General features: G+C 33.1%; 1 protein-coding gene and 1 pseudogene across 1 annotated transcript; one reads left to right on the forward strand and one right to left on the reverse strand.

Annotated features, from left to right (window-relative positions):
* Nucleotides 1–4,791, forward strand: part of LOC108776443 (lachesin-like) — a 27,729-nt pseudogene extending 22,938 nt beyond the window's left edge.
* A 13,956-nt stretch (nt 4,792–18,747) lies between these two features.
* On the reverse strand, nt 18,748–50,064 carry LOC108776388 (protein CEPU-1). Its single transcript, XM_018542987.1, has 8 exons — nt 49,755–50,064; nt 44,503–44,661; nt 37,049–37,177; nt 36,558–36,695; nt 28,668–28,817; nt 27,792–27,830; nt 19,373–19,441; nt 18,748–18,908 (listed from the first exon to the last, which is right to left on the reverse strand). The coding sequence occupies exons 1-8, from the start codon at nt 50,062–50,064 to the stop codon at nt 18,748–18,750; spliced, it is 1,155 nt and encodes a 384-aa protein (XP_018398489.1).
* Nucleotides 50,065–63,729: the final 13,665 nt, after the last annotated feature.

The following is a 63,729-nucleotide window of genomic DNA, read 5'->3' on the forward strand; positions in this document are numbered from 1 at the left end:
TATATATTATATATATATATTATATACATGTTATATGTATACATATGTTATTCTTATAATATTCTTTTTAAAGACGTATTTTTGAGATAATTTTATAATAAAAATATTTTAATATAAAAATGTCGAGGATATAATAGTTTTTAAATTAATCGCAATTAAATTTCGCTAATCACAGAGCTGACATTTCGCGCGCTCAGACATGACAAGTAGTGAATGTACCACGAGGGTCTTAACATGCAATATTTTTCAGAAAGTTTAAAAAAAATATTTATACATTTTTAATTTTTTTAATTATGTACATACACATGTGCATAATTAATATGCATAATTAATATCGGAATAGTATATCATAAAATATCAATTCAATAGCGAGATATTACGAATGTATCAGCTGTCAAAATAAATTCGTAACTATGTTCATTTGTCTCGTATGATAAACATTTGTATTTACATCGATATAAAATAAGATATGCTAGTGAATGGCATCTGACGTTTAAAACGTGAATCAGACAACATTTCTGAGGACGATAATGATGACGTATCTTGACGTCAAAATTTGACAGTTCAGATTTCGCATCGCAATATCTCCATTCGTAGGATATGTATATATAGGCCATAAAAAACAATTTTATTATATAATTTAATTTGAGTAAATTAAGAATACTGAGAAGTCGATTAATTCAGTTGTTTATTGTGAGATTCGATAATCTCGGGTGCTCGGAACTCACAGACTCGCGTAAATAATACGGTGCGATCTTGCTTTGCGTTCACTTGGCGCGAGACACTACCGTGTCTCTTGATATTATTTTATTTTATTTATTTAATAAATAAATAAATAAAATTCTATTTTGCTTTATTTTATGCCTTATATTTTATTGATTTTATGTAGGGGGTCCTTCCTGTTTTTTTAATAATACTTATTGTATCTTTTAATTATTATGAAATATATTTTAGTTTACAAATATAATAATCATACTACATACTAGACGAATTGCTTAAAATTAGTTTGGTATAAAATTTGTTAAACAATACCATTTCTAAACGCCATTTTAGTTATTAAGATAATCGTTTCAGTCTTACCTTTCTTTATTAGCCATTATGCAGATAACTAATAAGAAAAATATTACTTTCAGTGGAGAATATCCAGTGGTCGCGACAAAAGCCCATGCCCAGTTTAGAGCCGAGCTCTAATGAAATAACCGATGCATCTTTGTCGACCGTCGTGAGAAGCGAAGGTACGCTCGCTTTCCATTATTCGCTTAAGCTGTCTTTCTTTTGCTATTACTGGCGCAGATTTTCGCATTAAACAAGGTTGAAGCCACAGGAAAATATGATATACTTTAAATAGAAACGCATTATATCGACACAAAGTCATTTAATTTTGTTCTTAATTTCGTTTGAAGATTTCTGAGAAATAAAAGGAATATTTTACTTACTTTTAATATTATAGATACACGAAATTAAAATTGTAATACTATAAAGTTACTATAAAAACAAATATTTTATTTTTGCCACAAATGCAAAATAAAAATCTCCAAATTTTTATGACATGATTTATACAAGTTGAATTTTTCTACACTTTCAGTTAATTATTTCATGTATGTGTATATTCAACATTCAAATTAATTATATATACATGTATGTATAAATACAATAAAATTTAAGACATTCACAAGAATATTTTAATATTAAGACACAAGAATATTTTAATTTATCAATATATTTGTGTTATAGCGGGAATGAAAAGTTTGTTTGTCCTTTCGTCATTTTAATACAACGAATATTATAAGTGGCAATCCTGACTTTCTGCATTGCCGTCGTTACAATTACGCGCGCTGGCGACAGTTGCGATGTTGTCGAAACAAGTTTGAATATTCAAAGCTCCGACTGTGCAAACCTCGCGGAACTTTTAGAGGAAACAAAAATCAGATTATCTGACTACACGACGAAGGTGAGATTTGACAATTGCACTGGGAATTCAATGGAAACCAGATGCCTCGTGAGACCTGTACTTCATGATTGCAGATCTCCATTATTCGCTAACTGTGGTTAACATTACGCGTATTAATTTGATTATTCTGCTTTTAAATCATCTTGATTTGATATGCATTATGCGTCAAACAATAATAAATTTTGTTCAACATTTTGTTTCTTGCGAGTAAGTATGGATTATCAGTCGTATTCTTAAGTATATGCGATACTTTTTTGAGATCGTAAACTCTAGTTATTATCTAATTAAAATTTTATACTTATAAAATTATATTAATAATAATTGTTCATGAAAATTGTGTTTTATTAGCATTTTTATTTTATTAAATCTCTACATCTGATGAATAAAAAATTACATTCTGTCCTTCCACCTCCGACCATCACTTTTTTTTTTAGAATGTTCTATATATTGTGTACTCTTTTCTTTTAATTCAGATATGGTAACGTTTGTGATGCTTTTTACACTGAAAAAAGAGCTTTTCAAAAAATTTCATTACTATTTAATTTTAAAAAAATTTGCTTTGAATTTTTTATGCAATTTCACAAATTTGTGCATGCATATAATACATAAGGAAAATTTAAATATTGTTTTATATGAAAACAAATGTGGTGATATGAAGACTCATTTATTGTGTACAATATTAAATGATATATTAAAATATTAAAATTTAGCAATTTTTAATATAAAAAAATTATGTTGATTTATAAAGTTTTTGCTTTTCAATACCTGAAATTTAGGGCTTTTTTCAAAATAAAATCCTTGATTTTTTTAAATTTATAAATGATGGAATTTTGTTGACTTTATATTCTTTTTTTAACGATTAATAATACATAAAATCGTTTAGGTATTAAGAAACAGAAATCTTGTAAATCGATGAAATCAAAATACCAATAACATACTTTTTTTAAAGCGATGGAATTGTAGTGGGAAAAATATTTTATACTTTATTACCATAGAATACGTGTTTACAAAATTTAAATTTCTTTTCTCGCCTGCGAGATGAAATTTATGTGTATCGGATTTATGTGTCCCGTTCATGGTATACGTATGGCCAGAACATTCGTAATTCAAGCAATAAAATGTTGATCTATGCGATCAGTGAGGAGGAACGCTTGAAAACACGTCACCTTCCGCAAATACGTTGCCGCGACCCGAAATTCGCCGGGATACGTCGTCTTAAATCATCGCCCCCGACGTAATGCGAGAACTTACACGCCGCCGGGCAGTGGCGGAACTTTCCTACGGAAAGTTTCGCGGAAGGCGCGAAGTTTATTCCGCAAAACTTCCAGCAACGTGCCACGCCGCCTTCGGAGTCCTCCTCCCCATACCGAAAGCCTCTACCTCCTGTGCCGTCCTCCGCCACGACAAACGTGGAACTCTCGACGGGATTTTGATGAAATCCCATGCGGTTTATGAACTACCGCGCTCGGTCCAACTATGGCAAGTAATCTGCACCCAGCGTCGGTATCCAAACTTGTTTCGATTATCATGTAAACTGGTGGGTATGAGCGAAGTCGTAGCAATTCAGATAGCAGCGAGTTGGACGCGATCTGGTTTACGATCTCCGCGGCGAGCGGACAATGAGACTCGCGTTACCCAACGTAAAAGATAATACAAAAGTGCGCTAACGTCGACGTCTACCATAAGCAATGTTTCTAGAAAGAATACGTAATATACGGCAAGAATATTGGAAAGATTCACCGCATCTCCCGTTATCCGAAGAAGAAGAAACTATAAATTTTTCCGGAGTTTGCCCTTAGCTTTCGTTTTTGAATATTCCATCTATTCGTGGCACGAATGGGCGTCTTATATATGTAGTAGCGTTTAATGGTCACAAAATGTCGTATAATATACCCTTAACTAAAAATATTAGACACGTTATTAACCATTATTTAATGTTTTAGCTCAATTGATTTATAGTTGCTATGAATTATCCTTTGTTTCAAGAACCCTCTAAACTTACGTACCGTTTAAAAGGATCAGTAATTGCAAACTGTAAAATAAATAGATAAAAACACAGAAAAAAAATTGTTTTTACATTTTACGTTAAATATTTATTAACTCAAATAAATATCTTTTGTACATTTTTAAAAAGTAAAATGTAATATTCAAACTAAAAACTACGTTAATCGACATATTTATTTAATGATCATTAGCAACTTTTACTTTTTTTGGCAAACTGTAATTGCTTCTTCTATTTTTTTCTTTACACATTCGATAATTGTAGAATAGAGTACATTACTTGCTCACAATTTTCAACCTTGATTAAATATTTGTTTCTGTAGTATCTATTTTAAATTTTCATATTTTTTCGCGTAGAAACTAAATTAAAATATAGTACGTTAACATTTTTTAATTTGAATATAAAAAGGATCAATAGAATCTAATATAATAGATTAATGCATTTGGCAAACCATAGTTAACGATCTTTTTTGTAAAAGCAATGTTTATTAAAACTTTTGAGTGATACTGTATAATATTGGTAATCAATAGGATACAAAAGAGAATTCTAGATCAATAAAGTCTTTTAGCCAAGGCTGTATTATTGAGACTTTGATATATTATCAATGTATGATGATTTGTTTTCAGAAACGCGATTTCGTGGCAGGCCGAGCCACGAGGAGAATCACGAAGCCGAGAACGTCATTGACACTAACAGCCACAAAAGCGTCGACAATGATATCGGACAGCGAAGAATCGACAACACGGCACAATCGATGTCATCTAAAAGCAGCACATGGCATTGCGTGACGCGATCCAGCGCTGCGATTTGCATAATCGTGCTCTCTGCCCTGTCGTAGTCGTCGCGGAGTGAGGATGATTGAATCAATGTCCTTCCAGCTTGCAGCATAAATCCTGCAATCTTTCCTCAACCGCGCAAGGGATCAATTAACTAACGAATAGCACACTTATTGCAGGATCCACGATTATATTGACGACCGAAAGGAAGACGATTATCATAATGGGATTATAGGAATTTATCTTGCCTTTGATAAGGCGACACATTACTCGTTATAATAGATTGTTATAACAAATCGCGCCACTCTTTCTTTTTTGCTTTCAGCTCTTTCATATTATTGATCAAAGATGCAAGCAAAAACGAACTACGAGCAATATTGCAGACACAAAGTATAATTATTTTATGTCGTATCAATCTGAGAAAAAATGAATTCGTAATTATTTTTATAAAATTTATAATGTTTTTAAAATTCATAATTTTTTTATAAAATTCATTGATGCTATATTTTGGAACGAAGGCCTTTCTGTATTGTTATCGACATTTAATACCAGAATCACCGATAATGATATCTATTTATTCCTACTATTTTGATATATACTATGTATATAGGATGAATTAATTAAAATGTTTTATCTTTTTTTTGTAATGGATGGGATTTGTGCAAAATATGTTGAAACATATGTTAATTTTATTTTTAAAAAGATTATATAATTGTGATAAATGACCTAGTAGCACATTTTATATGAAAAAACTCTGTATATCTTTTTAAAAAAGGAATGAAATCGAATTAATTAATTTAATCATTTACATATTGCAACAAAAATTAATGGATTTCAGAAAATATATCATTTTAATATTAAAAATAATAATGGAGGGATGAGTGGGACCATATATCACAGCCCCTATATGTTTGAATCTAGTCAAAGAGTCACCTAACTGTAAAGAGTTCTTCTTCCCCGTTCAATCAATACGGATTATGAAATTATCCGTATATACAGAATGTAGAGTTTGAATTCGCGACCTGTTCATCGCTGTCATACGAAGTCACACGACATCTCTCCTACTATTTTAAATTCGATAAAAGAAATTCAACTTACTCATTTTAATTGTCTGGTAACTCTAGTGTTAAGTTTATTTTCTATGTTCAAGCATCATTTACTGATCGAAAATAATAGAGATATGTATGTAATTCAAGTGATTATATATTTAATACGTTGATCATCGAATAAAAGATAACTCGTAGTTGGCGATTTGTAAATGAACGTATCTATTCGCTGATCGATATTTTCAAAGAAAAAGTAAACATTTGTTTGTAAGTTTTAGATGAAGAAATAACAAAGAAATAGAGTCTATTAAAATAATATGCTAATATAAAAATAGCATTAAGTACAAAGCTATATCTAATTGTACAATGATAGTCAAGGTGTTAATATCTGTGTCACAATAATATAAATACTTTTTTTATTTATTTAAGTTGAATAATTTATTTATCTTTAACTTCTATTAGAACTCTCTTTGCCTTTCATAAAGCATCGATAATCATTCCAAATCTTTTTGACGTGTCAGCAGATTTGCGAAGCTATCGCTATCGGACATATCCTGGGAATGATGGAGTGACGACCTTTTTCCTTATCTAATTCTACCATCATCACTGAATCCTTTTCCCCAATCTTTCTTCTATGTGTAGAAAGGCTTTCAATCGCGTATATCATTAGCGAAATGAGATCTCCCAATTTCCCTCAAAAATTGATTTTTTCGTATATAAATATAGCTTATCGGAAAGATTTGATATCTCCATTCAAATCGCAATTATATGATTAAAAAAAGATTGATTACGACAGTATTTTAAAAAAAATCTTAACATATTTATGTGTTGCGTTTTTTTTGTTTGAAAATATTTGTCGCAGTTTGTCTCACGGATTAGCACAAAATCTCCTGTAATGATCACTACACAAAAATTACACCATATCCGAACCAGAGACGGAAATTTCTTTCGTAAAATATGTATTGAATATTACGCTAATTACTCACTTTCCATCGCTTATCTATATCATTTCTAGATCAAGTAAAAATTCGGCCTACTCGATTGATAAATAACATTCACCATTGACTTGTGTGAATGCGTAGAGATTTATATTAAGACGTTGATAATGTGATTAAATAATAAGTTAAAGTGTTAAAACATTATACAAAATATTGATAAATAATATTATTTATTATTATTTCTATGTATTTATTTTACACAGATTTTATTATCTGAATATTCATGAACACGTACATTAAACCCATTCCTTGAGAATTATTTTTATGTGTAACATGTAACTATCAATGTTTTATTTAATTTTTTTTTGATAGACAGAAAATAGTTAACCCTTTGCACTCCTGTATCTGCCAATTATGTAATCACACGTTAACAAACAAGAAGGGTTAAATTTTAATCGTACATGTACATAGCTATGTTAAAATACTCATCACAAATAAAATATTCCAGCACATATTGGCTGTTGATTAGGTAATGAATTATACGTGGCTAATAAATTGTTTTTCTATGTCAGTTCTCACTAAACACTAATCAACTATCAGTAATCTAGCATCAATGTTATAATTTCATAATGAACAATTATAATTTTACATACAACATACGTTATATTAACTGTATAGCACAGAACGTTGAAAGAATATTGCTGACATATTGCAATGTTGAATATTAAGGTGTTGTGAATTAAAGTGTGAATCTTGTTCAACGTTAAATATATGTTTTATTGCCTTTCTTTTACAAAAATTGTTAATGTTTTTGTAAAGTTAAAATAATATTCCCATACAGTATAGAACATTGAAAGAACATTGTTGAAATGGTGGCAATATTAAATATGAAGTGTGAATGTTCTTCCAATGTTGAATTTACATTTCACGATGTTGATGTAATATTTGCAATGTTGCAATTTAACTTTTTTGAGATGCTGATTCAACATTAGTTTGCTGTATGGATTACATTTATATTAATTGAATATGAATTTCTAACATTGATGTTATTATGTATTACTGTTAGTATTTTACCGGGTTTTTTATAACTAATTTATAACGCCGCAATTAATATGTTAATGTTTATCGCAATGCACTGGCAATTTTAAAATTAAACAACATTCTCTAGCCAATATTTTTTTTATCGTGTCACCTGTTCTAATTGTATCTCTGTTTGAATATAATAAATTATTAGTGCAGAGGGTTAATCGATTTAGCTTAAATTAAATGTATAAATTAGTATATAAGCATAGAAAGTGTTAGTGTGTTAATGTGACGTGTGCGAAACTTGAAGAGTGGCTCGAAAACGGTGCATAAAATGCAACGAAGCAACCGGGACTTGTAAATTTCCGATAATTAGTCACTTGCATATATTTGTAAATAATGTTACGATCATATGGACATGACATTATCGCTGTAATGATTGTATCGATAAGTTTTGTATATACTAACAGTCCCTTTGGGTGCGTATAAAATAAGCGTGTGAGTAGTTGTCGATGTTTTTTATATATGTGGATGTTTCTGCAAATGAAGTTATTGCATCCCCGACACGTATCAGGACGAAATTTCGGATAAGAGAAATACCTAGTTCTCTTCTTACGTTATTCTATAAATTAAGACTAAATTGTAGTGAACACTGTTTTACGTTTTATAATCGAAAATGTAACGTTCCTACGTATAGTTACATGCAATCAAGCACGACTGTTAAGCTACTCTTTAAATTCATAAAATAATTTACATATAAAAGAGATTTATATTAATAATCAGAAATTTGTGATTTGTATATCCTCGCCGAAAATATCTGAAATATTTTTGCGACATATTATTTACATCATCCTATCATACTGTTAACTGTTAATAAATGACAGTAATTCGATAGTAATTTGAAATTCGCAGTTGAAAGAAATAGAACGTCTAGTCCGTATGCCGCGCATGGTAAGTTTTAACAGAAAAATGGTGCATTGTTTGAAATGTCAAATAATCAGAACTTGCGTATCTATGTTTACATTGACGTGATAAAATTCAACGTCCGCTCAATCGAATTTTGGAAATTAATTTAAGTGTTACACAATTAAATCCCTTGATGTGAACGATATATGTCACAACTCTCAGGAGCTCCCAGAATCCAGATGTAAATATTAACAAGAGTACGCTACGATTACGTACTGTAAAGTGAATGGAATCATTGTAAATAATTGCAGCCAGCTTTGTATGTTGTTATAAGGTGGTACACGATTATATTGTAAAAGCATAGCTTCTTGTATATTATTTGCATAAAATATAAGTAAGTGCACATTCTTGTACTTTTCGAATATTATAATTAATTTAAAATTAAAAATTTTTTTAGGTTTTTCATATATTAATCCTCGAAAGCTGACGTCAATATTCGTAATACGATTGGCACTGGATTTGTACAGCCTATTTACTTTTTATTATTTAAAAGCCATTAATTATTTATATATATATATATATATATATATATAATATATATATATATAATTATATATTTCAAGGAATTAAAATGATATAACTAAAAGAAGAATAAATATTAAGTATATTTTAATAAGAATAATTCAAATTTGCAAATACAACATTAAAAATTGAATTTTTTAACAAAGGGACTTATAATTAAATGAGTCAAATAGACCCGTTGTCAGTTCCGAAGAGTTAAATTTTAAAATTGTAAATAACATTAAAAAATTTAAAGATTACAATTAGAGCAGCTAAGATTAATGTACAAGTCTAAAATTATGTCATTTTAAACGCTTATAATTGATTGAGTATTTAGCTAAATAAATTATTTGCATATTTAAATCTACAAAGGTATCGTGTACCACGTAAATCCAGATTTTTGTTAGCTGTAGCGTCTGTCGTTAAAAGAAATTTCAATTTCAGTGAGCTTATTGCCGCTTTATAGACATTGATATTTACCAAATGACTTAAAATAAAACTTTATAGATGAAAAATTTCAAAATGTATTGTAAAAAGATTATGTTTGTGTTTTCATTTCCGTAATAGTAGAAATGAATCGTGTTATAACTGAATGGACGAATGTAAACGGAATGAATAAATATCGAGTGTTTAATCTAACTTTGTATAAATCCTATTTTACGTTTTATTAATTTATGAATTTCTGTTCTTTGATAGAACCTTTTATAATAAAGATAATCAAATAATTAATAGTATAAAATTATTGTGTATTACTCAATATGATATTGATATAAAATTGTTTAATTTGCCTTCTTTTTTATTATTGTTTTTTTAAATATAGTTGCTCTGCATTATTGCATTTAATTGTATAACGATTGTTTGTGAAGATTGAAATCGAATAGTACCAACAGTTAACTTATTCTGCTCCTTTTTAGAATATAATCTTCGTACTGTAGATTGAAGAAAGATGTAATAAAGTTCAAGTTTTTTGGAATGCAGTTTCCATTTGCGGTATTTTTCTTACTTGATTATGTTCTTCTAATCTATTTAAAAAATTTTTTAATTTTATTTATCTATACAGTATTGTAAATTTAGAATCGCTTATTGATTTGTAAAGTTTAATTTTGTTTTTGCTTTTTAAATCATTTTGTAATTACGTATACTTGCCTGTTTTCCATATATCTTATAGGCACATTTTTGTGAAAAAGAAAAAATAACTTTTCTTTTCTTTACTGGATAAGGAATTACGATAAAATGTGTATTAAGCACAGAATATGAAACACTCAGTCTAATCTAAAGTAAACGTGTTATTATCAATAATTTAATTCTCAGTTTGCAAAATAGTTTTGTTTACAAATGATCTCATCAACAGGAAATATAATTATAAAGTAAAATGTGGACTCTACGCGCAAGAATTGAAGATGTTACTGAGGTTGTTTGGGAACTAAGATACATATACGATAAAAAGTAAGTAATAAATTTGTATTTCATGTATACACGGACATTTCTTCCTGATGCCGATAGTGCTTACAGGACTAGATCGCGTGCAAGAAGCACGGGCAGTGGCGCAACCAGATCGGATCCAGTTTCGCAGCATAATTGCCATACAGCTACGCAATTGAACATCATTGTTATTCTACGTTTTGTTTATTGTTCGACTAATTTAATTAGCTACTTACACACTGATTTATACCAGTATTATTGCGGAGACATTTATGACTTATAAAGTCGCATTTGAATTTTATTGTTAAAAATAAGAAATAAACGTGCCTCTTATATCACATCATCAATAAGTATAATACAATAATAATTTTGTTACGATGAAAACGTATCCTCATAGCAAAATTTTGTAAAATACAATGACGTCTAGAGAAAGAGAGAGAGAGAGAGAGAGAGAGAGAGAGAGAAAGTGAGAGAGAATGAGAAAGGAAAAGAGTGAGAGAGAGATACCTCTCCCGCCTTTTTATTACATATGCAGAGACATATACAGTTACGCCACCAATCAGCATAGATAATGCATTCTACCTGTACACACTATGACATTTTAATGTTTATTTCTTATATATGATTCTTATTTATGACACGGTACTCGTCATTTAATTGCTACCAACGTTTTACTTAGCTACGCTTCGTATTACGCTTTATTACTCTTTATTACAAATTTCGTACTTTTTCCTCCATGATTCCCTACGCGCGTTGTAGCATGTCTGGTGCGTTTGATGTGTTATCTACAATGCCAATGATACAAAAGTAGTTGCTCTGAATATCTTCGATATATATTGTTTAATTGTCGCACAGTCGTTTTACTTGTTAAATAATCCATAAATGCCTAAGCTCCGCACAGTTACAACGTGTAATCCTATTAATAAATACTATTCGATACGCAATATGCATAATAATCCAATTGAGGCGTTGAGCATCTTTAATTAGAGAATACGCGTATATATCTAGTGATATTTAAATTAAAATTTGACTTAAATTAAAAATTTTATTAATTAAAATTTAATTAAAATTCATTATTTTTGCCGTACTAACCATATTCCCTCATCTCCCTCAACAGCACAATTTTATATATTTTAAAATAGATATGTCTCATCCTTAATCACAGAACATGCATATTTCCAATGATATTTAAATTTAAATTAAACTAAAATTTTACATTTTATATATATATGAATTAATCGAAAGTTATCTTTACCGCACTATCCCGTATTTTTAAACAATATAAATTTATATGTTACAAAATAGGTACGTCTCACACTTAATTGCAAAACACTCATGTTATCAATGACTAAAATTTAACTTGCATTTTATGAATTAATTAAAAAACATTGTACAATCTTCGCTGCGTTGCTTGTATTTTTAAGGAGCATAAGTTTGTTTATTTTAAAATAAATACGTCAATATCTTTAATAAAATGTTTTAAGTGATAGCTTTTATAAAATCAATATTTTATTTGCTTCAAAGTAATATGTCTTATATTTAAATGATTCATTTATCTTTTATACTGAAGGAGTACAGATACTTGTGTGTGTTTGTGTGTGTGTGTGTATATGTGTGATATGTCTTCTTATATACAATATTCCGCAGAAATAATGTACAATATTCTGCAGTATTATCTTTCCAAACTGCATCCATCATAATTATTTCAGAGTATACTTAATCAACGTTAGATATTATCGATGCTCACACTATCAACGTTAGATACTATCGATGCTCACATTATTCAGTTTGGAGTATTTAAGCTTGCAAAGCCGTTCTATATACAAAGTTAATTGCAAGTAATTGTGTTTGCGAAAAGATGTCAATCTATTGGAAGGAAATTACATTATACCAAAATAGTTAAATTGTTATATCAAAGATAAAATCATTAAAGGAAGGCTGCTAACTTAATTATCTCTACGCTGAAAGAAAGAATTTATCAATCCCTTTCCATGGCAAATTATTCTCGTGGCATGCTTGCGTAGCTCAGTTATCATTTTTTATTCTATTTCTTTTAGTTTGTCAATGCTCGGGTATCCTTTTTCTAAGAACTCGATCTCTTCTTGCAGTTATGCTTTATTACTTCTTTTATTGCAGTCCGCTTAACCTATTTCAAAACTCTCCTTCATAGCTAATATTCAATAATAAGCTCTCTATTTGCATACGTATACATACATCAGTGAACGAAAACACAAAGCGCCATGTGCAAGCTCTGCATCGTGATATTGTACTGCGATTCAGACCATACAGGGTGTCCCAGTTTATAGAATGTGTTATCCGAAGCTCTGACAGCTTAAGTGAAGCCCTGCGAATATTTGCATCGATGCAAATATTGATACGTTGCGTAATGTTAATACTTAATGATTCGGAAATTGCAGTTATAACTATTGGTTGCGTATTCATAGAATAAATTGATGCAGTCTCTTAGTAAATGATAGATGTCTTAATAAATAATTCACATGCTGCCAAACGCATTAAATGAACGTTCGCAACTTTATCTGATATTGTCGAGGAAGTGCATGTATTTTATTTTACGAAAACTGATATTCTTCGCCAGACCTTCTATAACAATGTGACAATATAATAATATGAATGTTTTATCAGCCTATTCTAATATGTACAGTACGTTTAGATTTAGAGCATAATAAAGTGAGATCTATTCACACGCAGTACATCGACCACTCGGAATTTATTTAAGGATGCCAAGAGAGCTTCCTCAGTCTTGTACTTATTACGCATATTATATACAGATTATGATATACTCTCTCTGGTATTTCTTATTTTGATAAAAATAGGATTACTGAAATGTTATGCATTTTCTTCAAATATTTTATGTTTCGTAAAATGTGAATTGAAATTATGAAATCAATTACACTGAAATCTACTTTACACAGAGTCTTGGAATAAAATTTATAAATAATTTTTTTAATTTTGGAATGAAATTTATGAAGAAAAAAATTAATCAATAATTGTGATAAATAAATAATTGTGAGAAAAAGATAAATGAATAATTGATAAATAAATAATTGTTTTTATTTTTATAAGCAAGATATTTATGCAAAAATAGGATAATCTCACTCATCAATTTGATTTTGCTGGGAGAAAATTGAAGAAATACCGATGTGACAATGTTACATGTGTGTGTACATACTGCCTATTTATGAATACATATATACTAGAGTAATTATATATATACTAATATTCTATACATAGTACATATTAATGTATTATACATGTGGTACTATACAAAGAGTTGTTATAGAATAGGTTTCTGTAAACTCGAATGTTCGTCTCGGTAAAAATGCTGGTGAACAGTTTAGGATGCCTGCCGAGGTTTTTAGTGCAAATATTCAAGCGATGACTATTAATATAAGACGCCTTGGATATTCTATGAGATTAATATATTAGTTACTTCATGCACACAGCAATCGTCGTAAGTCGCAAAAGTTATAGAAAGTCATATAAATATATACAACGATGCCAATCGATGTCACTGCGTCGATACAACTCTTTAAAAGAGATAATTAATAATCTTAATAAGATGAGTTAAAGTTTCAGTGAGCTCTACAATAACCTAGAGCGAGCTTTCTCTATACTAAACTAAAAAAACTGCGAAGGAAAAAAGGAAGGCAAGCAATATAATAATTGATTTTTCTGACTTTCTTCTATTTATAGTAGAAAAACAGAATTAGCTAATTAGCAAATTTTTGACAAAAGAAACAGTACCAACTTTGCATGGTCCTTGTTTAGGAATTAAGACATCCCACTTTTCGACTCGTTTTTATGTTATAGAGCTCACTAATTAAATTGTGCTAATAGTACAAACTCGTATCGCTGTGAATTAAATAGTTTATATATTTCACTCTAAGAAATAGCGGTGTGAAATTTAACCACATTCATGTTGTTAAATAATTTGGTGTGAATTTTAACACCAAAATATAGTGAATCTTTCACACGACAAACGCGGTGTTAAACTTTGATGCGGTATTGTTTGTCTTCACACCGTGCAGAGTGTGATTGCACCACACGTGACTTCAAAGAACCAATCGCCATAGCGTTTGAGATTACGTTAGTCGTGTGTCTTGTGGGACGTTCGACATTTTTAACGAGAGAATACGGAAATCTCTTAGGAAAGAGGTTTTCGTTTTTCTTTATATTTTCGAATTAAAAAGTATTCTTGTATTACATTATAAGTATTCTTGTTGTGTGTGTTTATAGTGCATTATCGAAAGGATTTAACGTAACCTTAATAATGCTTATTAAAGTTAAATATTTCAACGTAAAAAAATTCGTCCGTTTAGATACGAATGATACAGCCGAAGAATTCATTGTTAGAGGTAATGTATATGTTTAAAATTGAAATATAAATATATATTAAGTAGTGAAACGTGTAGCGTGGTAATTAGACAAACATAGTAAACGAATTTTCTAATTACGAAACATCTTATAATTTCTTTTATCTCTTATCTACAACAGTTATTGGTATTAAAAAATTTATTATATTCGTTTGTTTGCATGTTTCACTGTTTAATAATCAATTCTTGCTTTTTGTATAGATAATAAATAATTTTAAATTAAGTTATTTTTTAATAGTGCGTAACAAATTTAAAGCAGAAATGAGAGATGAAGAAATAAAGTTTAAAGATTTTGATGAAACTGAAATAGATTCTGAAGAACTTATTGAATATATAAAGGAAAAGCAGTCAGATGATTTTATTCTGAATATTTTTTGCAAACAAGCTTTAAGTGCTACCGGTAAGCCCATTATGTAATTTAACAGTAATTTAATTTGTAAGTTTACATTCAGAAAATATATTTAAAAATGTTCGTATTATGCATTAGGATTATCATCTACAGAGCATTCAACATCAACAATTGATACATTGTCCGCCAGTGTGGAGAAGAACTGATGTTTTCAACAAAGTAGAATTTGGACCAACCAAATTACATAAAGCATCGGAATTGCTAATGATACAAGACTTATGCCCATTTCCACCAATGCAGATTAACTTTAATCTCGGTTCAATTTGCTCTTCGTCTTTTTCTAATTCTAAAAATTAGAAAAAGATTAACAGTAAGTTAAACCGAGATTAATAAGTTAATCTGCATTGGTGGAAACAGGCATTAAACGTTACTGCAGAAGAAATGCATTTCCTAAACTAGGTTGTATATTGCGGTATAATATACAGTCAACATTTTTTTGTATGTTTTGGATTTTTTAACGATTTACCAATTTTCTGGAAAATTAAATTTTTAATTTCGACAGGAGATGACATATTTCTCTTACTATCTGAATGGCAAACATTATCGTTCTCGGAACAGTTTCAAGCTTATGTTTGTGCTTTTGCAGAGGAACACAATATAACATGTAATGTAAAAGAATTAATTTGGCCTCAGTCTTATGAAATACATAGTCCACTTGGAGTGACTAATGAAATGTATATCGTTCCTCGGCATTATATTTTTTAAAAAGAAATATGCTGTTTTTATTTCTTAAATTAAATTTTGAAAAGTACTCATTTTTTCAATATTTCAACATTAACAATTTAACAAATATATTATATAACTATATAGCAAAAAGTCTCTTATTATAAGTCTCATTAATGTGATACTAAGGTCATTATTACTTTAAACAGATTAAATAAGGAAACTTTCAGTTTTTTATAATAAACAATTAAATAAATCATTTAAACAGGCATTTTTGTTAATGTAAATTATTATTTTCATATAACATAATATATGAATACATTATCAATGTTAAAATGCACGCTATTTCAATGCATATGTATACTATATATAATACGCAATGAGATACAAAGTATACAATACGTACTATATATTATATATGCTAGTGAGTTTACACCGTTACGTTTACTCCGCAATCCGTACGCTATATTATTTAACATTTTTACTTAAACATGAAGATTGCGAAATGTAAACAGTTCATTTTTCGTGTATATAGATCAAATTTAAATCAAATATTGTGTGTGTGTATTTATATTATATGATTTGATCTAAACACAAAAAATAAACTGTTTACACCGTCGCAACCTTCGTGTTTGGGTCAAATATATATAGCGTATGGGAGTAGAGTAAATATAACGGTGTAAACTTAATGTTGCAGTGTTTTTAACACCATATTATATATAATAATCACACCGCTAGTAGTGTTAAGATTCACACCTTTTTCTGTGTGGAAATTCACACCACAACAATGTGAATTATGCACACCGAACAAACGGTGTTAATTTCACACCAATATGGTGAGAATTATATAGACACCCATATGGGTGTCAATTCCACACCATTGGTGTTAAAATGACACCGCTATTTTTTAGAGAATTGAAAAAGAATTATAATAGAAGAATTACGATATTGCTTCACATAAGAAGAAAAATAAAATGTTTTTTAAAATAATATTAAATTAAAAAAAAACACTGCCATCCTTGTAGTATTAAAAAGTATTAAATAATATTAAATAAATAATATTGAATAAACATAATATTAAATAATATCGATCAATGAAATTAAACAATTGTGTGAAAAACGCCATATTTGGTCAAGGCAGTTCTTGATGCCTCATAATATTTCTTGTAAATTCATACAATTTCCAGTTCAAAGCACTCTGCGCCAATTATTTATCGATTCTGAAACACTGTCTTAAACCGAAACTGGAGTAGTAATATCACAAATTAAAAAGTATTCACTTTCATGTCATAAAGAAATAAAATCAGAAAATTACTAATACATATTAACTTAATTGCTTGTAAGAGAGAAAATTGTAATAAATAAAAAATAATCTTGTGCGAGTATATCAAATTTTAATGTGGTTTTTATTTTTATTCATTCTTTATCAGATAGTAACAAATTACCGGATATTTTCTGGACATCTAGTGCATCTCCAACAGTTTCCATTTTTCCAATTTTATTTGATTTCATTATTGATAATTTTCTTGCCTTACTTGCAATATGGTTTACATGCAAAGTATAAATAGCATTCTTTGAAATGTACTTAAAATATTTTTAAAAGTTTAAATATTAAAAAGAAAGATTAGCAGAGCGTGAACGAAGAACGAAACTGTCCGAGCAGAGATCCTTTATTTTGAATTGGGCAGTTCCGTTTTAGCATAGAATTCATCTAATAAGCGTTTAGGCAATAACTGCCTTTACCAGCAATTGGCGTAGCCGCATCATCGCGTTGTTGCATCGTTATTAATTATCGTTTCGTGATAATCGTTCGACACTGGAATATACCGTCGGGATATACACACTGTCTGGATAGCCAATTAAAAATGACGCGAAACAGTACAAACTGTCCATTTTTTGTCGTTTTTTCGCAAATGTCCATTTTGTCTCAATAAACATTTTTTGCTACTGCTCGTTATCAGAATCGATCGAGTTTTGCAAACTAAAAATACATGCTTCCAACCCGATAAAAGATACTGTTCACACATTATTTCATAAAGAATTTATTAGCTGTATGCAACGTTATCTCGATTACATAGAATATCGCCTAGCTATAATATAAAGAAATAAAATGATCCATTATGGACAGATACAAGCTTTCTTTTCAATTTAGAGTTAAGCTAGCTAGAGGATAAGAATTAAGAGGAAGAATAACTTAATTTGTATCTTTTTTAACAAAAATTAATACTTTGACAAAGTCATAGTAATGCTCGAAATTTATAGATGTTTTAGTTATCTTTGCAATGCCGTTAATGGAACCCTAAAATAAATCCGGCGTTTCCCAACATGATAACGTAATTTCGGTCGCATGGGGTAGATTTGCACGGCCGAACTCTGGTTCCGAAACTGTCCGTAATGACTGTCCCTTAAGTCGTAATCCTCCCTTAGCGAAACTCCGCCGGCGAACGGCACCAGCCGGGGTTCGTCGCATACTCTAACGCTATTTATATTATTATTCTATTGTTAAGTTTAAAGTGGTCAACGCAGTCCTCGACGATATTCATCCTCGACAGAAGTCCCTGAGCGATGGATTTACAAGTGGATGTACAAAGTCACGATGATGGCTTGATGATCGGATTACGCGTGCGATGGCGTGCAGGACCGTCTTGGGTGAATCTCAGGCCGGATGTAACGTTCGCATCTGCGGATGATGATGGAGGTACAGACACAGCGCGACAAGAATCACCAGCAGCAACGAGCTGTCGTTGCTAGTAGCACTGGATTCATCGTAGTCCGCTACGTCGCCGCCGTTCTCCTTTCGACCTCGTAGTTTCAAATCTAGATTGTGAAATATATATGATCAAAACGCGATTAAGAAGTTCGCTTTCCAAAACAGGAAAAGTTATTTTTGCGACAAAAACCACAAAAATGTTTTATACACATAAATAAACGAAGATGGATATGTTCAAAATGGAGCTTGAAACTTAATATTTTTTGATGAATCTTTCAAGAATCAGTTCAAGTAAACCGCACATCGACTATTGTCGATCTTTTTGGAAACATGTTAATATTTTTAACAAAATTTTAAATAGTTTCAACAAAATTTTTTTATTTTTTCCATATATCGCGGATTTTTATCAAACTTAAAATGTTTTATAAAATTTTTTCAAAACATATTTTCAACACACACACACACACACACACATTTGAAATTTAATAGAATCCTTGATATTAGAAAGAATTGAAAAATGAAGTAAAGATTAGCTTTGTTAAAATTAAATTCTGACATTTAACGTGTATACCTCGTTCCTTTAGCATGTCTTGATTTCCCTCTAGGATGTTATTGTTCCCTGAATTATGCCTTGCTTTACCTGCAAACAGAGCGAGATATTGAACGATATCGTTTCTCTCCGAAGCGAAGTTTATATTTTGATATTGCCAATATTGTCCGAATAAATATTTACGAAAACTTTTATTCATAAGCTACACCTAATTATGAATATTCCGTTTTATTCATCTGATGTACTCACAATCAGTATAATTAATTTTCTATCGATGTTAGCTTTATTAATCGACAATTGTTAATTAAATGCATACCTCAATTAGCAACATTTATTTAATAACTTTTACTCTGTTACGTAAACGTGGGAAATTCAGTGTCGGCCATCCGTATAAATTAACGGATGAAACATTATTCAATTGATTATTTTAGTTGTTTTCCCATTCCATCTTCCTTGATTAATTGGTGCCCGTTGAATGTCTTTAAAGTAATTTGTTTTGCGACGTGGTATTCGGTTTCGGATGGTACGTCACGAAACTACTAATGACAACGGTTGTTAAATCAATTGTCGGGAAGTAGCAATGACAATAGGCACGGAGATTTAAAACGGTTTCTGAGACAGATTTATGTGACAGAATAAATACAGATTTAAATAAATACAAAATGTATTTTTTTTACATACATCATTGTATTGAAAAAAATTAAGTAAAATTTAGTATTTTAAAATAGAAAAAACATTAATTGTTAAGTAATTATTAATATATTTTTGTGAAAAAACGTGGTTCATTTTAGCTTAGTTCGATAAGGAATGAGAAAATAAAGTTCAGTGTTCAAATTTAAAAAATTCAAAACTTATATAAATAATACATTACATGCACCTATATATTACATTGTGCTTTAACTGAAAGTATATATAACATAAAGTGGAATTATATAGAGAGTCTGCATATTTACTATCTAAATTAAACCGTTTTAATTAAAAATTTTTTAAATGTTCAAATGAAAAATTGTTAATTTTGAGATAAATCATTTTTCTACCAACGCAGTGATGTATCTACTAATAGCAAAGTAGTGATAATCCTGCTATCATTTATGAATAAAAAATGCCCCCGAGAGTTTATTTCTGTCTATAAAAAACACGATCAAATTTTTGTCTTTTGCGTAGAATTGCGGCGAGTATAAAGTTAAATAACAATATAAAAAAAAAAACGAGGTAAAGTGAACGGTGGATGCTCTTGTCGCTATTGGAAAAGCGATCTAACGTTTTGCTCACGACGGGAGATCACTAGTTCGTTTGTCTCCGTGAAAAATGCAGCTCGGACCGTGTGTTTTCTCAAGTAATGAGAAGAACGAATGGGAACGAGACCATTGGTACTTGATAGAGCAAGTCTGGCGCAGATTGTGAAAGGGCTTACGTTATGACCAACGTGTTTACTTTCACGTTGTTCAGTTCTCCTGCGCGAAGTTTCAAAGACATCGCGTCGTTACTTTTGTGTGCGCCGGAGAATTGACCCGTGGCTTTATCCACTAATATTTCCGCCAAGAAAACATGGTAGGTACATTAACTACTCCGACATGTGGGAGATAAAAGTGAGCAAAACAAATCCTATTAAAAGTTACTAACTGAACATGCCAAATCCGCTTTACCCTTAACGGAAACATCGATAATACTATTTCAATTTTCCATTATCAGAAGCAGTCGTATTTACACTGCTTCGCACATTTAACTATGTCCGCCCGTATCGAGGTACGTATATATATGTATTTAAGCGTATGTGGCGAGGTGAAAAGAGTTCAATAAAATTGACCCAGGGCGTTGGAACTCGGTATCTCTAATAAATCTTCCCTCGCGCGTGTAACGTAACGTCGCCTCCCAATCTGTTGGCATCAAAATATTTTGCATATATCGATTTCCGGCCGCCGGCGCCGGGCGAACGGGAAGTCGCGCTGAAGACGGGTCAATAATAAATCCCGGATTTTTCATTATGATGGCGCGGAAGATACTCTCGATGAAATATGAAAGCGAGCTGCCTTTTACGAAACAGGTCGTGCTGACATCACTTTCGTGTGCCGAATATTTATTACTGCCAGCAACACACGCCCTTCGTACTACTAATTATCGTGATTTCTATGTACGGTTACGTAATCGTACATGGGTCTAAAAATATTGCTTCAGCGTGAATGAACGAAAATATGTATGGAGCGTTTACACAAGAGAGTGAGGATATCTACATCTTTTCAAACCGTATGCAATGTTAAATTCGTAATGTCAAATTATACTCAAGATGAGTTATTTTTAATGATTTATAAACTTTTAAAAATATCGGTGTAGATTTAATATCATGCAGTGTCTATGCAATTCTCATGTTGGTGTTAATATTACACTAACGTATTATATTATATATATACATATATATGATGTTAATTTAACTACAAAAATTGAGTTAAACAATTCGACTTCAAAAAATGTATTAAATTTGATTAGTTGATTATATGTATGTATATATTAATATAGACATTGTTTACTGTGAAACTAATTACGGAAATAAATTGATTTATATTTTGACATACATGGAATTTAAAAATGACAAAACGTTATTTAACTTAAGAGATTGGATTACTAGTGTTCATTTGATATCTAATAATGTGGAGAGAAGATTATTTGTAACTAACTTTCTGTCTGTCATAAAGTTCAATCTCATTAAGATGCAATTTTTCATCTATTTATTTAAGCTTTTTAATTTAATTATTAATTTAAATTTTATACAGTTTTAACTTTATTGAATGTTTAACATTCAATTCTTTCACATTTTTAATGATTTCAATTTTTCAATAATTTGACTTTTAATATTGATCATATATGAATGAAGGAATTTAGTATTTTTATTTTTCTTATATAATTGTATAATAAATACTAAAGAGACGCCAAATTGAGATGAAGCGTCTATGATACGATTGTACTGATCTATTATATTGTTAATTATTGTAAATAAACACATTGATAATTAAGTTTGCTTTTTTCTAGTTTACAAGCTTTTTTCTAGTTTTTGAATTATAAAGGTAATCAAAGTTATAACGAACTGATTTATGAAGAGGCGTTAACCGCGTATATGCCGAATTAATTCGTGTTTATATTGCGTTTATATCCCGTTATCCTGCACGTCGCGTTGCGGCAACTGCATAAAGACTCGCGATGAAATCGTATTCCGCGACCAAGAGGAGTCCGTGCGGCCGTAAAAACATCGATTAGCCATAAAGCGAAGACGGGGCGAGATGTTTAAAGTTTTCCCGTTGCGAAATGAACCATTAAAGCAGCGAGCGAAGACTCTCAAGCGCCTTGGAACTATATCGCGACCGACGAGAGTGCCTTAAAGCACGTGCTTCAAAGGCTGAGTTTTATATCGGCGTTTTTCATCCTGATGTAGTATGCATACGCGACAGTTATATTACATTATAACAGTACGATCGAGAAGACGCGTACAACGTTTCAATGTCGAGTAAACATTTTTACATCCTTGCAGTAGTAATCACCGAAACTGATAACTGTTAACTGATAATGCAATGCAACAATTTTTTTATCAACTTTTTGTTTCTCAATAAGTATAATGGGTCTTCTTTTTTATAAATCTTTTTGTTTTTTAAAAACTCTATTTTGAGAATTTGTTATGCAATGACGTAAATTTGTAATATATGATATGTAATAGGTATATATTTTTTTATGATATGTATGAAAGTAAATGTGACGATATAAAACCCTTCTTGTTGTTTATGTTTCAAATAATATATGTAAAAAAGATAATAATATTGTATATATATATATATATATATTAAGATAATAAAATTTATATTGGTAACATTTAATACCAAAAAATTATATTGATTTACAAGGTTTCTGTTTTTCAATACCTGAATAATGAGATTCATATGTATTTTATTCTATAAAGTAAAAGAAGTGTTGTGACAAATTTAAATTTTTAGAATTTTTTTAAAAATAGAGTTCTTGACTTCTTAAGATTTATGAGTGATGGAATTTAATTTGTATTATTTTTCATTTGTTTTAACTTGTATTATTTTTTAGGATTTAAGAATCCTTATAATACAGTATAATCATTTGGTAGATTATTTGCAAATATATTCAAAATATTCGATTTATGAAAGCTTAAAACAGGATTGGAAGTTTACAAAAATATAGACCGGTATATTGTTCCTTTGTGCGATGTTTCGACGATGAATACATTTTGTAGCGGAAAGAGAAAAAGCCCAACGTAGATAACAAAATACTTTACGTGCGCTTAGTTAATACTCGGGCAGAGCACAACGAAATACAGTGAAGCACGGTACGGCACGGCGCACTGACATGTAATTTACCATCTCCTTTGAGGGGCCGATGTATTGTTCCACAAAGCTCTTCCTGTATTATTATCTCTTTGAATACATCAGCGTACTCGAAATACCGCGTTGAGAGAGAAGAGAGTCTTTCGCGAATTGGTACTCTAACGTCTAAACGTCTCTGCCCGCCATTTTATCCCCTTCAATACTCATTTACATACTAAAAATAAATTCAGTAATATTATATCCATTATCACTTAAACATACATTATTATATCAAATAAATGTATGATATTATTAGGAAATTTGAATGACGAGAGATTGAGTATTTTACCATCAATGTTTAAACATGCCCAATACAATATTTTTATCATGTTACAGTATTAGTGCAGTTGTATTATAGTTTTTAAGGGTCAGATGTATATAATCACTGCAAAAGTTAACTGGAATTGAAAAGGTATACTTTTCATATATGGTAAAAATATACATTTGAAACACACAGTTCAATAAGATCAATATTTTTTATTTAACAATAAAATTTTATAATTTAAATGAAAATTTCCCTATTTTATTTTAATTACTTTTTAAAAATGTCTACTGAATTGAAATAATATTTGATCCAGATTCTAAATCACCGCCTAACCTTTGTATCACTTTCAGATACAATATATATAGAGAAAATGTAATTTTTTCATAACCCTCGCATCTTGTTAAAAAGATATATGTGATACATTCTTAAAATCTTAGAAAATACATATTTTCCCATATAAAACGATGTATGTATAATGATATATACACACATATATGTATATACGATCTGCTAAAACCGCAACTTTGCAAAGTGCCCCTTTTTTTAAATCTTCCCCACGTTGAATATTCTTTTTCCAAGGAACTTCTATTTCTTTAACGGATATGCGCCAGGTTACTTAGGGAAAAGTATGTTACGCACAACCGTGAGACGTTAACGCGACGCGCAAGAGGAAAGCCGAAGAGGCGGTCCCTTTGCGGGGAGAACTTTGGTTTTGCCGTTTTTCTATCGCAATGAAAAGCAGGTTGGCGCGATAGGTGCAGGAGCCGAAACGTTATTCATCCGGGTCTCTTTAAAAAGTCGTTTCTCTGAACGTCTATCTCCGCTATCGTAGATATATGCGCGCGAACCACTGTACATTCTGCACCAAACTTGCATGAAGCCCGACGCCGACTTTTGTGCGCGTTTCGCTCGCGACCAGTGCTGTACTTGGGCTGTATAGCCCAGAGTAACAATTTTCGAAGGGCGACATTTTATAATAGAAAAATAATTTAAAATCAAGAGCTATAAATAAGATAATTCATAGTGAAACGCAATGTATAATGCACAAAGATAAAATTTACTTTCTATTCTTATTATGAGCAATGTACTTATCAAATTGTGTACTCCTGTTGTATATTTCTTTGTTATTTTTGTTCTTCTCAAATAAGTAAATTATTTTTAAAAAGATTTCGAAAAAATTAATTTTTAAATTAATCTAATTACTTAAAAAATTTTACCCAGGTGACGTTACATTTTAAAAGGGCGCTCAAAATATTTCATATGCGTAATAGACGCGAGATAAGTTAATGTGGCCCTGTTCGCAACAACAGCCTGTCGTGTAAACGGTCGGCCCACGAAACCCGACATGACGACGGCTCCTATTCATCCATGATTTCATGTTGAAATAGTGCCGACCCCTTAAAGCCGACGATGGAGAAGCTCGAAGTTGGTCGGATGGAAAACTTGAAATGCCTTAACAAGCGCGGGTGACACAGATTCGCACGAACGTGCCGCTTTTGAATTGCGTTCTCCGCGGTGGATCGTGTACACGTTTCCTGTTACGATATTGTTAATAGAAATTACATTCCGAGAATCGTAGCGATGTTTGAGAGCGTACCGGAAAATAATAAGCGTTTGCGTTGCATTCTAGGGTTATTAGACTACAGTTGAGGATACATCCTCAGAAAGACATTTTTGTCTGCTTAATGTTTATTCATATAAGATTTTTATTAACATGTTTTGCGCCAATTTAAGTGATCTGATTGTAAGTGACTATGTCGCATGGATACTATATTTGTCAAATAACATATTTTAATAGTTAAAAAAAATATTAAAACATGGCCTATTATATATTATGATACAAATAATGGTACATTATTTGTATCATATAATTATATGTTCATGTATAATATCAAGAATTACTTAAGTACGTTTCTTTTTGTAACTACAATATCAAACGGCGGAAAGTCCAGCGTACGTTATTGATGATTGACACGGCACGGAACGTGTTGAATATTACGAAATATAAGAAATACATATCTTTTTATACATATTCAATCTCAAAAGATAACTCAAGAGATAAAACACCTCTTAAAAAGTTTTATGGCTAAAATCTTTTCTCGGCAAAATTTCCGAAACTATTATATATATTTCATCGAAAAATGTTTCAGATAAAGTTGATTCAATTTTTCATAAAATATCATAAAATTAAATAGCGCAATAATAATATTTTATTTATCCCTTTTTTCGATAAAATTCCCCAGTTTTATTTTCGCAGAGCTTATTATTATTTAATTCTATATGATAAAAAGCAAAATAAACGTTAGCTGTTCATATTTTTTCGGTGCAATATAATTTCAAAGATATTGTTGAAAAAAGTTAAGTTGACCATAACATTTTTAAAAGATGTTTTATCCTTTAAGTTTGAAATTGGGCACGTACAAAAAAATATAAATATAAAAATTTCTTAGATTCGTATTTCTTCGGTTTAAAATTGAAAAATCTTTTAAACGATTATATTTAAAAAAAAAAAGCAAATCGGCGTAAAGCACTTGCATGGATAATAATCTTTGTAAGAGATTGTACACAAGCACAATGTTCAATTACACAATGTCGAAAAATTTGTTTCTTTGGTTCAACTCAAGCGTACGATGCGCGGATCCGATCGCACAAACTGGCTACTCGATCTAATTAATCAGCGACCCGTCCGTCCGCCACAAGTACACTGCGCTTCATCATTCAAAAGTACCTCTCAATACAAAGCGAGCAGTAAGGGCGATCGATTTATATTTCGTGCAACGAAATTGAAATGAAGCAGTTAATTAATTAATGGCTTAGTATCTCTACGAAGCCATTCCATTGAAATTCATAAAGCAATTTCGAAATTAAGTCGCGAGTCCCTTCATCTCTTTACATTCGAAAGGTTTCCCCTCATTAATGCATCTGATCTGGCAGACGAGTGTAATTTTTTTTGAAAAAGTAGCTTTACGATATATTACATTACATTATACACCATAAAAAATTTTATGTAAAATTACAAATTATAGCGAGTAATTTTGGATGTCGCTATTAAAGATGTATATTTACACACGTTAATAAAGTTGCAACTTACAAATATAATTATTCTTTTGTATAATTAAATACTTGAACAATTAAACAATTAAACAACTTGTAAAAATAAGTTTACAATTAAAATTAAGTTAATTATTAATCATTAATTAAAATTAAGTTTATTTATAATTAAAGAAGGATGTTCACATGGATGTCGTGAACATAAAATGCAGTTAATGCATGTCGATGTATACAAATGTAAACATGTAAATATTACTATTACGTTACATAATATTACAACAGTTCGTCCAATTACACAAAATATATTATTGTTATTATCATTTTCCATTTCTAATATACAAATACACCTATGCATTTAAACCAAAGGCACACGATGCGATTTTTCATTCTAGATCGCATGCGACATAAATTACTCAACTAGAAATTCTGCGTTCTGTGTGGTGCAATTCTAGTAATTTACTAAATCGCATGCAATCTAGCACGAAAAATCGCATTAATTAATGTGCCTCGGGTTTTAGAAATAAAAATAATAGTTTTTATAAAAATGTACAATTTTATATACTTCTCTCTTTCTCTCTCCACTATAAACTTTGTAATTTTTAAATATATTATTTATGTAATTTTACATATATACTTTTTATATTTATACTACAAAATATTGACACTAATTTCGTTGCACGAAGAGTTATTCTTCGTGCAAAAAGCAAAACTTCTCTTTCGGTCAACTGCATAAGTAGAAAATGCTACTTACCTTTGTACTTGGTGATGCTGGAATTGGAGCCCGATATTGCTGAAAAGTAAATAACGGCGTTCAATATTATTCAAACGACGCTGCATCGTGTACTTCAAAGTGACGTCAGATATCTAAAGCGTGAGCTGAAGGATCTCTCGAGTCGTGAGGATCTTCGGAAAGGGGATGGCTCGATAAGGCCCGGCGGCAGTAGCTAAGAAATAACGAGGCGAGCAATAACGCGCGATAGTCTTTTCAAGTCACACTTTCTAACTCGCGACTTTGTTTATACACTGCCCTAACTCGCGGAGGTTCTAACTCCTTGTTATCTTTCACTTTACGGGTGTAAACAATTTCCACGGCAGGTCGTCTATTTTCAGGATCCGGGCGATTCGCGCGCACTTTAGCGAATATTACTCGCGACTCCTTAAGTATAGCGCGAAATGTTGAAGTGCGTCCGACAAACTTTTCCCGTGATTCCGAATCGGGATCTTCGTCCTCTTGCGCACATGGCCGCCAGAGAATATTTTTGCGAAATATTGTTTTATTCATAAGCGCAGGCGCTTTTAAGAATATAAGGTCTTGGCCTTGCCTCGCGCCTCGGGATTTCAGTCGCTATCTCGGTAAAAATTCCAACTATTTTAACGCAGCTGCTGCTTAATAAGCTGCAGCCAACACGCTACACGAGTGAGGCACACGGCGCCGCTGTTTTGTCGAATCCGAAGTACGCTTCGCGAAGTATCTCGCATAACGGCGTAAAATTTTACTACAATTTATTCCGCGGAATTCCTCGGCGATATTAGTTCTACGAGACAACGGCTATTACGCGAAATCGTTAATACACGTTGCAGTGGGAAAAAAAATTTTCAGAGCCGCGATGCCCATAGTTATACTTACGATAGACCTTAATGCTGCCGTCAGTGTCGCCCAACGAGTTCCTGGACACACATTTATACGAGCCGTAATCCGTCGGGCTGACGGAGTTTATCGTCAGCCTCATGTGTATTTTGTACGCGTTATCTTTCAGTACTGGATCGTATTTTCCTCCTGCAAACAGATCGCAATCCCAGTCAGTAATATGCTGTGCAGTTTTATTTTGTGGCGTTTTTTTTCGTTTTTCATTATCGTTGGAATAAATGATGCCCGCGGTAGTCGCACGGATTACGTCGATCGAATTAGAGAGTGATATATATACTTGCTCTCTTTTCTCTCTCCCTCTCTCTCTAAAAAAAAAAGAAATGATATGTGTACGTAGACATTATATCTACGCTCTTTGTCCCAATTCCAGAAAAAAATCACGCTTAAATCAACCGGACGCGCCAGCGCGCATACCGAAATAAAAAAAAAAATTAAAACAAAAAATTAAAACAAAAAAAAACATCGCTTTCCCGTCATGTGCTGTCAGTCACCGTTTGCCCGGGGTTACCTGTCATTCCCTTGACGTGATTTACTCTTTCGGGTGGAGCTCGAAAATAGAAGTACGACAGGATCGCGGGTATTTTTATCGGAATATGCGGCGGTAATCGAAGGCTTTTAAATAACCGTCCGTCCTTCGCGCTCATCCATGGTATGTGGGTCAACTGGCGTGATGACAATACGTGAAAAATCTCATAGAAATAATTCGACTCGCGGTGCGCCTTCGGAATAATGGCGACGATGGAATGGGGAAAATCGGAATTCAACGAAGAGGCCTATTTCCTAATTATTTCCTGTCTCAAGAAGTCGATCGAGCGATTTAATGAGTGACAGACGCGATCTATTTGGACGACAACCGTGTCTCGTGAAACTTTTTCCCTCGTCTCGTGATTGATTTTACGAACGTGGGTTTTTCAATACAACCCGTCCCGGAAGTCTGTCATGAAAGTTTAAGCAGTGCAATGTAACAAAACGTGTGGACAAAACATACGTTTTCCGTTACATATAATTAAATTTCTTTATCGTTGTGAAAGATTGATGTGGAATTTTGTTCGAGTTTCGAAAATTATTGTCCACTTGTCACTCGTTCGGGAATAAACGTGACTATAAATTTTAAATTGACTTTGCCAACATGTGAGATCCAGGTAATGAAAACAGATCGAAAATCACTACATGTATATACAGCTTTTTTTATCGAAATGATGCACCGCAAAGCGATTATCCAATAATTTTGCAAATATCTATTCTCCTATGATCTCCATTGCATTCGCTATATGCAATTTGTCAATTTACGATTCTCATCAAATCCTGTAAACGTGGTCGTAATAACATGAAATTGTGAATATCAACATTCGCGATCACGGAAAGCGCATTATCCGTTCCGAATCCATTCGGAGACGAATCTAGAGTACGTTTCAGTTCAACGATTGTATCTCTTTTATTGTTCCGTTTTGCATTCCGTGCTGATGCTTTTCGTACGACATCACGCCCGGAAAACGCCGTTTGAGATCTTCTTCTGGACCGAGAACCGGAAGCACCGTTGAATGGCGCCGTTCGAAACCGAAATCACGTTAACTTAAGACCGTCGCGCGTCGAATATCGAAATAGTCGCGACGTCGGTACGTACCGGCGCTACCATCTTCCGGGCTGATTGAACTATTGTGACGTTACTTTCGACAGCCATGAGAATTCGTAGACTGTCGAATCTGAACGGCCGTTTCCGACCCGAAATCGAACGCCATTTATTACGAGCGTCGATCGGCAGCCGACCGATTTACCAGTCGTCTTAATAAAACGTAGGATGATCTTAGACGTTCGGATTGATTATGCGAGTTGTGTCACATGAGGCAAATGCGAGGCATAGAAATCGTCTTGACCATCATTGGCGACGGCTCGAAATTGTAGCTTCAGACTCAAAGACGATTTCCGGCGTTTTGAATGGTATATAGACGCGCGTGGTACTGAATAACTCGTTCGAGGTATTGAAAAGCGAAAAGTATAACAAAAATGTGAAAATGTCTATCACGAGGATATCTCGGAAAGGATTGACTTGCACAGTTAGAAAAATGTTAAACTTGACACATTTCACGTGCTATACAAATTTTTGTTAACATTTTTGTGTTAATTCAATCACATATCATAAATATAGTATTATTTTCTTTTCAGGAAACATAGTTAATTTGTTTCCTTTTAATATTCAATGATTAATAAAGACTGAATGGTAGTGTGTTGATTGTAACTCCTAAAAGAAAAACAGCTTACATTATAGGAATTAAACTTATAAAAAGTAAGTAAATAAATATAAATTTATGTAAAATATTATGTAAAAAATTAACATAAAGATATAATACTGAAATTTATACACAATTGAAAAATTTGTGTGTTAATTTAACACAAGATGAACATGTTAGAGAGTAACAAAAATTATGTAAAAAAAATTAATACAAAAAACGTAACACTGATACAATTTGTAAGCAATCATATTTCTTTATTAAAATTAACATTTATAATATGGTAAATTAATATGTTTCAATATATTTAACATTTATAACATGTTAACATATTTTATTCATCGTATGCATACTTCATTTCAGAACTTACATTTTAAAAAACATTATTTTTATATCAATTGATTATTTATTCGTAAAATTTACTCATCAGTATATCAGTATTATTTTAACACTGATATGTTAATACTTTCTCATGACTCTCGCATCAAATCCGGTATTACTGCATATAAATTCAATATAAAATGTTCAAATAACACAATCATATTATGTTATAAATTCATATTCAGATATATTAAAAATTCAACACAAAAATTTTAACAAGAACCAGTTTAATACAAATACAAAATTTTTTACTCTATATATTCGATCGAAATATATTGAATCACCATCAATCGCTGCTCAATAAAATGAAGAATTTCTGGATTATGCCAACAAACTCCTATATATCAAGGATTTACGCAAACTGTCTGAACTGTAATTTTATCATCTCGCAAGTTAATGTTTAATATTTAGCGAATATAACGAGCAAAGCGAAATAACGCTCTTTAATACTTTTGGAGTTAGCCGACTTTTCTACTCTTTAAGAATCTACCAAATCGCTACAAAGTCTTCCTGTACGAGTGCTTAAAAAGGAAAAGACAAGAAACTTTCTTTTCGTGCCGTTTCATAGGTAGAGAAAATTATTGAGATGACAAATGCTTTTGTAAAAATTGCTTGCCCCAATGCTAGAATTTGGTGATTTCTGTCAGTTTGGCGTTCCGTTTCTTTCCGAGGGAAAAATTCCGTTTCTATTGTACGTTACTATTGGCGTGAACGATTTAGAGGTGATTCGGTTTGTGTAGGACAAAACTTGAATTATACAGAGTGAGTCGCCAGAAAATGTAGGTTATTGAAACCGCCCTGATAGAAATAGCTCTATGAATATTGGAATACTTAATGAAAATGGTTGCATTTTTATAGGTTTTTATTTTTATACCGAAGATACCAAGAAGTTATCGCTCCATTTTTAATTTATTGATAACAAAAATGTAACAAAAATTGAGATTTGATATTATATATCTGTTATATCCAATTTATATTTCATTATACTCACACAAAAAAACGGTTTTGTTCAAATATTTAGTAACTCTTAGCTATAGATTTAAAAATAATTTTATTGAATAATCAAAATAATTAGCATTATAGAATGCTGAAATATTGATAAAATGCTGCAAAAAGTTCATGCTAATATTATAACAACTAGTTATTTGAACGTCCTACTAATTATAACGTCCTCCTAATAATTATATTTTATGATCCAAATAAAATTATTTTTAAATCTATATTTAGATAAGTATTTAAATATAGATACTTGTAATATTTAGGATAAATATTTAGATATTTCAGCAAAATCATTCTTTTCCATTTTTTCCCCTTATTTCCATTATACTATTTTATTTTAATACGCAAATTTTTTATGTATACATGTATAAGGCGCAATTTGATTGTAAGAAAGATATATAAAAAGCGAAATGATTCACTTCCTTATTTGATTGACCAATCGTTTCTCCCTCATGGAACACCACGGTATTTCTAGGTTTGACGTCACCACCAAGAACTATTTCCGATCTAAACGGCCGAGTTCGACACTATCTACCGTAACATCGATCACGGTACGTCTTGTTAAAACGCGTGAAATCGCCTCCAATCATTTTTCCAGTCACGCCATTCGTACATGCATTCCGTGTGCCCTTCCGGCTCGCGATTTATTTCTCACCCCCTGGCGCATAATCGCCAGGGCGAATATATTACCTCCGTTGTTTGCGGCGTCTCCCATCGATGTAATCTCATGAAGAATAACTTAACGGTCCAACGACAGAAACAAACGTCAGCCCGTATTAGCTTTGATCACGTTCGCGGCCAAATAGTCGAGTGCAAAAAAGGAGAAATGCGGGACGTGCAATCTCGTGGATTCTGACATGAGCTCGGTCAAAAGCGAGCGAGATGAAATTTTCACAATCACAGTTCGTTCCGTCGGTTCTGTTTATTTGAATGCTTTCAATTAGACGCAAATGGAAATTGGCCGAAGAAATGAAAGAAAATACTGGATGCACGGACGTACAATTCACATGGAACGTTTTCGCCGCCCCGAGGCCAACCCCGGCCCTTCATGCCATAGTGCACTATACAGTAACGAATATGTAACATAAAAAAAGACAAACAAAATAGCCCTTTGGCTTTCACAAAAATGCATTGACAGTGATCTTCCAGGATGATTTAATCTACAGATCCTGAAGTTTCCTGGTTTTCCGTCGCGACTGTAGATTAATAAAAGCATCTATGTTTCGATGGTGTCTGTAGATTAAAATTTTTATTTGATCTTTATTTAATCTTTGACTTTCACTTGACTAAATTATTTTACTTTAACGACAAATTATTTTAGCAATTGATGTATTAATAAACACTCACAATAAAAATATTATAATTCATTCTTCATTATAATATTTTTATTGTGAGTGTTTTTATGTTAATAACAATAAAATTTCAATTATTGTAATCTTGTGTTTTCTGATTTGCATTAGTTTTCACTCAGTTAATCTAGCAATTAAAAATAACATAACATCAATATTATAATTTTACACTCAACAACGTAATTATTATATACAACTTATAAATGTATTGCACTTGTATAGTAATATTTATATTGTTGAATATGAATATTATATCAATATTATGCTACTTTTAGTTGATGTTTACTAGGTAGTGGCATTTCTGTATATTATGATGAAAGTTTTTGAAGGTATTTTATCTAATATCAAAACACATAAATACAAAAAAACTGTAAATATTATTGAAGATGGCTTGAATGAAGTTAAAATGTCCAATTCTTTGATACAACCATGGAGTAAATAAGATAAAGCAGAGTAATTTGGAGAACTTAACAAAATCTCTCTCTCTCTCTCTCTCTCTCTCTATCTCCCCCCCCCCCTCATCGCACCAATAAAATATATTTCAAATATTTAATAGAATACACTATGCAATCTCAATCTTTTTAAAAATTTCTGCTAACCCCCCTATAAAAAAAATTACTTCTCTATCTTATACTTTTCTCTGAAAATCTTTACGCACTGATTACCACGTGGTTATACTCTCATTCGCCTTTTATTTTGTCTTTAATATTTCATACTATTTGCTTGAAAAAAAATCTTCCACTTTTCGTACCGCATAATTTATCGAGCGGGCAAGTGAATTTTATATGCAACGGTGTTTACGCGATCAAAATTTAACTTTTATCTCCCTCGTTTCGCTTTACTGCTATTAATCCCATTACTATTGATCAGCGCACGCTCAGCAATGCATAAAGAACGATATCTTTAAATTCTCCTATGAATAAAATCCTTTAATGCCATTTTATCCATGAATCTAATCTAGAAGTTAATTCCTTAAATGAGTTTCTACCGGAGAAACACGGCGCTGCTTTTAATTTACACGGCGGTTCGGCCCTGTATATCTTCGAAATAGATACAGGAGAAAAAGAGAGGGGTGGAATATGGCGATTATACAAGAGGCAATCTAGTTTTTAATACCGTTAGATTTATTTATTTAAGTAGTATCAGCCGCGCGCGCGAACATCTCGCGCGGCTCCTTCTTTCGGGTCGTTTATTCGACCGGAATTAGCCTCTGAATAATGCATGCGAATCCCGGTAGCACGTTAAAGGTATAACACGATTTTATCTGGTATTTATGAGGAAGGCTAAGGACGCGACGAGTATGTGTATAAACGCCAAACATGGCCGAGATCGCCCTTTTCTGTGCCGACCGTTATTACATCACCTCTGTGGTTAACATTTGCATCTGTATCGAACGCAATAATGTTGCACACAATGTGACTTTTGACCCTCTACCCCGTCCGCCGATCGTGTTAACACGTAAATCCCGCGTCCGAAGATTTCTGTCAACTATGTTTAAATAGAAGCTGGAAAGCCATAAGCATATTTCGTATACACCTACAATAACATAGGATAATTATGTTATCCGCAGAGTTTACAATGTGATTTCCCGCACATACAAGTTAAAAAATATTTTGTATTTAGATTAAAATTCATCTCTATTAAAATTTTTATGTTGAATTTTTAATCGAGTGATTATATATGATCGTGTTATTTGAACATTTTATGTTAAATTGGTATTCAATATTCTTTAAAATAATAAAACTTATAGTTCTCAAAAAACGAGTAACATAAGAATAGTGTATGTTAAAATGTCATCCTAAGCTAAATAGATCAATGAATAAATTTTACAATAAATGTGTTAAATATGGGTGGACTGTTGGGAAATGTGTCAAATTTCACACAAATTTAACATATATGTATGTACATATTAATCTTGCATTTAATTTCATACAAATTTTCCAACTGTGTACCAAACACGCGGTAACGGAAAATAAAGTTACAAAAAGCATGTAGAGGCAGCAGAGGATATAAGAATTATAATAGTACGGTCAATTTTTTTTTATTATTACGCGCCTTGCTTTTTGAACAAGCAGCGATTATTGCGTGATTAATTCTTCTGCCACAAAAGTGCAGCGTAACTGTGTACAGCTTCCTGCAACGACTGAATGAGCTCGACATGGAAGTTTGTATATGTACGTCATAATACGCTTCTGAAAGAGATACGGATCCGAAAGAGATCGATGCGAAGTACTGAAGCTGCCTTTTACAGACGGCGCATAAAGCACAGCGAAAACGCTCATACTCGCGCTTCGCCGGTGTGCGTGTTTATGCGTTCGGTATGAAGCTTTTATTATTCAGAGGGTTTGTTACAACCAGTTATTTTTCTTCCTCGCGAATGCACACTAGGCGAAGGAATACGCGTTGGGGGTGTAATTATCTCTCTCTCTCACTCTCACACACACTCTCTCTCTCTCTCTCTCTCTCTCTCTCTCTCTCTCTCTCTCTCTCTCTCTCGTGAAATTACATGAATCATCAAAAAGTACGATAGGTGCGTGTCGTGAGTGATGCATATTACAAAATTGTAAAGTCATCCCACTTTCCACCGGGTCATGACTCTTTCATGAGATGAAAGAGTCTCTCCCGCGACGAACGACCGCAAATTCTCATTACGCTCAAATCTAACATCATATAGTAAAATATCTCGCGGTGAATTCTCATTATTAATTTACCGTTGACAGATCATGTCGTATCTAGTTTACATTTTGTCCAAGTAAATTCCCAGACAACACAAAGTTTAAAATATCTTAAAAACGCCTGAAAGATATCTTAAAGACATTTTTGTGAGAATCATCTGAAGGACGTCTTAAAGACGTTCCCTTTTAAACTTTGTGTGTTGTTTGAGCTAATATTTATTGAAAGTAAACGCTTACCTTGGGGCACAATCTTATCTTGATCTCTAGTCCAATAATTAATAGACTTTGGGAATGCTTCTGAATAGCATTCTAGAGTCAATTTTTGCCCTTCTTGAGCGCCGACTAATTGATTCTGAACCCAAATCATCGGTGGAACTGAAACAATGACGATGTACGCAAACTTTTAAAATTTAAAATACACGATATTTCTCTTTCACAAACGCTTGATTATAATTTGCATATAACTCTTTTTTAATAGCTACTCCTTATTGTACAGCTTTGTGAATACAAAATGTCATTTCTCATGTTTATTTCATATTCGCTCTTTTTTTCATATTTCTAACAGTTAAATAAATTATCAACACTTGCTATCTTAATGTTACAATTAATTATTCATATTTTATGTTAATAATATGCTTCTTCCAAAAATCAATGTTTTGTACAATGTACTCTAAAATAAATATGACCAAATTAAAAAAATAAAACATACAAAGAATGAACATACGTACAATGCACAGTGAGCATTATTCTTTTGCTGACGGAAGGAGGTACGCCATTGGATGCGATGCATAAATAGGAACCCATATGTAGCCGGTTCACTTTTGTGATATTGAAGCTCGAACCATCCACGCTCGCAACTGGAATTAGAAAAATTAATTATAATGAAAGCACTGTAAAATATTAAAGAAAAAAAACCATTTCTTTTTACACTTAATTCTTTAAGTTAAATAAAATTTTGTATATTTTAACTGCCAAATGTGTCAAAATGTATTATTTTAATACAAAACGCATGTGATTAAAAAGACAATATCTAATCAACCTATTTTTGTAATTAAATTTGCAAACTTTTCAAAGTAAGTGTTCACATTAACGTATGCATTTAGTAAATGATAAAGTACCTACATAAATTTGAGTCAATTTTATTACATATTTTTAGTTAAATTGACGACATGTTATGTACAGGAATTTATGTACAGGACTTATGGGAATAATTAAAAATAAATCAATTTGGGTATAATTTTTCTTTCTAACATTAGAAATTTAATATAAAAAAAAAAAATATTTATATGTAAGAACGTGTGTGAAATATAGACATTTAATTATATTATCTAAACGCGATAAGATTTACATATAATAAAATAAAAACGTTTATTAAATATATTACTATCAAATATATATATGTTAATCCTAATAATATTAAATATTTTATATATGTGTAATATGAGGATCATCCTATAGACGATAAATAACAAAACGGGATAGAGAATGAAAGGGATTACAACTGCAGGCTAGAAAGGTATCAATAAGTTTGCAACGAGAATTTCCGTGCGAAATATGATCGATGTTATCGATGATAAATCGAGGTAGATGTAACTTTTACGCTGTGACATCGAATGCTTTTGGTGTCAATCGATTTTTTCCATGAAACATGGAACGTTGGACCTCAGTGGAATTCGGCAAATTTTTGTTTTTTATTCTCGTGGATGTTACGGTTTCCGGGAATTTCGATAAAGTTATAGCTATAGACAGTTTGGCGCTCGGGAAAAGTGCGTGACGCCCCGATCGACCGAAGCCGCTTTGACGTCGATATTTTTATTAGCACTGGCAGTCCAGAACTGCAGAATTTCTGAAAATCTTCAGGATTACATTCTGTTAAAAAATATCGTTTCATACCCGTAACATATCGTTTTATTGGTTAGTTTTTAATTTTCAATGATGTCATAGAAATATGGAAATAAAGGATTAAATTACCTTTGCAAATAAAAAAGAGAGAAAGAGAAAGAGAAAGAGAGAGGGAGAAACGATGGCAACAGTTAAGTTATTCCGACACAATTCTATTTAATTCGATCAGTGGCACGAATAACGCCGAGATAACGTTTTTCCGCATTTTGCATTGGAAATTTTACCGAGTCATATTTTTAAACGTGTTCGTCCACCTCAGTGAAGTTCACGAAGTACATTCGTGCAACTTTTTTTTGACTGCAGTACCGTCGCACGCGACGCGACGGAAATTGGTTGCCAAAGTTCCATCACTTATACGTTTCAATTTGAAAGCGGATTGAACGCGTTTAGGCTTTGTGCATGCAGGTGCGAATTCTCAAATGCATATTCTCCGTAAAATTATTATGATTATTGCGCTTGAAAAATAATCATACGCGAGAAAAACGTCCGACACTGATTCGCATTGCGCAACTGTGCTGCGAACTTTTACCATTTTATCAATGTAACTATTATTGCCGGGGCGAAGAAGGACCACTTTCGCGCGCTAAAATGCACCGGGAAATGTGCAAACTGTTTTGACGAACGGTCACATAATGCAGCAGCTGTGAACTCGATTGTGAACTGTTGTCGTGAGCATGTGTGCGATCTCTATAAAGCATTTTAAATTATACTAGTACACGGACACAATGCATGATAATAAATAAAACATACTGCCGAGTACTGTTAAATTTTCTGGAATTGTTGGACGGAGTATCTCATAAATTTTCGTTATTCATAAAACGCATTCAATAACGCTGTAGCCGATAATGAAAAAAAATAAATATGATGTATTATAAAATTCTCTGAATATTTAATACATATACGTGTAATTATATTCAATTCATTTAATATTCAAAAATAAAAACTTGGAAAGGGTGAAACTGATTCATATCCTTCCTATTCACATACACGTGTTCGAAATTCAAATAGCAATTTACGGAAAGCCCGTCAACTCAGGCGATACACTGCAGTTCAGAGACTATGCGCATTACATGGTGCAAATTCAGTTTACTTATGTGAAAGTTGGAGGCTACCTATATCTCTCCACTTGACCACAATTCAATTCAACAGGATTGTCCGTGATCTCGTATCGATAACAAATTATAAGTTTCACGACAAAAAAAACTAAGTATGTCAAGATGCAAAAGGCGCAGGAAAAAGCACGCGAACACTGAAAATAAGAATTGCGCGGAACGTGAATCGCGATATTTCCATGTGACGCGATATCAGAAACTAATGACGCTAACTTTCTCTAAGTTAGCGACCCGTCGAGACAAGATTACAACGTATTACACCAAAGTTCTAAATAATCCAATAACGCTTTATAGTATAACAATGTCTTGATCGTAATATCATTAAGGTGCAAGATTATTACAAAAAGTCGAGATTTTTTTTAATGTCGCCAAACACCCGCCGCGCGTACGCAGTAGGGTTACTCTTTAGATATTTTAAAGATTTATGTTCAAGTTCCAAATCTGATCATTATTTTTTTTCATGAGCAATGTAGAGAAATTATTATGTGTAAAATTACAACAATTAATAAGTTATTTTAATATCTACTGTTGTAGTAAATATACTATTGTTGTATTAATTTTTTGATTAATATTAAGATATATTATACAATTAAAGGTAAAGTATTAATTTTTGTAAAACGCACAATTATAATATTTCGACTATAAAATATGTAATTTTTACACATATTATTTATAATTTTATATACTTTTTTACAGTGTGAGTTGCATCAAAATGTAAAATATCTTACATCAATAAAAAAAAAGCAAAAATAAATTTGTCTGTGTTCCTAAATAACAATTTTATATTAGGGTTATATAACGGACCGAACTAATTTGTACTCCCAATATAAAAAAAATCCTTTTAAAAATGGGTATTGCATGGAATGGCGAAAGTGGAATTACGTACCTATTAAACTAAATTTTGACATAAATTATACTAAACTTTGTAATTTTATAGAAACTTGAAAATATAGAGCTAAATATTATTAGACATACAATTTTTTAAAAAGGCTAATATATCTACATAAATAAAGAATAATATCAATTTATATTTTTATTTTGTGATTATGATATATATATATATATGTGTGTGTGTGTATGTGTGTGTGTGTGTGTGTGTGTGTGTGTGTGTGTGTGTGTGTGTGTGTGTGTGACGGTTATAGGTTGCAGAAGCTATTAACAGTATGAAGTTTCGCCACTATTTTCAAACGCCTGACGAATGGCAACAATTGAAGCAGCATTGAATTCGCCATTCAACACGAGATGGCGACCAAACTCGTAAGTTAAATACGACTCGGACTATTACAAAAACTCTCACAAGCTGAAGCAGATCAGTCAGCCGCCTTCGTTTCTAATTCGAAGAAAAACAGCTACAGCTTAATTCAGAACAGCAATCTAATTATTTTACGTGGGCATTTTTCAGAAGACCGCTTTATCAGCTCAACCACTTACGGGACAGAGGAAGGACGAGGCACGATCCCGATTCATCTCATCTAACAGGAATTTTCGTTGTTTACAATTCCCGATGAGACTGTCTGCGGAGCTCGACAATATGAGTACGTCATGTGAAAGCCCGCTACCTGCCGTGGGATCTTCAAGGGACGATTACGACTTCGAGTTTTTCCCGATCGACGACGACGCTTCGAATTCTTTCTCGCCGGCGTCACCACCACCTCATGAAAGAGGCACGCTACCAAATGAAGGGATTTATCCGATTCACCGAAACATTTTTGTAACACCGCTAACAACCGATCAGTCCGTACAGACGGAGCCAATCATACAGGTCCACCGAGCCATCCAAGTAGGATCGCGAACAACCAATAATCGGTCCATACAGATGCAGGAAGATTGCTTTTCTGTTACCATAACCCCAAGAAATAGTTCAAAACTGCGGAGCCGTCGGCGCCAACTACGACGCTTGAAGCGTCGACAGAGTCGACAACGTCGACGACAGCACAGGCGTCGTTCTGGCTCTGAGAACGAAATCACTGGGGACGACGAAGAGGCGAACAAGCGGATGTAATACAACACTTACAATTAGCGACTGATCACCAGTCGCTATCGAATCTAGAGGGAGGATCAAGTTCGGCCCAATTAATCTGACAGGATCATCCCTCATTTGCATACACAACCATCCTTTTCAGGATGACCATGATGTTGATATTAGTGAACAAACACCATATATACATGTTTACACACACACGCGCGCGCGCATATATGTATACAAAATGAGATGTATTAAAAAAAACTTTTTGAGAATGTTCTGAATAAAATAAAAAAGCAAATGTTTCTATAAAAATTATATTTCGTAAATATCTTATTGAAATGATAGACACAAATACAATAGGCCTGTTCTTTTTCTCTGCATTGTGGGCACAGTGTAAAGAAAAAAAAAACAGGCATAATAGCATCAAATAATGATTTTTTTTATTTAAAAGTTTTAAGTGGATACTTTTTTTTGTTTATATCAGATTCCCAAAATGTCCTGTATCATTTTCCATTGTGCTCGAGCACAATGTATACACGTGCCTGGCATATTCGCTCGTAAACATCAGCGTTACATATTCTTCCTTTCTGTCCGCAAGAACATGCTCACGAAATTTTAAAACATATGACACACTTCGTAAATTACGATTTTATTGAATCATTAAAATTGTTATGGATAACGATAAACTCGTGTCATCTATTGACTAAGTCTGATAAGAGTTTCGCCTTTAATTCTATTCGTAGTTGACGAAGTCAACTTTAGTCCTGTGATTGATTCAATAATAGTTAGCTAATCACACAAAGTGTAGCACTAAAAGGATATCTTTATGTTCTTATATAGTTTTTTTTAGGAGTTCTCCTCACTTAAGCCCTGTGTCCACGATGCTATAGAACTCGGTTCGAATTCTTGGATTCAGGAATGTGTAGCCAATTAACATGTAGATTTTACGGAAAAACGGCAAGATGATTGGTATTTCTTGATTCGAGAATTCGGACTAACAAATTCTAGCATCGTGGACACAAGACTTTACTTACTTGCAATTCTCTATCTATGCTTATTTTCTCTCTGTTCAACTTATGTATAACGATCTTTTTAATTTTTGTACGATCTGTATGATTTGAAAATAAAAAGTGTATAATTTCATAAAAAATGATTATGTAAGACAGTGCTCAAGTTACTTGTTAGAATGTCAAGTTAGAATGTCAAAACTTTTATAGTTGAAGTATTCTACATAATTATTTTGATAGTCCAACAAAACTATTTTCAAATCTGTATTTAGCTAAAATAAAATTTGTGTAAAGAATACTATTTACATATTTTTTGTTTGGTAATTGCCAGAATTTTATTTATTAGTCTGGTCACCTTTAATTATTTTTGGTTTTATGATATTGTTGAATTTTGTGTGTTTCGACAATTTTTATACTAAACACTTGATACATATTAAAATCATATTATCTTATTTCTTTTCTTTACCTCTGGGATCTGGGTTGCCAAAACAATTGTATAGGTGGCAATCCTAGTCTATAGTGACTGCAGTGACCTCTTGGAGAAACTATCACGTGGGAATATTCTTTCGAGAGATCCGCCGGTGTGCGGTGTCCCGTCCCGAACGAATAAGCCGGCTACCCATCACGGCCGGAAACGTCGCGGTTTTCCTTCCCCGGTCCCCACACTTTATCCGATTAATGGCGTAATAGCGAAACTATGGATAGCGTAATCGTGGTTTAAGGTTGGTCCGGTTGTTTATCGGCCCTCTCGCGCCATACGTACGGCCACGGGGCCGCGCATGCACGCCTGTGCACCAAAGTCACCGTATCGCGCGCTTGCCGTGTGTTTGCCAATTTCAATGCAAATATAGAAGATCTTCCTCGGTCTTTGCAAACGTATCACCTAGCTCTATTGGCCTAGCCACGCGGTGTGTTTGCGCTCTTCGAGCGACCGCCGCGGTGCGGTGCGGTGCCGAGCGGCCCCCGGGCTTGATACGGCTCGAATGCACTCGCGCAGTTTAGCCCGAATGTATCTCCTCCGCCAGAGCGTAAATCTTTTTTCAGGCGATGCCTTTACAGCCATGCGCGCGTAGCGGAGCGTGCTTTTGGCGCGTTGCCGCCGCGTTTAGGGACGTTAGAGGGATATTTACTCGATTCGACCTACTCGGGTTTGCGAGTCGAACCCGTACGATTCCCCCCCCCCTCAATGATATCTTTCGAAAGCCAGGCGCGCTCATTTATCTTTCAGGGACCAGAAATAATCTGGACGATGTTAAATTTGTAAATATTTAAAGCCCGTCCGCCCTTTTTCAAGCATTTATCAGGCGAATTGAATTATAGTATTTTAAAAAGCGTCGTATATAATGTTTTTTGCAAGTCGACTATGGAAGTTACAAACTTCATAAGCAAAGTTCTACCTTCGTGTGCTTATGTATTACGTGAATTCGCAGCACCAAAGGTAAAAAAAAATACAGGTGAAATCAACGTTTTCATAACAGAAATATCAGTAAAAGTCGACATTTTTTGTCGAGAAAGAATATAATGTATGTAAAAAGTTTAATAATAGAACAATAAGGGCAAGTAAGTGTGCAGCAAAAGAATTGTACATTGTAAGAATTAAAATTGATCAGTAAAATAATATAATAATATTGTTCATAAAAAAAAATAAATAATTAATATCAAAAAAGATCAACAGATAGTTAGAATTTAAAGGAAGTAAAGTTAAATAAGCAATAAGATGTTGTCACAAGACAGAGAACTCTTAAAGTCAAATAGAGTAGAAAAGTTTACAAAGGACCGAAGGGAAAAATTAAACCCTATAGTTTTCCATGGCAAAGGCGGAGCGGAGAAATTTCGTGATTGTCCGGCGCGAAGCTAATGACACATAAAATACTTGGTACATTCCAGGGCGAGAGCGTTTAAGAGGAGAGAAAGAAGTGAAGGAAGGGGGGGGGGGAGTTAAAAGCGCAATCCGGAAAAGGACCGCATCGCCGAGTGCACTCCGCCAAGTATCAAACGTCGCGTCTTTCGCTCGTCGTATTCGATTAGCTCTCGTCGTAAACGGAGCGTCCGTTGCAACGAAAAGGGATGGAGGAGCGCGGGACAGAGAAAGCGAGTTAAGCGAGTCATCTTAATTCAGCGAAATTTTCCCGATTTTATCACTCAGGCCTGACTGCGAATTACCGCTCGTTCGCGGGCGACTCGTTAAAACTCACCTTCCTCTCCGTTTCCGAGCTGAATTTGCTGACCGTCCTCGCGTCGCCAGGTGATGTTGGGCGCCGGGGAACCGGTCGCAGCGCAACGCAGAGTCACGTTTCGTCCCTCCATCACCACCATGTCCGTGCTGGTGTCATAGTCCAGAATATCGGGCGGCACTGTTGGCAAAAAAGTACGAGCGTGAAAATATCATATATATAAGCTGAGTGTGAGCTGGGTTACGCAGAACGTACATATATGCGTTTAGAAAAAAAAAAAGATAATCTGAAGAAGAAATTCCGCGCTAACGGAAATGTGAATCACGCCTCTATGCTCATATATGTTGTTCCAATTATCTCAATCATTTAGGCAATCGAGCGAGATTGTTTTCGCGAAAGTCGTAATTATGGTTATGTTTACAAATTCGTTTTTCGCAAAAATTTATTTTATAAATGTGGTAGATATTAATGATACACTTATTGTTAGAAAAAATATTTGATATTTGTGATTATAATTATATGGTGAAATAATTATGACTGAAAGTTTCATATTTACATTTATCATTGCTATATAATGTTACACAGAAAGAACTGTTTCATTAAAGTATCTAAAAATTTAACTAAATATAGATTTGAAAAATAATTTGTTCGGAGAATAAATATTATATATAGAACTATAGGTTGTTAGAATTTTGCAGCATTGTCATTAACGCTTGAGTATTCTACATAATTATTTTAATGACTCGGCAAAATTATTTTCAATGTATTTGTACTTAATTAAATTCTTAAATACTTCAGTCAAACTCTTTCCGTGTAATAATAATAATAGTTACATTTGTATTTAAAAAATATAAGTTTTGGGATCAAATTATTAATATATGTATATTTCTGGTAATAAAACTATAAATATTGTTACTTATAACATTATAAATAACATCAGCAGTGATAACCGTGTAAAAATAGAGCCCTTAAAACATATAATTATTTTACTATGCAATACGTATATAGCTATAAACACCAAACATTTTTTCTTAATGTATTAGAAATTCAATAGAATCATGTTAGATAGAAAAGTATATTAAATGAAGGAAAACTGCGAGATTGGATAACCGTACTATATTTGTCTTTAATCCGGCTAATGGACGTGATCCTATAATCATACGATATCTAATAAAAGAGCTTACATTCAGGTATCTGGTTACCAGAAATTAGAAGATATCCCGAGTAGAAGCGAGTACGGAGTAGTAAATTTGATCTTTCTGACGGCACCAATGAGACACGAGAGAGCGCAAGCTTTCGCAACACTTAGTGCAACAATAATGCTCGTAAGTTACTTCTTGCGAAGGCAGTAAAGGGGTGGACAAGTATATCTGTTCGTCCATAAATCAGCCGGCGTGGATTAGCTCTCTGTATGCGCGAAGGGTGGAAACTACGAGTAGCAACCACGTCGTTCACGTACAACGTACGGCGGGACGACACGTGCGCATACACGACGCATACAGGCTGCACGTAATAAAGTAGACAACGATAACGGCGGGAACGAACGCATCCGCGTCATCTCCGGCGGAAGCGACAACTTCACCCCGCGCTCCACTCATCCTACCTGTAATGTCGGACCTCTTGTACTCGATCGTTAAAGAGAACAAGCTGAAGGAAACGAGTTTCTCATTTCAGACATTACACGCTCCGACAGAAAAAGTGCCTGGTATTTGTGATTATAATTGGTAAAATAATTATGGTTGGTAATCATTATTTTATCATACAATTATAACAGCCACAAATATTACTTGTCTCTCAATGCAAAATTCTCGAGAGCCGAGAATTTTGCGGAGTTTAGGATAGTTTGGAATTTATCTCAAGTTGTATACATATGTATATGTACACGTAACACACACACACACACACACACACACACACACACACACAATTGCCACATTTTGTTCGCTGTCATAAAAAAAATTCTTGACTTCATCGATACGACCGACGAGATACGAAATTGTCTCACCCGCGACTTTCTATTGGGAACCAATTTTTCCAAGAACGCGCGCGTATTAAAATCCCGTGTATACAAATGCAGATTGTTGAAGCTCACCGACCGCACTACTCTTGCCCCGGTTTCCGTATAAAACGGTGGACTTTACGATCGCGATCCGGAAAGAATATCAACGCGCGACACGCGCGTTCTTTGCGGAAATCATAATCCCGAGCGTGGCCCGGTTATTCCGCGGCCAGGCTTTTCCATTTTGCTACACCCATTAAAGTCTATCCAACCTCTTTTCTTTTACTATCTTCTCTTTCTTCGCCTTCCGCTCGTGCTCTCTCTCTCTTCCTCCCACCTTTTCTCGGGACAAACGCGTCCCTCGCGAGTAATGTCTTACTATAAGGTTCGCCTACATGCGAATCGAAGGTTGCATCGGTTACCGAAGGGAGGAGCCGGAAAGTCGAGGTTGACGGGGTCGATTTTATTCCGCCCTACGGCCGGAACTCGATTTGCGGTTGAGTGCCCGTATGGGTGATGCTGAATTGGCGGGTCAAAGCCACCTAGAATCTCCGCCGGCCACCGAGAAACCCCACTTCTCTTCCTACTCTCCGCACAATCGAGCTTCGAACATTTGTTCGCGTTCGTTCGCTCGCTCGTTGGTTCGTTCGTTCGATCGTACGCATGAGATCTTTTCGGAGACCACGCGAATTATGGTATCAATGCTGCTTATGGCGTTATTTTATCAACGATATCCGATAAATATATAATAGAGTGAACATATTGTATATTTGCATAATAATATATTTCAATCATAATAATATCAAATTTATCTGGATAGGTTCTCATCGGTTTAGATTAGGCTAAGTTTTTTTCGTAATGAAATTAGACAATACGAATGATTAGAAAATATAAAAGAAGGTCGTCTAAGGATACATATGTGTCTGATCCATGGTACCTCCCAGGCATGGGGTACTATAGGTTATTTCTAAAAATTTCTTTTTCGATTTTTATTTAAAAAACAAATCAATATTTGTGATAAAAAATGCTCGATGAATCTTAAGATATACATTATCCTTTAATTATATAAAAAAATTGAGATAAAAAATCTTACATTTTAATGTATTTTTTACTGTTTGAATTTTTGTGACTCACAGGGTGCCCCGGTCTCCCCTAGATCATATATTCTCCTGATTATCATATTATATATGTATATACAAATAATAAACACATGATCGGCATTAGAGTATAAGTTATGAGAGATTATTCAAATTTTCGACATAATTAATTCAAGGTTTTCCAGACACTGAATTACAATCTAGTGATTAATGGTTGATCTCTAACCGATTACTCAGGCCGATGTATTCAGTGAAAACTTTGCAACAAATTGGGCATTACTGCGGTTGCAATCCGCTTTTACTCCTCCATTCCGTCTACTATTCCACATGTTTTGTAACCTGGCAAACTGCGAAACAAAACTCAGCGCAATCGCTCATGCGGCTGCTACCGTTTACCACCACATCAATCTGGACCCGAATCTTAACTCGTTGTGCTCGACTGTACATAAAGCATTATTTCAATACCAGTATCTACCTAAATTCATCTTCCTCTTCAGTTTATATATCAACATTTTCTACATGCAGCAGAATCATGTACGAATGGTTAATGAATTTTAGAAAGCTTTGCCGAATGTCACAGAAAAGGATTCCCGCTGGAGTTACACGATTACATGGAGCGATAACGCAATTGAAGTATCGGATATTTTACGAAATACGGAAATGTATGTTCGATCAAGATTAGATTACAAATCATTTAATATAGTAATGGGTGGCCCAGTTTCTGTTATTTCGCACGTTCGTTTTATAGTTTCCATCTCGTGCATTACGCATCACATTACAATAAGCCGCCGTCCCGTCCTATCCAGGATCCATCAATTCTGGTATCAATCTGGATTCAATGCTTCGTTGCTGTGAGAACGTGGATTATAAAACAATTTTAATGCTTAACTCGTGAACCTTTCGTTATCGAGACGACGGTTATCTAGCTGACATCAATTCATTGCGTGATGTTATGTCTTGATAATGCGTTTTATTCACCATTCCATATATTTATTATTATTGTTGTACAACAAAAATTTTAATTACGCCGTTGAAAAAGTCTGATATTAGTTATTAAATGTATTTTGTTTTGCGTATTGGTGCAATATTTAGTAAACGTTAATAAATATTATTATAAGTAATAACCAACTGTTTAGTAATAAATCTTTTGTAACTAACGTTAAGTAGCAGCAAAAAATCCATGATTATCGAAAGAAATAAATATACATTTGTAGATAAAAGTATACATATATTATAGTTATTATTACCAATAAAGTTAAAATTACAACAGTAATAATCATAATTATAGTAACATGTAATTATAGTTACAAATATCAAAAATTTTTCTCCTAACGTATAACTATAATCATCTACATTTGATTATTAATAATCAAACTTTTTTTTCATGATATTCCGTGATTCCATACACATAGCGATGAGTCCTATGTAACTATATGTAAATGTATCTTGGTCGTTACAGCGTCGCTGAACACCGCTCTTGAAATTGATATACGTTTGCGATACACTCTCTCACCGCAGTTTATTCGCATTGTTCTGCATGTTGTATCTGGTTATGATACCCGGCCACACGCCGGTTGTGTGTAGAATTCTATATATTAAAGCAAAACCCCGGTATCGCGTATCAACCTCAATCCGCCTCGCCCATCCCGTTTACCGGTAACAATCCCCAGTTGCGTTTGGAGTCCTAGAAACTCACCACTCCTCAACGTGACTATGCACTTCGTTTCATCTAACGTTGTTTCTGCAACACTAAAGTGTTACCAAGCCAGTAGGATGATCTGGGTACTAATTTTGAGATAACAACGTTTTCTTGTCTTACAAAAATCTAATTTAATATACTAAGCAATTTAATATTAAAAAATACAGTAATCAATTATTTATATATTTTAAATATTATTATAGAAGAGCAATTATTGTTCAATGCTTAATAAATAATTGGTCAAAATCATTCAGTGTTATGTCTACAAGGTTAAATTTTAAATCTCTTACAATTTCCGAGCGTTTCGCGACGTTTAGATCGTAGAATTTGACATTCTGTCAAATTATGTTTCAAGTTTTATAGTAAAAAAAAAGGGCAGACAAAAATTTGTAACACGTCACGCATATCGGGATTTTTCCACCAACACATATTTCCCGTTTATGCCACATATTTTATCGACCGATCGATATTCGTTTACCTGACGCTATAAAGGAAGATACTCGTGAATTTTTCGCTAAATGACAGCAATCACATGTCCCGTCGTATTCCGCACTTTTTGCGACGCAGGGAATTCTTCCCTTCTTCGTGCGGCGCTCTGGCACAAAAATCTTCAAGCGGGATGGACTTGTATCAGGTATCAATCTGGCTCTACCTCGTCCATCCCACTCCTGCACTTCGTTCGTTACAACCTCTACAGCATCTAGATTCTTTTGGACTCGGGCTTGACCAATGGCGCGCTCATTTTGCGAAACGTCGTTTCTACCGATGCAACTGACGTTGAGTAGCATCGGGTAGGGGTTTAAAAAAGTGCAGTGCATTGGACGAGCGCCGCAAGCCAAGCGTGGCTTAATTTCGATGCGTAAATCGAACGGACCAGCGTGGGAGAGAAAGGAATGGGAATGGACAGCGGGAGAGGGACGAGGGGGTAAACGTTTGCCTCACGTCGAAACACGACATGCCACGTAGCGAAGTTGGGAATTCGTTCCGGGGCTCGGAAACGACGTTGTAACGAGTGCCGCCTGCAGGGCGCTATTGGGGGCGGGTCTTAGTAAATCAGCTGGGGAATAGACCAACGGGGAGAAAAGTTTGGCGGATTTATCTGCGGATCTCCAGCTAACCCCGAAGAGTACGCCAACGATCTAGTCTGCTCCGCAGACGTTTCGTCATGTATGACAGGTCTGATCATTGAAAAATGAATCAATTTCAGCTCAGTATCGCGATCTATGAAATACCGTTAACTCAGTTCTCTCAATGCATTGTGTGCACCGTTCTTTTCTTTTCTCTCATATAGTTTTAGCCATAAGTATAAAGTGTACTTTCAATTTATTCCCTTAGAAAAGATTTTTTGTAACGAAATTACAGCAACATGAATTTCGAAGTTTGTAGTGCTACGAACTTTTGTTTCAATTCAATATAAATGTTAATTTTTACTGAACAAAACATACTTCCACAATTTACAAGTGTTATGATTTTGTGTTAATTTTTTTACATAATATTTGTGATACTTCCTAACGTATTCATCTTACGTTAAATTAAAAGTTTGAAAGTAGAACATTTGGAAGAGGTAAAATGTGTTAAATTTAACACAAATCTTCCAACTCTGTATGGTCAAGTTTCCAACTGTACCTTCTTTTTCCTTTGTATCATTTTTCTCTTAGGAGATCTAAGTTTAATTTATACATTTCTCTTTTCTAGTAGACGGTAGCGTGATACATTAGTAACGCACAAAAGAGATGGCGTTGTACATTTTTATCGGATCGCTGCTTCCGTGGGATGCGCATAGATTCAGCGAAAGGAAGTAGTAAGTTCTTAACGGAACTAAGCTGCGCGAGAGAGCCGAGCGGGAGTATCGGCGGTGCACTTTATCACAGATAAAATATGCAGCTTACAACTTTGCTGCCTCCAACGAATCGAAGCGCCCACAGGGAGATATGTAGCGCGATTGCCAGAAGAGATTGGTTCGCAGAATTCGCTAACAGTAACCCAATATTGGGCTTCGGCAAACAGCTAGCTTCCTGCTGAACTCGAATAACGTATTTAAACAAAAGGGATATCATCGGGCGAGTTATCGATTGTTGGATAACATTGATGATATTTTCGTCGTCTCAAAACTATTAGAAAAAATGCACGAAGATCATGAGAGTCATTAATCCCCTTTGTATTTCTCGTGCGCGTCCTACATGTTATTCCAAAAATGCATGCATATACAAAAAGAAACAAAATTTTTGCTGAAATATTTAAAAATTGAACTAGCTACATACCTGAAAATAACTTTATTGGAAGATCAAAATAATTCTATAAAACATTGAAGCGTTGTGTGTGATGACAATGCTAAAAAAAAAAACTTTAACGTTTTAGCAACTATTATTGTTTAAGCGTTCTATATAGAAAGAAAACTTTTCTCAAGAATCTGGAAATTTAAACTAGAGATTTTTAAAATAACTTTGCTGGATTAAAAAATTATATTGGACAAAACTATTCTATAGAACGCACAAGTATAATGAGCAATGCTGTCAAAAGTTTCAACAGTCTCACAACTATAGATTCTTATTTTTTATACAGTATAAGGACATTCTTATACATAAAATTATTTTGATAGTCTAAAACAACATTTTCAAATCTGTACGAAACTTTTTAAATACTTTCGCAAAACCATTCTTTTTGTATATGTACGCAATGTAAAATGATATTCAGTAATTTTAAAATTGTCCGAAAAGAGTTAATTACATCGAAATTGCCCGCTCTTTACGAGCTATTTGCAAATTCCAGCTCTCTACGAACAATATAAATTTGCATCGCACCACGTGGCGGTTTTTCGTAAACGCGCTAAACGTTACCGTTCAATGAACGCCTGGCATACTTTATGAAGCACACGTGCTCGTGGAGTATCCAATCAGGACGTACACGCTGCGCCGTTCGTTCAAAAAATATTGAAACTACGATCGCACGGTGCGCGAGAGAGGCGAGGAAGAGGATGACAGTCGTATTTCGCGTGTCGAGTATGGAGCTAATTGGATTTATAACTAAATTGTCTAAATTTATTTTCGCCACGCAACAGAAAGCGACATATTCTGCTTTTGCAAATAGATAGTTAAAATGTAACTATCGCGAGCCAGATGAATGCGTTCATGCATCAATCGTGACCTCGCCAGCATGGCGCGGCGCCGCGTTGCGCGCCGAGAAGCGCATGACGCCTGCCGTGTCGGGACGTGGTGCGATTAACACGTATCGCATGGGGCCGAGCGTGCTGCAGGAACAAAGAGGGTTTTACCGGATCCGGGGATTTCATCCACCGGGGTTGTGCACGGTCCAAAGATATGCGCGCGCGAACGGTGGACGCGCGCGATCAAAATAACACGGGCATTGTACGAAATGCCATGAGAAGACACGCACACGCTTGATTGTGATGAGTATTAACGGCGGGCTTTATTAAACGGGAATTAGGGAGTTGCAAATAAGTACCTATGGCACATTAATCACGTCGCAATTGTTAATTCTTAAATAAACAGAATTGTGATTGGCTTATCTGTATACACCCGGCGCGCGGCGTGGTAAAATAGCCACGCTTCTTCGTACGAAAATCATTCAAAAGCATATATACACAAAAGCAAACTTATATAAATTAAGTATAATTGACGTAAATTTATTTTCGGGCGATTATGCAGATATCTAGAATATTGTGCTCCATTTTGCATTCATAATAATACGATAAACCTAATTTCGGAGTAAATATAACATAAATAAAGAGCGGAATTACCAGCACTTTCTTTTTGTTTGCAGTTTTAGAAAAGTTTCGATACCTAGTAACAAGATCCAATTCCATTGTCCCGAGTAGGAAAGAAGACAATGACTTAATCAAGTTGGACGCGGACGCGAAGTTAGTGTAAAAGACTAAACAATAATAAGCAAAAAAAATAAACCAATAAACGAATAGATATCATAAATACGTTTCTCAGTTCTATACATTGCACGTCGCGTCGATTCAGTTTGTCGAACTTGAAACTCAATCATAAACTGATGCTAGAAATAATATTACAAATCACAGTGGTCATCAATCTAATCAAGATTCTGATAAACCTCGTAAAACAGTATAAAAATGTGAAAATATTGTGAAAGACTTCAATTCTGTGTTGCATTTTGTGTTAGTTTTATATTCTAATAAGTTTAGGATATGAATCTGACATCGATATCAGTCTGCTTTCCGTCTCCGTTTCTCGTACACAGTAATCGTTAGAATAACTACTGTTCTTGGTTTTCGCAATAAAGCACAGACGACGTCAATACAAATCTGCCGTGATAATCGGGCACTCACTGTGCGCTCATGCAGCTAAGTACGCGCATATCGCTCAGTTAAATCACATATTCGTGCGATACACCGACAAAGAGTGTTATGGCTGACGTAGCTTCGACTGCAATTTTGCGAGCTAGCGACGCGTGGAGAATAACTGACAACTCTCGGATAGAATATTGTACGAATGATTGAGCCATGAAATTTTTGATGCCGGATTAGCGCGTTGATCGCGTAGAAAAGTTCATTCGCTGATGCAGACAGACAACTGAAACGATATTGACGAATCGTCGACGAAAATAATATAAATGCATACACTGCTGCTGGCGATAATTATTTCGAGGAAAGCAATATACTCTTGCAACATTTATGCAATATACAGATTACATACAGCGTTTTTAAATAAAGATATGGAATTATTTAATTAACTGTAATTTTTAGATAATAATTGATTATTTTTCGCAATAAGTTCTTCGCAGAGTTTTAAGATGGTTATTAATATATTATTAAATTGACAATCAATTTAATTTGTGATATTATTTCAGCTTTAGTTTATGATTATGTTTCAGTTAAGAGCAACAGTATTCTGTGCGAAATTCATATAATTGGAAAATGTATTTTAAAATTTACACATATAAATATTACTTATCAAAATTTGTAGCTTTGACCTTTATATCTGGCTCTTTTCATAATACTTATTTAATTTATTATTTGAAATGCACGAAATATTATTTAAGAGCACCTTATTTGCTTCATTTTGCATGATATTCAATTGTGCATTTGTGAAAACTCAAAGCAACGATATTGTAAAAGCCATGCGATATAATACGACGATTACAAAAATAATGTGTGATAAAGCCATTTGTGCTACTAGCCAACAATAAATATTTTTACAAAATAGTAATAACAGAAAATAAGTATTGAAACGAGCTTGATTTAAAACGTATTGTACGTCCTCGTTAAAAACATTTTGTTTGTTACATGTTATAGTTGCCAAAAAACGGATGCAAACGGAGAGATTTCATACCCACAGTTTATCTTTTATACAAAGCTATGTAATCGTCGATATTACTCTGACAATGGATATTTTAATAAATAATTCGCATATATATAGAAAACATTGCATGTATACAGAAAGAACGATTTTGCGGACGTATTTAAAAATTTAGCTACATACAAATTTGAAAATAATTTTATTTTGGGCTATTAAAATAATTATGTAGGGCTTAAGCTGATTGTTAGAGTGTCAACACTTTTTGTAGAGTTGTTCAATATATTTGAGTTTCGCGTGTACAATTACTTTTATATTATACTTTAACGAAATTAGTTTCAGATTTATATCTGTCTCAATTTTTATGTAATTCAATAAAATCGTTATCTTCGTGTAATATATATACCTTGTTCTGTATCAGCAAATTATTTATTAAAATTATTGCTTAATTGATGATATTGATTACGCGTAGCTTTATATACTTATACAAAAGATAAGCTGTGGGTGTAAAGATTCCGATTTCATGGAAATACACTGCGGCGTATTGCGAAAGTAGCTACTCTTCCCGGTTAGCGTGCTTATTTTATAGCGGCGTTTCACGCACCCTATAAATCGTTAAAAAATGCGTAATCAATATTTAAACAGTTTTGCACAATTAAAGAGGGAGAGGCGAAAGCGGCCATAAGGGAATCGCAAACTGGCTATCGATCATGCCGCGGTTCTTTCACTCACATTTTTTTCCCGATATAACACTATCTGTAACACGACACAGACCACCATCAGCTGATCACGAGTTAATGCGTAGCTATTCTCACTCGTTAGCACGTGCGGACATGCAACGATTACTCGCGTGCCGGCCGGGCGCCTCGCAGTCTGAGCCGTATAGAGGATTTTCTACTGCAAGTGAAAACCACGGGCAAAGTAGCAACGCTCCGTTTCTCGCGTAGTATGGTACAGTTTTCATTCGTATGAATGTTAGGACACAATTGGGTCGAATGGAAATAAGAAAAATTACGTGTAGCGAAGGGAAATTTAATTGAAGGAACTCAGAGGGAGGGAGAATAAAAATGTATAATCCTGAAGATCGCCCGCGGAACAGAATGTAAACCGTAAGCTCATTATAACGTTAAACCGATATAACGTGAAACTATTTCAGCGAGATGCTCTTTTTAATTAAGAGGTCAGTAAAAGAAATACTTTTTTTTATACGTGACACATTGATTGAGGCGACACAATCCGTAAAATTGAAAAATCACGTTGGAAAGCGTTCCGTCACTGTTGTAGCATTTTGTGACTTTTATTGACACATTTGCAAAACAAACGTGTACCAACATTTCAAAGAATAACCTCACGCGACGACAGGTTGTCGGTTAATTAGCACGTGCAAGCTTGCCGCGTTTCCTGAATAATTCATGGCACGTTGCGTTTCGTTCGTAGAGCACTGAGTTAATCTTAAACGATCACACAACATATACACATTCATATGTATATCTTTTTTACCAATAAATTGTATGTTATATTAGAGAAAAATTATTGTCGAAAATATACCGCTTAAATTGTACCTCGTCAATATTTTACATTTTTACTTAATATAAACAGCATTCAGATAAAAATATGAAGTGAGAAATATAAGTGATACAGACAAAAGTGTAACAGGTTACATTTTGTTTTGTACGTGCTAACACAATATTTAAAAATGTTAATTTTTTATCAATTTATGTAAGTGTATTTATGTAATAATGTAATTGTAAAATTTTATTCTAAAATAGTACATTTTTATAAATAACAGGTTATTGTCGAATATTTTACGTTTATTGCATGTACGTAACATAATATTTGCAATTATTGTAAAAATTGTATTACTTGCTTATTAACAAACAGAATGTAGAATTTTGCTGAAGTATTTAAAGTTAAATGCAGATCTAAAAATAATTTTAATATTGATGACAATGCTACGAAAAGTTTTAACATTGTGTAACAACAAAGTTAAGTGTTTTACATAATTATTTTCATGATCCAAAGAAAATTATTTTTAGATCTGTATCTAACTAAATTTTTAGATATTTAGATATAGCAAAACCGCTCTCTCTTTCCATGTACAAAAGGAGGAAAACCATTTTTTAACTTAAAAATCATTGATCAATCAGTGTCGGCAAAGGAATTAACATAATCAAATGTTATTTTATCCTTTTCATTTAATAGTCTTTAAAAATTCGTTTCGAATTCTAGCAATTTTTTATAAGTTAAATTAGTTCAATCTTGATGAGATTGATAGGATAATATTTACTTAACTCATTTATACTAATAATTTGAAAATCAACTTTTTTATTATATTACTCTTGAAGTAAAGAAGCAGTATATTGAATTACTTGATGAGTTAAAACATTTTTGCAAAATTTCAGATATTGCATCTTCTCTAATGAAAAATATCTAATAGACGACCAATATTGCGGTACGATGGTCCGTACAGGATCGACAAATATTTACAGCTTGAACTGCGACTATAATTTATGCATATGTATATACGATTGTCACATCAATAAATATGGACACTAATGAGCCTACACTTATTAGCGCTTCGACACTAGGATTAGGTGTGTTATCAAACTGATGATATAACATCGCTTTGTAATTATGATATGGAATACATGACCGTGCCTGGTAAAACATCTCTCTCTTTCTCTCCCCCCCTCGCCCCCTCTCTCTCTCTATCACTCTCTTTGATGGCAATAATTCAGCGATCGTGAATGCACGATTATAGCCGGGTAAATTATTAAATTGTTCCTGGCATTATTGCGGATCTGATTTGGGCTTGCAATAATTGATAAGGCTCATACACAGAGAATACATTAATTTGAATGAGAGTTCACACATTGAAGCTCTTATCCCTGTTCTTATGGGGATACTCTCTAAAGGACATCGAAACTTCGATATCTCAAACTGTAAACACAAATTTCGATATTGATTGCACAATTAAATATATAAAGTTGTATACAGTTTAGTCATTTAACAAACGTTCTCAATTTTTAAGTAAATAAGTCATTTATATTATAAACTCATTCATAAAGGAAGATGTTAAGTTTGGCTGTTTTTTTCGATTAACATGAAGAAGTTTCAAGATGTATAAATTATATATTACATCAAAGAGCTACTTAAGCTCACTTGAGTCAAGTGATGCATTGCTTATCATGGGAAAATATAGAAGAAATCGTTATTAAAAATAATGAAAATCTAAAAGTTATTAAATAAGATATCAAAATGTCTCATGAATTAATTAACAAAAATTGTTATTACATGCAATATACAGAATGTATATAAATTCACACAAGAAATATGTATTCAAGCAATAAGAGCTGCTTCGACCGAATATATAGAGTTCTTCTTACTTATAAAACTGTATTGTTAGTACTGAAACTCATGTAAACTTATTGATAAATTTGTTATTCAAAGCTAGAATTTGAAATCAATCTATTATTTTGTATCAAACTGTTTGCTTGTCAATCGCTCAAAATTTCGTTTAAGTTATATGTATTTAAATAATAATACTGACCTTGTTGCTTAATTTCTGGAATTGTTTTAATGTTTTATTTAACACAATTTGTTATCAATAAATGATGTAACATTAAATTTATTGTCTTTAATCGATTTCTTTCATTCGAATTTTCGATGTTTCTCCAAGGAAATATGAATTCCGCTTAAATAGCCTTTTAATATGGTATATAGATTTGTATATTTCGGAACTTTTTTATGTCAGTCGAAAAATAACCAAAACTTAACATCCTTCTTTATCAATATATGTATAAAGTTTATATGTAAATATTATATAAAATAAAAAATGTATAAACTTAATATAGAGGGCATGATAAGAATAACTATAATATAAAGTCAAGTTACGATTAGCTTCAAACACACGACAGTGCCAAGAAATACAAACTCCGAAACAAAGGTATCGGTTTATACCTTTACGATATCTTTTGTCGGATATCGCTCGCGCCAGGCATTCACACGTATCCAGACGGGAAATAAAAATAGATGTATCAATTCTTCATAGTCCTGACATTTATAGTTTTCAACGCTTTTCGCGAGATTTATTGAGGTAAAGAAATTTGCACGGATAATTTTCTGGCGTTGATGCAAACACGGAAACTCTTTCAAATGGAAATAACGCAGTGTGCTACTGTATTACATTTTGCGGACTGCCAATTGTCTCTTGATTTAATTTTTGTCAACCAGTGTTATATAATTTAATCGAATTTATCGTATAAACTACAATCTATTTATGACATCTTACATAAATTTAACATACCTATAATGAGAACGGATTTGCTAAATAAAGTATCTAAAAATTTAATTAAATTTAGAAATACCCCTTTTTTTATTGGAGCTATTAATATAAACCAATTTTAGCTCTGCCAGTTGTTTTAAATTTATGGTACGATTATTTTGGGTTACATTGTTTATGTAAATATAGAAAGTTTTAAAATATAAAAATTTTCATTAAAAAAACTTATACAGAATAGAAAAGGTATAATAAAATTATGTTGACTTTAACATATTTTATAAGAGTCAAATGATCCATTCAGATTTTTTTGTAAATTTTGCACATGATGGATATATTAAAAAGTAACACAAATATATTATGTAAAAAAATGACTTAAAATATACACTTTGATATAATTTAGGAATAAATTGTGACAGCATATTTCTTAAAAAATTAACATTTTCTAATAATGTGTTATTTACCTTAGAATTTATGTTGTAAAATACATAATTCTTATATTATTCTTTACTTAGTCATAAATTATTTTAATTCTAACAAATATTTAATATCTCTATATTTACGCAAAATATTCAAATAACATAATCACATTACATTAAATTAATATTCAGATATGTTAAAAAAATTCAACACAAACATTCAATTAACTACCAGTTTTAATATAAATACAAAACTTTTTTATTGTGTCTAATCATTTTGTAAAGGTATAATAAAATTATTTTTAAATCTGTATGTAGCTAAGTTTTTATATTATACTTTAACAAATCCATTCTTTTTGTACGAGTGAAGCATAGCGCCCGTTCTTTTATCCTTGAGATTATAATGCAAATGGTCGCATGTTAAGTTTAAATTCTACATGTATATTTTATATATATGTATATCCCGGTGAAACAGTTAAATTGAAGGCATATACTTTATGCTTGTCGCATTGATTCAATCATATTAGAAGCTATTATTTGTACCTGACAAAAGCTCGATACCAGAAATTATTTATCGTCCAATACAACCAATGGATAATGAAGTTCTTTTTTATGGAATCAAACGATTTATCGTGCAATGAAACTTTTAACTTGACGAACAACAGATCGCAAGAGCTCTGGAAAAATTAAATCATAAGAGAATTTATTGATTGAAAGGAAAAAATGAAACACGTCCACACAAACGGTATTGTTTGCCAGGTGGAAACATTATACGCAACATTCGAGAAACATGCCGACATGTCGTCGCGTTGCTGGTTTAGAGCAAAAACCACGAACGCCGGATAGCGAAGGAGAGGCAAGCGAAATGTTCCATTATGTATTTGTTGCTACAATGCTACCACTTCTCTACAACGGGCGTTGCAAGATAACGAGGGGGGTGCGCGTCTCTTTCCTCCCCATCTCCCGTTGCCTATCTATCTACCCGTACCGTGACGAGATCCGGACAATTTTACTCGGCGAGAGAGATACTCGTCGTCACGGTCCGTTGCCATCTTGTTATCTGCCAGAGGCCACGCGAAAAAAGGTAACGGGCGAACGGTGGATAGGTAGAGACAGAGAGACGCGATGGATAAAGAATGAAGATAAAAGTGTGTTCCCGGTATTCCTGACGGGGCGAGGGTGGCACTGCTGGCGAAAATGCTGGAAAGTTCGGTCGAGACGCGCGTAGATTTGCTGGAACAATAGATCACTTTGCCGGGACACACGATCCGCAGGACAATCCAGGTCCCTAATCGAAATCAGTCGGTTCCTGGCGGCCGCGACGGACAGGCAAGCGGAAGAGCACCGTGTCTATATATGTATGTGTGTATATGTGGGTATATGAGGCGAGGATTTATTTACTCGGTACATAAAGTGACTCAAATGGCACTAGCAGGTATCGTTGTATCAAATTGCTGGCGGCCATCAAAAAGGAATATTCGACGATCCATGGCTCGTACTTTCTTTCCTCGCTCTACTTAAACTCATCTTACTCGCGCGCGCGAAAATATGTATCCGAGTATTTTTAGACTCTTACACTATGCAGCTTAATTGGTTTTCTGAATTTTTAATGAGGAACAATTAAATTATATGTAATAGCTATAAAAAACGTTTTGGCATAATGTAAATGAGAGGTGCAAAGACATACATTGTCAGCTCTATCCTTGGATCTCTATACATTCAACTCCATTATGGTAACTCTGAAAACGTAGATATACACCGAGGTAAAGTACAAGATTGAAATTCTATTCTTATTTTAAATTATTTACAGGATATATTTCCGGCACAGAGAATGTGCGCGATCTTCAGTAGCTTCTTCAACGCGAGGAAAATGAAAATCTGCTTTTTATCCTTCTCTTTATATTATACGTTTCTTTTTAACTTTTCCTTACTCAAAGCGAGTTCATCGCGCCGGTCAAGCAGATGCAGGAAGAGCAGAGCTCCTCCGCTAGTTAATACAGACGCTGCATTCGCATGCAACTATTTCTGTAAAGTTGTTCTGAATTATGTATACGCGTTCCTGTAAATATACAAGTGGAATATAGTTTAAATTGATAGCACTTAAGCAGAGCGTTAAATTCAACGTGACTTTTGTACTCATTCGCATTTCATCGTATCAGGATGCACTTCTTAATGCACACACCTCGTGGCATGCTAGGGCGCGTTCGCGTTCTCGCAATTTCGCGGTCACATTATCCCGCGGTTACGAAAGCCCGGCGCGGCTTGCATAATGCACAATAAAAACAGGCGCGCGCCAAGCGTGCTTGAAACGCCATTGTCGCGAAACTCTTTGAGAGTCGGACTTGTCACGCATTACATCTCAGAGAAATTTCCAAATAACTCGCGTAAAAAGTTTACAGTCAATTTAAAAATGTCAAATTTCTGAGAAACCCTCTTAATAGTGAATCGATCTCTCAAAGATGACATTATTGTATAAGAATTGAAGCTCAAAGTATAAAATTGTAATTTATACATATTATGGAGTTTACATAGAAAAAAAATTTAGTAGCAAAGTAAAATTGACAATAAGTAATACATTTTAATGCAATCAATGTTCTATATATAAGCAACAATTAATATAAAATTTTTTTTAAAGAATTTAATAATTAATTGAAATTTCAATAATATTAAGTACTTTAAAATTTAATAATATTAAAATTTCCTTTGATATAATAATTATTATCTAAAGAAAATAACATAATAGTTATTTTGGTAACAAAAGTATCTTCTTTTTCGATATTTCAAATATTATATCAAAAATATGGAAATATTTTTTACTCTATCTCCATTTAGGTACGTATATCAAACTTTTATTGAATTTCAATACCTAATATAAACATTTTTTTAAACATTTCATGATAAAACGGTATTCTTACTAGACTATAAGTTTATTAATAAATTAATATATTAACATTTCTAAAATAACATCAAAAATTGTTTATTACAAAAACTCTTAATAATTTACCTTGATAATATGAACAGTTTTATCCAGAGATAAGATATTGTTAAATTAGAAATAATTTAATTTTAATTTAAAAATAATTTTTGGAGATATTGATGAAAGAAAAAGGCAATCTAATTCAGCTATGTGGTTTGTGCACTCAGAATGCTAATGGAAAACGTATAGAGACGAGAGAAGATACCAACGTACTGAATCCAAAATATCACTTTGCATAGTTTACGAAACTATCACGCTGAAAGTAATACTTAACTAGTTCTGGCTCGTTTTGTTAACTCTGTCCTATCGATTTGCTAGCTATACGATCGCATCTGGCAATTTACTGTTGGAGAAATTTTAACAGCGCCAGTACGCAATTAAAACCATTTGTTTTTTCTCAGGTCAATTTGTAGAGATAATTTCGCTTGTAAGTACGAAATCTACATGAAAGTACAAAAGTGCAAAACAACTCCTCTTTTTGTCGCCAAAAAGTATTATTCGATCGAACAAACGCGATTTTGTCAACTTTTGCGAGTGGGATATAGAACGGGCAGTGCTGCATTTTGCGCCGTTTGCTTAACACCGTAACTTCGTTTCGACAAAGTATTTCGCGAGCATAATCTGTAGAAAACATCCACTAGATTTTACCATTGTGACCATTGGAGAGCTGCTATTACCTTACGCTTCTATACACGGAAAAAACGATTTTACTGAAATATTTAGAAATTCAGTTAAATACAGAGATATAAAAATAGTTTTATTGAATCATCAAAACAATCATGTAGAAAACAATCGTGATAAGCAATGCTGCAAAAAATCTTGATATTTTAATAATCAACTTAAACATTCTATACACATTTATTTTGATGGTTCAACAAAATTATTTTCAGATTTATATCCAGCTAAATTTTTAGATATTTCTATAAAACCGCTCTTTCTGTGCAGTATCGCGAAATGTATTCAATTTGGGGCAACATTGCTCGTTTCGCGCAAGAAAAAACCTTTGTTATCCGATCCGCAGATAGTATGCACTGTTAAATTCATGATGTCAAATTATTAATTTGAATTATTTTTAATTATTGATTATCACTGCTCTTATTCAATATATCGTTAATTTAACTAAAATAATGAAATTAAACATTTTAACTAAAAAATGAAGTTTTAACTAAAATTAAGAGCACACATTAATATGAACGTTGTTTACTTTGAAATTAACTACAGGAATAAATTAATTTACATTTTGACACACATGAAAATTAAAATGACAAAATGTTATTTTTAACTTAAAAGATTGAATTACCATTATTCCTTTGATATCTGACAATATGGAATTGAGAATTGCTCATTTTAAAGTACAAATATCGCGCTCCATCGCGTCGTAAATTTGCCATAAACTTTACACTTGAAGCCTCTTCGCGAAATAGGAGGAAGCACGAGAAGAGAGATAAAGAGAAGTGAGAGAGAGAGAGAGAGAGAGAGAGAGAGAGAGAGAGAGAGAG

Source organism: Cyphomyrmex costatus, unplaced genomic scaffold, assembly GCF_001594065.2.
Source record: "Cyphomyrmex costatus isolate MS0001 unplaced genomic scaffold, Ccosl1.0 scaffold36, whole genome shotgun sequence".
Lineage (NCBI taxonomy): Eukaryota > Metazoa > Arthropoda > Insecta > Hymenoptera > Formicidae > Cyphomyrmex > Cyphomyrmex costatus.

Bases quoted from the DNA above. Each gene is read 5' to 3' on its own strand.
- LOC108776388 (XM_018542987.1), bottom strand. From the start codon at position 50,064: ATGCTACTCAACGTCAGTTGCATCGGTAGAAACGACGTTTCGCAAAAT. The intron at 36,696-37,048 runs GTACGTATGTTC...TCATTGTTTCAG, and splicing joins AATAATGCTCACTGTGCATT to TTCCACCGATGATTTGGGTT. The intron at 27,831-28,667 runs GTAAGTATAACT...TTTACTTTTCAG, and splicing joins CGGCAGCATTAAGGTCTATC to CAATATCGGGCTCCAATTCC.